General features: G+C 46.9%; 1 protein-coding gene across 2 annotated transcripts; it reads right to left on the minus strand.

The window, feature by feature from the left end:
• Positions 1–34,157: 34,157 nt before the first annotated feature.
• On the minus strand, positions 34,158–52,864 carry LTB (lymphotoxin beta). 2 transcript variants are annotated; one of them, XM_073638026.1, is made up of 4 exons: positions 52,652–52,864; positions 37,262–37,286; positions 36,874–36,933; positions 34,158–36,646 (listed from the first exon to the last, which is right to left on the minus strand). In XM_073638026.1, the coding sequence occupies exons 1-4, from the start codon at positions 52,664–52,666 to the stop codon at positions 36,255–36,257; spliced, it is 492 nt and encodes a 163-aa protein (XP_073494127.1). In that variant the 5' UTR covers positions 52,667–52,864; the 3' UTR covers positions 34,158–36,254. The 2 variants fall into 2 exon arrangements, with proteins under 2 accessions (XP_073494127.1, XP_073494126.1); XM_073638025.1 differs by lacking the exon at positions 52,652–52,864 and adding an exon at positions 45,558–45,669 and having other exon boundaries at positions 34,159–36,646.
• Between the last annotated feature and the right edge of the window lie 19,225 nt (positions 52,865–72,089).

Genomic DNA, 72,089 nt, shown 5'->3' on the forward strand with positions numbered 1-72,089 from the left:
ATGATTGGTTTCTCTACTTTATTAATGCTTTCAATTTGCATTCTGATGTGCAGGCTGTGACCTGGTATACATGACAAAGTCAACCAACTTTTGCACAGAAGGAAATGTTCAACAACCACAAAAATTTTCACATTGTCAGTCTTCATCACAGCGTATGCGCGAAGATGAAAAAGATATTCTGCTTTCCATCTGAATACAACACGTATTAGTGGGAACTACTTGGGCCACATGAATGGTTTATAGAAGCAGAGATAAATGTTAGATAGATAGATAGATAGATAGATAGATAGATAGATAGATAGATAGATAGATAGATAGACAGACAAACATAGGGGAAGAGTGGCCCTGTCAGCCTTTCCCTTCTCTGCTGATCTCTTCTCTGTTGGTGTCCTGAGTAGTTTCTTACACAGGACATTACTGTGTTATCCTTTGAATCAGGACATATTGGAGACGATATCTGCTTTCAGCCGATGGCTTCATAAAGTGGGTGCGGAAAGCATTCAGACCCCTTTAAATTTTTCACTCTTTGTTTCATTGCAGCCATTTGGTAAATTCTAAAAAGTTCATTTTTTTTCTCATTAAAGTCCACTCTGCACCCCATCTTGACTGAAAAAAAACAGAAATGTAGAAATTTTTGCAAATTTTTTAAAAAAGAAAAACTGAAATATCACATGGTCATAAGTATTCAGTCCCTTTGCTCAGACACTCATATTTAAGTCACATGCTGTCCATTTCCTTGTGATCCTCCTTGAGATGGTTCTACTCCTTCATTGGAGTCCAGCTGTGTTTAATTAAACTGATAGGACTTGATTTGGAAAGGCACACACCTGTCTATATAAGACCTCACAGCTCACAGTGCATGTCAGACCAAATGAGAATCATGAGCCCAGAGGAACTGCCCAAGAAGCTCAGAGACAGAATTGTGGCAAGGCACAAATCTGGCCAAGTTTACAAAAGAATTTCTGCATTACTCAGGATTCCTAAGAGCACAGTGGCCTCCATAATCCTTAAATGGAAGAAGTTTGGGACCACCAGAAGTCTTCCTAGACCTGGCCTTCCAGTCGAACTGAGCAATCGTGGGAGAAGAGCCTTGGCGAGAGAGGTAAAGAAGAACCCCAAGATCACTGTGGCTGAGCTCCAGAGATGCAGTAGGGAGATGGGAGAAAATTCCACAAAGTCAACTATCACTGCAGCCCTCCACCAGTCGGGCCTTTATGGCAGAGTGGGCCGACAAAAGCCTCTCCTCAGTGCAAGACATATGAAAGCCTGCATAGAGTTTGCTCAAAAACACATGAAGAACTCCCAGACTATGAGAAATAAGATTTTCTGGTCTGATGAGACAAAGATAGAGAACTTTTTGGTGATAATTCTAAGCGGTATGTGTGGAAAAAACTAGGCACTGCTCATCACCTGCCCAAAACAATCCCAACAGTAAAACATGGTGGCAGCATCATGCTATGGGGGTGTTTTTCAGCTGCAGGGACAGGACGACTGGTTGCAATAGAAGGAAACATGAATGCGGCCAAGTACAGAGATATCCTGGATGAAAACCTCTTCCAGAGTGCTCTGGACCTCAGACTTGGCCGAAGGTTCACCTTCCAACAAGACAATGACCCTAAGCACACAGCTAAAATAACAAAGGAGTGGCTTCAGAACAACTCTGTGACCATTCTTGACTGGCCCAGCCAGAGCCCTGACCTAAACCCAATTGAGCATCTCTGGAGAGACCTGAAAATGGCTGTCCACCAACGTTCACCATCCAACCTGACAGAACTGGAGAGGATCTGCAAGGAAGAATGGCAGAGGAACCCCAAATCCAGGTGTGAAAAACTTGTTGCATCATTCCCAAGAAGACTCATGGATGCATTAGCTCAAAAGGGGGCTTCTACTCAATACTGAGCAAAGGGTCTGAATACTTATGACCATGTGATATTTCAGTTTTTCTTTTTTAATAAATTTGCAAAAAATTCTACATTTCTGTTTTTTTTCAGTCAAGATGGGGTGCAGAGTGTACTTTAATGAGAAAAAAATGAACTTTTTAGAATTTACCAAATGGCTGCAATGAAACAAAGTGAAAAATCTAAAGGGGTCTGAATACTTTCCGCACCCACTGTATATGTAATTTTTTTCATATTCTTCTTGGAACTTGTAAATGTTGAAATTCAAACTCAGAACTTGCGGTATGGAAGGCAGAACCTCTAGCAGTGAGCCACCGGCTGCACTGTTGTGTCCGAGAGGATTTTCTCTGCCTAAAAATCTCAATACTATTTATATTAATATACTACTGAAACCGTACCACTGTATATACATGAACTATGACTTCATGAAATGAATATCTATTATTGTTATTTCTTTAATTAATTGTAAATGTATCTGGTGATTGCCATTCCTATTGAAAGATGCCAAAATCACTGTATTTGGGACTGAAAAGTTGAAGATATGGAATGAAACCCATATTTAGATTTTGTCTTTGACGATCCTGTGGCCAGGAAATTTTGGACCCTCTCTTTTTTCAGACTGGTGCTGTTTTTCAGTTTTTGTTCTTGATAGAGAGATGATAGATTATAGATAGATAGATAATATATAGATAATAGATGGTAGATAATAGATAGATAATACATAGATGATTGAGATAATAGATAGATAGATGATAGATAGATAGATAATAAATAGATAGTATATAATAGATAGATAGATAATAGATAGATAATAGATAGATAATAGATAGATAATAGATAGATAGATACTAAATAGATAGATAGATAGATAATAGATAGATAGATAGATAGATAGATGTATAGATAGATAGATAGATGATAGATAGATAGATAATAAATAGATAGTAGATAATAGATAGATAGATAATAGATAGATAATAGATAGATAGATGTATAGATAGATAGATAGATGATAGATAGATAGATAGATAGAGATGATAGATAGATAGATAGATAGATAGATAGATGATAGATAATAGATAGATAGATGATAGATAATAGATAGAGAAAATAGATAAATAATAGATAGATAATAGATAGAGAAAATAGATAGATAGATAGAGAGAATAGATAGATAGATAATAGATAGCTGAAACATCTTGTGTAGTGAACTTATTAAAATCTACAGAACCAAATACACCAGTCAGATCATTCTCGTTCAGTCAAGTTCACCCATGTGAACTCAAAGTACTAAATATAGATTTATACAACCTGTCCCAAGATTTTTAAAGCAAAACTTTTTTTCTATCTTGCACAGAAAATTAAGGAAGATATATTAGATACCATAAGTAATTATGATATATGTTACTCCCTGGGGAAAATTAGAGTTTTGTGGTTACTCACTGAACACTACTCTTTCTCCATAGAAAAGTCCTGCTACCCAATATCACTTCCTCCTGGCATATAAATGTACAGCAGTGAATTCACTTCCTTTGAGTAAAACTGAACATAATATTGTCTATTGTTCTCCGCTCTGTGATTTCCTATGAAATTAAACTCTCCATTGCCCTTGGCATCAATGACGAATCACTCAGGTTAGGCATCTTCCTCCACAGCTCAGAACTGTACAGTACGTGCAATACTTATGAGCCACGGCGTGCCAACAATTCATTTCTGATACTATTACTCCACCAGCCTGGACTGCTGACTAATGACAGAAGGGGGTCATCATTTCATGATGTTGCTTCTACCAAATTCTGACCCTCCTATCAGCAAGGTGTTGGATTAATCTGATAAGGCATTGTTTTTCTACTTCTCAGTGATAGAATTTCTGCGCACTTTGGCCCCTTGAAATTACTTTTCCGATACCATAACTGGCAGTCTGCTGTCAGAGCCCATCTGTGCTAAGGAATGATGAGTTGTATGGTCAATGTTGGACACAAGTGATTTATATCCTGTCTGTGCAACACTTCTTGATCATAATGATTCTTTACATCCTGGTCTGATTCTTTCATCAGAATGATTCTTCACTTCCTCCTCTGATTCTTTTAATCAGAATAATTCTTCAATTCCTCTTCTGATTCTTTTCATGAGAATGACTCTTCACATCCTGCTCTGATTCTTTCATCAGAACGATTCTTCACTTCCTCCTCTGATTCTTTTAATCAGAATAATTCTTCAATTCCTCCTCTGATTCTTTTCATCAGAACGATTCTTCACATCCTGCTCTGATTCTTTCATCAGAACGATTCTTCACTTCCTCCTCTGATTCTTTTAATCAGAACGATTCTTCACTTCCTCCTCTGATTCTTTTAATCAGAATGATTCTTCACTTCCTCCTTTGATCCCTTTTATTTACAAGTTGTTTATATGCTGGTAGGCAGACTGTCGGACCGCAGGATTGCAAACAGGTAGACAGCACAGGAAAACAAGCTGGCAATGGGACCTGAGGGCTGAAGCTTAGTTGAAAGGTGTAACGGGTCTGGGAGGCGGAACCTCTGAGCAACTTATACAAGGGGGCAGTCCTTGTAAGGAAGCGGGTGGCGACCAGGGAAGACAGGCAGGCGGTCACAGCAGGTGACCGGGACAGTCTCTGGGTAAACGGGCAGGAGGTCACAGCAAGTGACCGGGACAGTCTCTGGGTAAACGGGCAGGAGGTCACAGCAAGTGACGGGGACAGTCTCTGGGTAAACGGGCAGGAGGTCACGGCAAGTGACCGGGGCAGTCTCTGGGTAAACGGGCAGGAGGTCACGGCAAGTGACCGGGGTAGTCTCTGGGTAAACGGGCAGGTACGACCTGTGATGGCTGAGCCTCCAGGTAGGCTAGCAGGCAGATGGCAGATGAGTGCTCCCAGGTGAGCAGGCGAGAGTCTCAGGATAAGCAGGTGGTCACAGCATGTGACGGCGGAGCCTCCAGGTAGGCTAACAGGCAGGTAGCAGATGAGCGCTCCCAGGTGAGCGGGCAAGAGTCTCTGGACTGGCAGGTGGTCACAGCACGTGACGGCGGAGCCTCTAGGTAGGCTAACAGGCAGGTAGCAGATGAGCGCTCCCAGGTGAACGGGCAAGAGTCTCTGGACTGGCAGGTAGTCACAGCACGTGACGGCGGAGCCTCTAGGTAGGCTAACAGGCAGGTAGCAGATGAGCGCTCCCAGGTGAGCGGGCAAAAGTCTCTGGACTGGCAGGTGGTCACAGCACGTGACGGCGGAGCCTCCAGGTAGGCTATCAGGCAGGTAGCAGGTGAGCGCTCACAGGTGAGCGGGCAAGAGTCTCTGGACTGGCAGGTGGTCACAGCACGTGACGGCGGAGCCTCCAGGTAGGCTATCAGGCAGGTAGCAGGTGAGCGCTCCCAGGTGAGCGGGCAAGCTGGTCCATAGACAGACTGACAGGTGTCGGAAGGCAGACCGTCGGACCTCAGGCTAGCAAGCAGGAAAGCGGATGACAGGCAGGAATCAGGCAGCAAACAGGCAGGAGACTGGCAGGTAACTGGCAGGTAACTGGCAACGGGACCTGAGGGCTGAAGCAGAGTAGTGAACAGTGCAACAACATTGCTCGGGCACCTCCATTTTGGAGGAGGTGCTTTATATATGGAGGGATCCTCCGGCCATTGGCCGGGGACTCCTTAGGGCGACGCGCGCGGCCCCTTTAAGAGAGGGGGAGCGCGCGCGCGCCCTAAGCACAGTGACCGGGGGAGAGCGGGCGCTGCAAGCAGAGCGGGAGGAAGCCGCCGGGCACGGAGCAGAGAGGTGAGGGGAACAGCGTCCCTGCCTACCAGGAGGCAGGGACGCCGACGCTACAGTAGGCTTTGCAACAACATTGCTCGGGCACCTCCATTTTGGAGGAGGTGCCTTATATATAGTGAGATCCTCCGGCCATTGGCCGGGGACTCCTTAGGACGCAACGCGCGTCCCCTTTAAGAGAGAGGGAGCGCGCGCGCGCGCCCTAAGCACAGTGACCGGAAAGCAGCGCGCGCTGCCAGCAGAGCGGGAGGAGGACGCCGGGCATGGAGCGGAGAGGTGAGGGGAACGGCGTCCCTGCCTAGCAGGAGGCAGGGACGCCGACGCTACACTTTATATATTTAATTTTTCTCATATTCTTCTTGTAACTTGTCAATGTTGAAATTCAAACTCAGAACTTGCAGTATGGAAGGCAGAACCTCTAACAGTGAGCCACCAGCTGCATTGCTGTGTCCGAGGGGTTTTTCTCTGCCTAAAAATCTCAATACTATTCATATTAATATACTACTGAAACCATAATGCTTTATATACATGAACTATGACTTCATGAAATGAAAACCTAATATTTTTATTTCTTTAATTAATTGAAAATGTATCTGGTGATTGCCATTCCCATTGAAAGATGACCAAATCACCATATTTGGGGCTGAAAAGTTGAAGACATCGGTATGAAATGAAACCCATATTTAGGTTTTTGTCTTTAAAGGGGTTGTCCAGGCAAAAGTGATTTGTCTGTAGTCACTCTGTGAATCCCCCCACATACTGCTTTGATTATTTAATCAAAACTATTCTTCCCTTCCTCATCTGATTCTTTTAATCAGAATAATTCTTCAATTCCTCCACTGATTCTTTTAATCAGAATGATTCTTCACTTCCTCCACTGATTATTTTAATCAGAATGATTCTTCACTTCCTCCTTTGATCCCTTTTGTTGACAAGTTGTTTATATTTACAAGATCCCAATTTGCTGGACTTTTTTTTGTTCATACCATTCTCTGTATACTCTTGACACTGTAGCCTGAGAAAACTCCACAAGGTTGGCACTTTTTGAGGATGGCACATCAATGCGAGCTGTGGCAAGAAGGTTTGCTGTGTCTGTCAGCGTAGTGTCCAGAGGCTGGAGGCGCTACCAGGAGACAGGCCAGTGTGTCTGCACAAACGGTTAGAAACCGACTCCATGAGGGTGGTATGAGGGCCCGATGTCCACAGAAGGGGGTTGTGCTCACAGCCCACAACGTGCAGGACGCTTGGCATTTGCAACAGAACACCAGGATTGGCAAAGTGGACACTGGCGCCCTGTGCTCTTCACAGATGAAAGCAGGTTCACACTGAGCACATGTGACAGACGCGACAGAGTCTGGAGAAGCTGCAGAGAGCGATCTGCTGCCTGCAAAATCCTTCAGCATGATCGGTTTGGCAGTGGGTCAATAATGGTGTGGGGTGGCATTTCTTTAGAGGGCCGCACAGCCCTCCATGTGCTCGCCAGAGGTAGCCTGACTGCCATTAGGTACCGAGATGAGATCCTCAGACCCCTTGTGAGATCATATGCTGGTGCGGTTGGCCCTGGGTTCCTCCTAATGCAGGACAATGCCAGACCTCATGTGGCTGGAGTGTGTCAGCAGTTCCTGCAAGATGAAGGCATTGAAGCTATGGACTGGCCCGCCCATTCCTCAGACCTGAATCCGATTGAGCACATCTGGGACATCATGTCTCGCTCCATCCACCAACGTCACGTTGCACCACAGACTGTCCAGGAGTTGGTGGATGCTTTAGTCCAGGTCTGGGAGGAGATCCCACAGGAGACCATCCGCAACCTCATCAGGAGCATGCCCAGGCGTTGTAGGGAGGTCATACAGGCACGTGGAGGCCACACACAAAACTGAGCCTCATTTTGACTTGTTTTAAGGACATTACATCAAAGTTGGATCAGCCTGTAGTGTGTTTCTCCACTTTAATTTTGGGGGTGACTCCAAATCCAGGCCTCCATTGGTTAATAAATTTGATTTCCATTGATGATTTTTGTGTGATTTTGTTGTCAGCACATTCAACTTTGTACAGAACAAAGTATTCAATGAGAATATTTCATTCATTCAGATCTAGGATGTGTTATTTGAGTGTTCCCTTTATTTTTTTGAGCAATGTACATTACTTTCATGTGTAATTTGTGTTGTAGAATAATCAAGTGCTCTGTCACACCGATAGTTCTTAATAACCACCAAGAATGACAACACCATTCAAAGTGTATCGTAACCAACAAGCGTACTGTGCCTTAAAAATGTGAATTGTAACCATCAAGTGTGTTGTGCCTGTGTTGTAAACCAGAAAGTGTCCTGTTCTGGTTTTCATCTTTTTCTTTTAAGGGACAAAGTCATCTACCTCTTACCGAATCAGAACACTTTCCTTTCTCCGCCCAACTGAGGCACAACACACTTGATGGTTACTCTTCACATTACAAGGCATAGTATGCTTTGTGGTTACAATACACTCTGGATGACAGTATTACTGTACGTTTGCCCAGGTTTCCCTTCCCAATGGCCATGTAGAATATTTGGTATTATGCAGCCTCTAAAAATAAACTTAACCTAAAATATACACAAATTTAAAGCAAGGGCCAAGATGTTGTGTCCACCATCTCTCCATAAGTGGAAAAGGTTGATATAGTACCATTACTGCCCACTGATATTTCACTAGTCCATGGATACATTATGAGTCTCTATGACTCCGTCCCACCAGTATTCTGCACTGATCTTATCATAAAGAGACTCACAAAATAAGTGTCACTTAATTTGCAAGAGCAGAAAAGGGAAGTCATATTTGCTTCTATCTCGATTTATAAAGCCACAGATTCTGCTTTCTACAGAAAGTTTCCAACCTCTGGGTGACTACAGCATCATATACTGAGTCCTGGAAAAACTAACACAAAACTTTTATCTGGGGCAGATGTAAAATATATTTAAAAAAATGCTTAGGATCAAAAAGTGGACAATAAAACTATCCCTCATTTGAAAAATGGATCTAAATTTTGCTCCAGCACCACTCCAGTCCGTGGCTGTGTCTGGTATTGCAGCTCAATTGACCACATACAGTACTGTTTATGAAAAAAAAAAATTAGATCTCAAGAGATCTCTTAATCTGGAGGACCCAACAGACCATTTCAATGACAAATGTGTAATACATTATTTCTCCTGCGGGAGTGCTGTAGGACAATTTACTGCTGGCTTTTTCATGAATTTTACCTGATCGCTAGACTACATCCTATGATCAGGTGGTGGGACATTAATTTACATACTCACTTGCTATAAATAAAGGATCTGTTGTATACTACAGTATTATAGGAGCGTAGTATGTTGTGTTACAGAAATACAAGTCCTCGAGGCACATATCTCTTTCCAGCTATTCTGTACTGATAACATTACTAACTGTGCATTATGTATTCCCATAATCTTGTCATTTACAGACCCATCTGCAGACATAGGCTGTTTTATGGCAGGTTATACTTTTGCAGGGAAGCTACTGGTAATTCGCACTATGCAGCTAAAGAGAGCAAATCCTGTAATGACGTTCTGTTGGGGAAGTGATGCCTCGCCAGTTCTATAATAGTTTCTCATTTTAGGATGGAGCTTTTATATAAATACAAGGTCCAACAGGAACCGATACAGGCTGAGGCTACAGTCATGTGAACGCCTCTGACATCACAGGTTTCTGCTAATTAATTAATGTGGCTGCAATGGACGGTCCAAATCTCTATTCTGAAAAGACCAAGGACCAAGCAAAGTCAAGCAGCGATGGGACAAGGTGTTCCAATGGCCAAGGCTAGGGACAAATAGAAAGAACAACTATATGCACTATGCTCAATTCAGTCTCCTTTTAAAGTGCTAATTTCCATATTTCCCTAAATATACGGTGCCTGCCATGTAGTGCCCCATCCATATAATGCCCCAAATTACTGTGTTATAGTCAGAGAATGCCCCTATACAGGGTTCTCGTTAGAATATTCCCCAATCAGGGAGTGTCCAATAAATAGTGTCACGGCTAGAGTGAGCCCTCAAATACATTATGCCACCCAAAAAGTCCCCTAAATGGTGGTGCGCCATTTAGAATGTGCTACCTCTGACCTGGCGAGCAGTTGCAAAGCAACATGGACAGAGGTTGTTGGCACAGCTGCAAGATTCGAAGGAAAGAACGGAAGCTGTATTGGCAGTACAGCAACAGGAGAAGCACATGGAAGTAGAGCAGACTCAGCAATGAGAAATTTGGTGGAGCAGAGCTGAGTTTGTCACAGAGTTCAATGCAGAACTAGCAGCTATTTGTCAGAGTTAACTCAACAATAGGTGAGTGGAGTTTTTCATAAAGTCGAATGCTGAGCTGGCAGCAGTATAGAAGAATTGAATCAGCTATAACAGAGGCAAGTTTGTCATAGATTCAAATGAAAACTATCAGCAGTACAGTGATAGCACAAATAGATTTGTCATAGAGTCCAATGCAGAGCTGGAAGCAGCACGGCAGAGTTGACTCAGCAATAGCAGAGATGAGTTTGTCACAGTGTCCAAGACACAACCGACCAGCGGGATAGCAAAATTACCCAGTGATATAAGAGAGCTGGGTTTGTCACAGAGTCAGGTATAGCAGAGCTGGCCAACATTATAGCAGAGCTCTCAGTGATTTAGCCAAGCTGGTTTAGTCAGGAGGTCCTAGATTAGAAGTTGTGCATGGTAGAGCCATGGATGACAACTACCTGAATACTCATGTGGTGGCCTGTGACCTAAGCTGGACAATCAGGGCAGGGAGTGTGATGTTAGTGAGACATGTCAGGTTGTCATGGTATCCCAACGCACAGAAATGCAAAGCGAGCTGGCTGTGGCACGGCACTGCTTCCAAATACAGGTTTCAAGACAGAAGGGACCCCAATATGCGGTGCTCCAGCCAGCATAAGGGGCATAACAATTGCAGCTGCAGAGGTCGCATCCACGACTGGGTGCGTGCAGGTGAGGGGCCCGCCGACACCAGCTCAAACTTCATCTGGATGTGCGTCCTCCGCTGAAGTGTATTGTAGTGCAGAGACCTGTGCAATACACTCTGCCAGCCAATCAGAGGCCAGCAGCTGACGTCAGCATGCACGTGACTGGGGGCACATGGCAGTGACATCATGCGCTTCCGTCGCTTGCATGCTGAAGTCAGCTTCCGGCTTCACAAGAGGACGATATGCGGTGGAGGTGCGGAGGGAAGGTGAGTAGAATGTTTGTTTTTTCTATGCATTAAAGAACAGCAGCGGAATGGGGGACATATATACCAGGATGAGGGATATATATACCAGGATGAGAGATATATATACTGTACCAGGATGGGAAACATACAAACCAGAATGGAGGATAAATATACCAAGATGGGGGACAGGATGTTGAATATATATACCAGGATGGGACCCAGAATAAGGGACATGTATACCAGGAAGGGGAACATATATACCAGGATGTGGCCAGGATGAAGGATATATGTACAAGGATGAAAGACATATATACTATGATAGGCCAGGATGGGGGACATATATACCAGGAAGGAGCCCAAGATGGGGGACATTACTACATAATGGGGAAGGGGGTGCAACTTGTATTTCCTTATAGGATTTAGAATGCTACAAGGACCCATACATCTGACAAACATGCAGGGGACCCAGATCAAAATCTTGCACCAGGGCCCATTGGACTGAAGTTATGCCACTGGCCAGCATGTGACCCAAATACTGTGCTCAAAGTATATTGCCAAAGTCAAAGTTCCCCCAAGAGAGCCCCTATACTATTCCCTATGTTAACAAGACACCAGGGACAGATGTACTTTATAAACCAGTGGGGTGTCTATTTTCTTTTAAAGTCTTCACCTCTGTATTTGCTTTTATGTGCCTGTCTGATATTGGCACACAGTGTCTGCCAGATATTGCCTCTCGAGAGTGCCTCAAAAGTCAGTGCCTGAGCCTAAGAGTGCCAAGGGTAGGGAGTGCCCTTACATACATTACCACACCCAGAGTGCCCCAATGTATATATAATTTCCCAATATACAGAGCTCCATCCAGCGACTGGCCCACAAAGACTGCATCAAATAAATGGGATGCAGTCAAAGTGTTCAATTTCATGTTCCACAGACTGAGAACATTATATGACACAACTACGGGATGATGGCCCCAATATCAGATGGGATCCAGAGGTTTCCATCACTGTGGACAATAATCAATATTTCTACTGTCCAACCGAGAACATTCCAGACTTGTCAAGTAAGACCACCAGTGTCTTCCGACATGGTCACCTACAAGTCTCTCACAGAAGATAGTAATGCTCAAGATGGCTGACCTCAATTTGTTTTTTTCATTCTTTTTGTGTCTTGAGTGATTTAATTGCTTCCTCCCTACTTGGAGAATTTCTGATCCACCACATCCTCTCCAACGAATCTATGGCAAAAGTGATGTCATATTCTCCTTCCTCTCCACATCCAGAGCCTGCATTTTCACACTTAGAGGAGAGCTCACAAAAATATACATTGAGACTTTTCCGATAAGAACACAGGTCCAGTCAAACAATAAATGTGTGACCGTGTAGTACAGAGATGTCATTAGAATCTCTTCAGGACCAATGCAAAATCGGTAATAGGACGAACCACCGACTATGTGCCAATTATAATGCTGGTATGTGACACAGGGTCTTTTACACCCACCCGGAGATCCAGCAATATGAAGAAAATGGAGCAGAGCTGACTTTGTCACAGAGTCCAAAGCAGAACTATCGGTGGTATGGCAGAGTCGACTCTACAAAAGCAGAGCTGAGTTTACCAAAGAGTCAAATGCAGCGATTTCTACCGATCCCATAGCTACCTAGACCCCCCAGTCAGTGACTGATCCTTTTAGCAGGTTCCCTATTTGTGGACCCCTCTCTGATATAGCTATGTCCTAATAAGTCACAAGGGCAGGAGTTGTCCATAAGGGCTTGGAGCAATGGTTCGGCTGTTGTATTGTATTATTATGTCCCAGTTCACGGGGAAACTTTCTTTGCCCTATATTTTTTTTTTTTTGCACTTTATTTGCTTGGATACTTGCAAACTGCTTTACTTCCACCTGCTGGTCACAGCTATTTATTACTTATCCAACTTTATTGCACTTTAGTCTAATTTATATGTATTATTTTGTGTAATATTACTTCACTGTTTAACCACGTATGAGCTTTTGCCAGATCACTGTTGGGGCTGTTTCTGATTTTTATTCATGTCCACTTGTATTTCTGTGTTTATATCATGTAATAAAGTGATATATTGCTTGCTCATGTTTGGTCTGTGAGTATATTTTTGTTGCACTCTTCCTTTTGGGCTTTCATTTTATTACATGTATAATTTATATGTATTCACGCATTATAATGGAACATGTAAGGTGACGGCTCATAACGCAACTCGTACGCTTCGTGTGACATTGACACGTTTCTACCATTCGCACGCAGCCGTCAACACCAGGGATGATTGACTGATTAATCAAATAATGCCGCCATGACCTCTCTGATGATCAATTATACATTCTGCTCACTCCGCTACTAAAGATCTGTTGTTTCAATGTCATTCAACGATCTGCAATGTTAATCTCCGCTGCTAATGTGAGACTACAACTCCCATTATGATAAGATTGCAGACCGGCGGTTATAATGACTACCGGTAATTGGTGGCGTGCTGATCATTAAGGATTATGGCGTTCCTGTACTGCCCCATGGTGGTGGACAGATGAAACGGACTGGCACGGGCTCACCAGGCCAAATTAGATAAAAAGAGTATCCTCATAGTGCCACGACCAACATGACCAACTAAAGGGGGGTGGGAAGGCATGAGCTCTGGGTGCCAGGGTAAGTGCCTACTCTGGCAGGGTATCTAGATCAATGGATGGAGCAGCCGAGGGCTGTTTGCCCAATAATAACAGCAGTCACATTGAGCTATGACTCTGCCCACCAAAGTTCCCATACATTTACCAGCCACAGCGTCGCATTAAATACCTGGCAAAGTGCAGCCGTAAGTGCCAGCTATGGTGACCCACATTATTACTAACCAAAGCACTCCCATAGGAGCCATCCACTGATTCCCAGTAGATAAAAGACAAGAATAAAAGTCACATATTCCTCCACCTTCAGCCAGTCTTTTCTTAGGACCCAAAAATAATGCCCTTAGTGAAGCCCCTTATGGTCCCCACACAGTTTGATAACTCTTTGATTGCCCCACAATACCCCTCCATTCTGTATGATGATCCCACACAATGGTGCCCCCACAGTAGCCCTCAATACAGTATGATGCCCCCAATAGTGTCCGCGACACACAGTATAATACCCCCACAGATTGATGTCCCATGCACATGTGCAACCACAGTGCAACCCACACGGTATGATGCCCCCACTCAATATAATACCCTACCTCAAACACTATATGGCCCCACAGTGCCACACACACATAATGATGCCCCCGGTGCCACCACTCAGCATGGTGCCCCGCCATGCCCTTACGCATTATCATTCCCCCCAGTGCCCACCACACAGCATGATTCCCCCCATACACACAATCTGATGCCTCAAAGTTCCCTTTTTCCTCAATATTTTCTCTTTCCACTTTGCCCCACTGGCTAAAAAATATACTCACTTAGCCCTGTACCCATAATGAGCAGAGTTGGTCTCCGCAGGTGTGATGTAGTTACGTCATTGCTCCATCTATGCAGAGACAGAGATGGTGCGGGTTGAATGGTGGAGTGGGGAGCTGACGGCTCGCTGCTCCACTGTTATTGTCTATGTCCTTTCCCTCTTGATCAGGGATGGATGGTAACCTTGGTATAACCAATGGCTCCTTTGTAAATGTCAAACTTAGTTCAACATAATGGGGCTAAACTAAGTATTCACCTAAGTAACAGCCACAGTATCTTTATAAGTGCTAGCCAAACGCTTAATAGTGCTAGCCACAGTGTCTCCATAATAACATGTCCTTACAAGTAAACTTCTCCAATGCTCCTACACTGGTCCAATGTATCTGAATCCGCTATTGAGCACCTGCCAGCGACAGAGCCACCACATCCCACTGTTACTCCCCTTATGACAATCCCTTCTGAACACCTCATATTATGGGCTAAAGTCATAATTGCCACTTTCCTGAAAATACTCACTTTTGGGAGTTTTTTTTTTTTCCCTAATTCCCACTCCCCTTTGGTCCAGGTGTCCCGGGAAAGTTGGCACCTATGGCTGAAATAAAGGGATTGAGATTCAGTCCCCAATATCAGCGTGACGGCAACTCACTGACGGAATCGCCCTGATTCCAGCTGTCCCTATACTTATTTATGGCTATTTTTTTTAGGTTTTGCGTAGGAATTTGCTTTAGTAGACCTCGTGACATCTTTTTGCGGCACAATTTATGATGGATTCATATTTTGTGGTGTCTCAGAGTCTCATGGTAAAAGTTCCCAGGGATTGTACATAATAAAACCCATCCTGCAATACGTCCATGATAAAATACAGAGCCACACTCATAAACCCCAAGACAAGGAGCCTGGGCGTGAGATGGCGGCCATGAAAGGAGGGAGGCATAAATAGATATACAATGTACATACAGACAGGGTCTTCTTCTCGCTTGGCCTCTGACCACTGTGTATCCTTACCCCCATCAGTCAGCTATGGCAGCTCCTCAGGTAACGGGTGAGCGATCATGGTCATAATCCGTACAGAAAAGCAACACAGACATCTCATCCGCGGCAGCTCAGTTCTTTGTGTGATGGACACTTCTGCTGGGGAACAGAAGCGTGTAGTCATTTCTGCAAATTACGTGACAAGTGATGAGATGAAGACGTGATAAGAAGACAAAAGCAGACCAAATAACGTTAACCAGTTCAACTACCCTGAAAAAGCTGCCAATATGGTGGAACGGGATGTACAGTTGTGCTCAAAAGTTTACATACCCTGGCAGAATTTTTCCTTTCTTGGCCTTGTTTCAGAGAATATGAATGATAGCAAAAATACTTTTTCTCCACTCATGGTTATTGGTTGGGTGAAGCCATTTATTGTCAAACTACTGTGTTTTCTCTTTTTAAGTCTTAATGACAACCAAAAACATCCAAATGACCCTGATCAAAAGTTCACATACGCTGGTGATTTTGGCCTGATAACATGCACAGAATTTGACACAAATGGGTTTGAATGGCTACTAAAGGTAACATCCTCACCTGTGACCTGTTTGCTTGTAATCAGTGTGTGTGCATAAAAGCTGAGTGAGTTTCTGGGATCCAGACAGACTTTTGCACCTTTCATCCAGCCACTGATGTTTCTGGATTGTGAGTCATGGGGAAAGCAAAAGAATTGTCAACTGATCTACCGGAAAAGGTAGTTGAACTGTATAACACAGGAAAGGGATACAAAAAAATATCCAAGGAATTGATAATGCCAGTCAGCAGCGTTCAAACTGTGATTAACAAATGGAAAATCAGGGGCTCTGTAAAAACCAAACCACGGTCAGGTAGACCAACAAAAATTTTGGCCACAACTGCCAGGAAAATTTTTCGGGATGCAAAGAAAAACCCACAAATAACATCAGCTGAAATTCAGGACTCTCTGAAAACTAGCTGTGTGGCTGTTTTAAGATGTACAATAAGGAGGCTCTTTAAGAAAAATGGGCTGCATGGTCAAGTCGCCAGAAGAAAGCCATTACTGCGCAAATGCCACAAAGTATCTCGACTACAATATGTCAAACAGCACAGAGACAAGCCTCAAAACTTCTGGAACAAAGTAATTTGGAGTGATGGGACCAAAATCAAACTTTTTGGCCACAACCATAAAAGTTACATTTGGAGAGAGGTCAACAAGGTCTATGATGAAAGGAACACCATTCCTACAGTAAAGCACGCAGGTGGGTCGCTGATGTTTTGGGGAAGAGTGAGCGACAAAGGCACAGGAAACTTGGTAAAAGTTGAAGGAAAGTTGAATGCAGAACATTATCAGCAAATACTGGAGGCAAATTTGCACTCATCAGCCCGAAAGCTGCGTATGGGACGTACTTGGACGTTCCAACATGACAACGATCCAAAACACAAGGCCAATCTGACCTGTCATTGGCTACAGCAATCAGGCCAAAATCACCAGGGTATGTGAACTTTTAATCAGGTTCATTTGGATGTTTTTGGTTGTCATTAAGATTTAAAAAGAGAAAACACAGTAGTTTGACAATAAATGGCTTCACCCAACCAATAACCATGAGTGTAGAAAAAGTTCTTTTGTTATCATTCATATTCTCTGAAACAAGGCCAAGAAAGGAAAAATTCTGCCAGGGTATGTAAACTTTTGAGCACAACTGTATATGGTTCTGTCACCTTCTGTCACATGATGCATGATGGATATAATACTTGAATATCAGGCGTCTAGGTCTCACGCAATTTCCACACTGAAGTCCCAGTCTTGGTCTCTAGGGCCTTGTCACTTCTTCTGACAATCTTCTTGAGTCAAGCATTTCACCTTTTGTCCTAAGGGTTTCGCTTCTTGTTCTAAGTTTTTCGCCTTTTGTACTAAGGGTTTCGCCTTTTATACCATGGATTTCACCATTTATAATAAGGATTTCACCTTTTGTCCTAAGGGTTTTGCTTCTTTTTGTAAGGATTTTGTCTTTTGTAGTAATGGTTTCTCATTTGTTCTTACCACTTTTATACCACAGGTTTTTCCCTTTGTTCTTAGGATTTCACTTCTTGTCCTATAGGGTTGCGCTTCTATTTTGAAGGATTTTGCTTCCTTTTCTAAGGGTTTCACCTTTTGTACTAAGGGTTTCACTTTTTATACCATGGGTTTTGCCTTTTGCTCTAAGTTTTTCACCTTTTGCCCTAAGGGTTTCACCTTCTATCTGTCACAGCGGTAACTCGCATGCCACCTCAGCGCCACTCTACTCACTGTGGTGACTGCGTGGCATCTCCTCGTGTCAAGTGATCTTGCTAAGTTTGCCTCTTGAAGAATTCGTCAGTGCTGCTGCATTTGCAAGTGGTTTTTATTTGGTTTTAGGGGGACAGGGCCGGTCTCTGCAGGAATTTAACCCTTCTGTGTCCTGCAGAGATTAGGTTCCCTTGCCAACAGGGTCTATATTAGGCAGCTCCACCCACCACTGTCTGCCAAAACGTTGGTTCCTAGCCTGCTAGCACCTTGTTTATGCATAACTTCGTATTCGGTCTCCTGTTATCAACCCTACCTATTTTCCTACTCTGTTTGACTTCTCCATCCCTGACACCGGCTTTGTACTGTGTGTTACGGATCCGGGTGGTGGAACCTCTGTGCTGCGGTGCAAGGAGGGACCCAGAGGGGCGTAACTAAGTATCCACTCGGACCGACCTAGGTCGTACGGCGGCTAAAGACTCCGTGACCAGGGAGGGACCGAGCAGAGGGACCAGGTGCTACTCTGCGGACGACATTGTAAGAGAGCAGGTGACTCCCACGGGTCAGATGGCTGAGACTGACCGATACTGCAGATGGGCACAGCAGGAAGGCTGACGAGAGATCCGGGTAGATGAACTGGCAGAGACAGCAGGCGAAAGGCGGGAGCCTCTAGGTAGGCTGTCAGGTGGTCATGGCAAGTGACGGGCAGGAGCCTCCAGGTAGGCAGACAGGTGGTCACGGCAAGTGACAGGCGGGAGCCTCTAGGTAGGCTGTCAGGTGGTCACGGCAAGTGACGGGCAGGAGCCTCCAGTTAGGCAGACAGGTGGTCACGGCAAGTGACAGGCGGGAGCCTCTAGGTAGGCTGTCAGGTGGTCACGGCAAGTGACGGGCAGGAGCCTCCGGGTAGGCAGACAGGTGGTCACGGCAAGTGACGGGCAGGAGACTCCGGGTAGGCAGACAGGTGGTCACGGCAAGTGACGGGCAGGAGCCTCCAGGTAGGTTGACAGGTAACAGGCAGGTGCTTCCAGGTAAGCAGGCGGGCAAAGCCTATAGACAGACTGGCGGACTGAACGGAAGACAGACTGTCAGGCTGGAGGGTAGTCAGGCTGGCGGACTGGACTGATAGTCAGGCTGGCGGGCAGGACTAGAAGACAGGCAAGCAGCGGGACCTGAGGGCTGAAGCAGAGGTAAGTATACTGTGCATCAACTATTGCTCGGCACCTCCATTTTGGAGGAGGTGCCTTATATATGGGAGGACCTCTGGCAATTGGCCAGGGACTCCTTAGGGCGGCGCGCGGCCCCTTTAAGAGGGAGGGAGCGCGCGTGCACGCCCTAAGCACAGTGCCCGGGAAGCTGCGTGCGCCGGCAGCAGAAGCAGGAAGAGGAGCGCTGGAGGAAGCCGGGCAGGGAGCGCGGCGGTGAGAGGGACGGCATCTCTGCCTGGCAGGGGGCAGAGATGCCGATGCTACACTGTGAACCTGTGCTGCCTACCCCATCCTCGAACTGTCTGACTTCGTCTCTGTCTCTGACCGTCCGGTCAGCTTCTGTAGTCCCCGTGACTACCCTGGCGTGATGCCCAGTGTCTACCGGCAGCCCAGACTATTTTCACCATTAGAGCCCCTAGGGAAGACCCGGTGGACAGTTAGTCATGCCCTTCCAAGGTAAGTCTGGTCCGTACCCACCAGCATTTCACTGTCCTAAGGGTTTTGCTTCTTTCTCTAATGGTTTCTCCTTCTGTACTTAGGGTTTTGCTTCTTATTTTTAAGGGTTTTCCCTTTTGTCATAAGAGTTTCATCTTTAACCCTGTTTGCTAACTCTCAACGGTTAGGTCATTAAAGGTACTAAGGCTACTAGGCAATCCCACCACAAGATGACTAGACCACATTCAGCCTGGCTCACATCGATGTACTGGAACGATTGGCACAGTACTTTTCCCCCGGAGGTAAATTCAACAAGGGGCTACATGAAGAGATAACACCCATCTGCCAAGCATGCCAAGTGACTATCCCTCAGAAGATCCACGTATATTTGACCAATGTCATGGCGCTTCTTGTGTTAGATCACATTAGCCTTCTCCCTGGAAGAGTACACAGTAACACGCGTTGGGCCATTTCTCCATGGTGCCATATAGTGGTCCCCTCACCCTTCACTGGACTCCAAGAGACATGTTATTACAGATCCAACATAACCAAAAATATGTACATTTGGTCTAAGACCAGAGAAAAAATTCTTTTTTTTTTTGTACTTTTTGAACTTTGTCATTTCATGCCAAACGCAAAATAATTACACATTTTTGGAAAGTGCTAACAAATCTATTCTGCTGTTTCGTATTTAGTAGTTTGACCTACATAAGCCTTCAGGTTGGGATGTGGTTAGATAAAAAAAACCATGGTGCTTACAATCCAACCTATATGCGCCGCCCAATTAAGTGGGTCGGAAATGTAACAATCTCCGTTACGTGATTTCTAGCCTGCACGCCACGCGCTCAGCGCGACGGTTTTCACGGAATCATCATTTTCAGCGTTTTTATTTTTAAATATTATGTTGAAAAGGGAAAATATCATTTTAAAATAAATAGAAAAAACTTGAAAAATAAAAATTCTTCTAAAATTCAGTAAGGTGAGGTTAACACTTGACAAGATCTTTAGAGGAATTGTCCATCTCTGGGCAACAATCTGTCTATTATCCTTTAAAATAGAGGAGTTGTGTTCAGGAACACTCTATTAAAGGGACGGTAAATGTAGAGTGTATATTATCTACAGATCAATGTAATCCTAATATTTTCTGCTGGTAGTCATTATGACTTTCTCTGTCCTGTCTCTGACTACATGTTCATTTGTCCCTATAGACACAGATGTAGATCTGATAGCAACTTTCCATTTAATGTCTACACCCTTAGACCTCATGTACCTGGCCCTATTACCGACCCTCACAAGTTCTGTAATGCTGCTATAATGTCATCCTATGGAAGTTTTCATACATCAATGCATACTGGACCCGTGAAGAATTCATATAGAACCAATACAGAATTCATACAAAACCCATACAGAATTCATGTACAGTCATGGCCAAAAGTATTGAGAATGAGACAAATAGTAATTTTTCCAAAGTTTACTGCTTCATTTTTTGTAATGGTAATTTGCATATACTCCTGAATGTCAAAGTGATCAGCTTAACAGCAATTACTGTACTTGCAAAGTCAATTTTTGCCCAGAAAATGAACTTTAACCCCCAAAACACATTTCAACATCATTGCAGTCCTGCCTTAAAAGGAGCAGCTAACATTGTTTTAGTGATTGATCCATTAACACAGGTGTGGGTGTTGATGCGGACAGGGCTGGCGATCAATCAGTCATGATTAAGTAAGAATGACATCACTGGACACTTTAAAAGGAGGCTGGTTCTTGGTATCATTGTTTCTCTTCAGTTAACCATGGTTATCTCTAAAGAAACACATGCAGCCATCATTGCACTGCACAAAAATGGCCTAACAGGGAAGAGTATCGCAGCTACAAAGATTGCACCTCAGTCAACAATCTATCGCATCATCAAGAACTTCAAGGAGAGAGCTTCCATTGTTGTCAAAAAGGCTCCAGGGCGCCCAAGAAAGACCAGCAAGCGCCAGGACCGTATCTTAAAACTGTTTCAGCTGCGGGATCGGACTACCAGCAGTGCCGAGCTTGCTCAGGAATGGCAGCAGGCTGGTGTGAGTGCTTCTGCACGCACTGTGAGGCGGAGACTCTTTGAGCAAGGGCTGGTTTCAAGGAGGGCAGCAAAGAAGCCACTTCTCTCCAGAAAAAACATCAGGGACCGACTGATATTCTGCAAAAGGTACAGGGAGTGGACTGCTGAGGACTGGGGCAAAGTCATTTTCTCTGATGAATCCCCTTTTCGATTGTTTGGGACATCTGGAAAACAGCTTATTCGGAGAAGAAGAGGTGAGCGCTACCACCAGTCTTGTCTCATGCCAACTGTAAAGCATCCTGAAACCATTCATGTGTGGGGTTGCTTCTCAGCCAAGGGAATCGGCTCACTCACAGTCTTGCCTAAAAATATAGCCATGAATAAAGAATGGTACCAGAATGTCCTCCAAGAGCAACTTCTCCCAACCGTCCAAGAGCAGTTTGGCGCCCAACAATGCCTTTTCCAGCATGATGGAGCACCTTGCCATAAAGCAAAGGTGATAACTAAATGGCTCATGGAACAAAACATAGAGATTTTGGGTCCATGGCCTGGAAACTCCCCAGATCTTAATCCCATTGAGAACTTGTGGTCAATCATCAAGAGACGGGTGGACAAACAAAAACCAACAAATTCTGGCAAAATGCAAGCATTGATTATGCAAGAATGGACTGCTATCAGTCAGGATTTGGCCCAAAAGTTGATTGAGAGCATGCCAGGGAGAATTACAGAGGTCTTGAAGAAGAAGGGGCAACACTGCAAATATTGACTTGCTGCATTAACTCATTCTAACTGTCAATATAACCTATTGGTACTCATAATATGATTGCAATTATATTTCTGTATGTGATATAAACATCAGACAAACACTAATAAAAACCAGAGGCCAGCAGATCATGTGAAAATATAATTTTGGTGTCATTCTCAAAACTTTTGGCCATGACTGTAGTACTTACACTTAACCTGCACAGAAGTAGTAAAGAACACATACAGAACAGGTAAAGACTAGTTTATACCAAACTCATAGAGAAGTCACAGGAGAATCTATACAGACTCCTTACAGAAATCTTATAGAAGCCACACAGCAGTCACGCAGAAATGATGCAGAATGTATACAGAACAGGTATAATTTTCATACTGGACTCATGCAGGATTCATATAAAACCCATACAGAATGCATACTGGACCCGTGAAGAATTCATGCCGAATCCATGCAGAATTCATACAAAACCCATACAGAAATCATACTGGACCCATACAGAATTCATACAAAACCCATACAGAATAACCAGCACAGAAGTCGTACATAACACATATAGAACCATACAGAAAACATGAAGAAGCTTTAAAAAAAAAAATACAGAACAGGTGATGAGTTCATGCCAAACTCATACAGAAGTCATAGGAGAATCCATACAGAAATTATATAAAGCCAGTCAGCAGTCATGCAGAAATTATGCAGAATTTATACAGAACCGATAAAAGATTCATACTGGACTCATGCAGAATTCATATAGAACGCATACAGATATCATACTTCACCCATGCAGAATTCATAGAGAACCCATACTGAATTCATATAAAACCCATGCAAAATTCATAACGAATCCATCCAGAATTCCTATAACACCTATACAGAATTCATACTGAATCTATACAGAATTCATACAAAACCCATAGAGAAATCATACTAGACTCGTACAGGTCCCATACAAAAGTCATACAGAAGCCATATAGAAATCATGCATAACCCAAACAGAACAGGTAATGGATTCATATCAAACTCATACAGAACCCATACAGACGTCATGCTTCACACATACAGAATTCATACTGAGTTCATACAGAACCAAAACTCTGCTAAAGTAGGTACTTACTATTGTAAGTATTCATAAGGCAGCTACAGTTTTCCTCTGGGCCAGGGATAAAATGTGATAAGTGGTGATGTGGCACCCCTGCGGGTTCAGTCGCCACAGAGGTACTGCATCTCACCCAGAGGTGTGGTATCTCACTCTCAGGTAAGGAAGGAGTACTGCCCGGGACCCTAACACCTGCATCCAACACTACACTACTCCAGACCAGCAGGAGGGGCAAGATGCGTCGCTCTCCTGCTGAGCCCTGTCCCTGGCTGGAGTGGGGGGAACCAAAGTAGGGGGAACCATGTAGTGGGTGTGGGTGGAGGAAGAAGTTCAGGGGAGCTCAGTAAGAAGCGATATGAAAGAGAGGGTGGAACATTCTAGAGGGGTGTTTCTGAGGAGATTTAGTCAGAGGAAGAGTTGGGAGCAGGAGCTCTGCTCAGGAGGAGCGGGCCTGAGTGAGGAGGCCCAGGAGAAGGAGAGGAGGAAGGAACGGGAGCAGAGAGAAGGCTCCAGGAGTGAAGAAAGGATCTCAGGGGTATGGGCAGTGCTGGAGGCCACCCCTACGCCCGAGTCTACCAGGCGGTGGAGGGATCGGGTCGCAGAGTGGACTGGCCCGGCACCGAGTACCCCACGGCCCAGGGGGCGCGTCAACTTGGTGTCACGAGCAGGATATGAACCCACCCGTTATCACCGGGTATTGTGCGCCTAGAGACTGTGTTGTATACTGAATGTGGCGCCCGCCCCAGAAGAACGGGCGCCATTATGTGCGAGACCAAAGACAACAAGAAACCACCTCCCATTGTGGGCCGGGTTCCAGAATGGCACCAAAAGCGGGGCCCGCCCCGAGCAGCAGTGGCCATGTATGTAGATGTGTCCATCAAGGTGGGGGGGGCGCCCCTAGGTGTGGCAGACAGCAAGCTGCCATGGAACCGCCCCCAAAAGGGGAGAGGAGAGAAGAAACCTGGGAGACAGTGAGGAGTCTCCAGCAGTCTAGACAGACCGCACCCGGCAGGCAGCATGGAGAGGAGTCCGGAGCAAGCTCCCGTCCGTGGCCTGCAGCATGCCGAGATGTCTCTCACCCTAGAGGAGGCGATCTCCAAATTATCCATTGAGGATACAGAGTTCCTCCATGCCGAAGTACAAGAGCTAGGCCGGAGGATAAAGAAGGCCCAGCAGGATGCCATCGCTAGCTGGAAGGAGGAGCTGCTGGGGAAGATTGTGACCCGGCAGCAGCCAGCGCTGCGTTCCACCAGCAGCGCCCCAGCCCCGGAGGAGCCTGAACGGAGCCAGAAGGCAGAGGGCAGCACAGGAGCGGCCGCGGGAGCAGGTAAGAGGAGTCTACCTGTCCCGGGCGCTGAGAGTGCTGACCTGCTCCTGGGCCCCTTGGCAGAACCTCCGATCCCGGGCACCTGTTCCGCTGACCTGCTCCTAGGCCCCCTACCAGAGCCACCTGCCCCCGCACCCGAGTGGGTGTACGGAAGCCCCATCTATGACTGGTCCGCCAAGTTCGAGGACCAGCAGGGACTCCCTCTGACACCCACACCCACACCCCTGGTTGCCTGCCAAGGAGGAGAGGAGGAGGACCTCATGGGATTAACGTGGGAGACCCAGACCCAGGCCCTCAGGAGGGAGGAACACTGCAGACGGGAGCTCCTGCAGTTAGAAAAGGAGCGGCACGACCGGCAGGTGCGTTGGGAGCAGATGGAGGACCGGAATATGGTGGCCAAAACCCGGGCCCGCAAGATAAGATCAGCCACGTCTAGTCCCCGTCTGGAGGGGATAGTGGTGAAATTCGACCTGGGAGCCAGGTGGGGCTTCATCAGAGAGCCGCAGATGGACCGGGACGTCTTTGTGAATCGGCGGGACGTCGAACCCCATCTTCAACAGGGACATCCCGGCAGAGACCTCTACCCCGGTGACTGTGTCACCTTTACCCGACACAAGGGAGAGCACGGGTGGTATGCCCTCCAGGTGTACAGAGTGGTGGAGGAGAAAAAGGACATGCCCCCGCAGTCCAAGGCTGATGACCCGGCTGGGCCAGCCTATTGTGGACAGGTGCTTCCCCGGAGGGAGCACCACTATTGAACTGTTCAGTTAAAAGACTGTATATAATTACCCGGAAGGGTACAACACTGCTTAAGTTCATGTTGAAAAAGTTTGTTTTTGTGTGACTTTAAGGTTCTATAAGTGTACCCGGTAAGGGTAAAAGGACTGAAGGGTTATGGATGATGAATAACCGAAAAACTTTCCATGTAAATAGTTTGCACTTATTAAAGTGCCTCTTATTGGTTTTATATACAAAGACCTCAGAACAAAAACCCGTTTGGCATGGCCGAAGACGTGGTCCAACGACTGGATCATCTATGCCCTGCAGCCACGCCCAGGGCCTACGTTGAGGGTTTTCAGACGGGTCCCTCATGTTCATCAGAATTGCACCTTGTTCAGCGGAATGGACACCTGGTTACAGATCACGCTGTAACCTGCTAAAAATGTTTGATATGAGAAATGTTTTATATACCTGAAGAAAGTTTTATAATGTTTTAAAAAGTCTTGATAAAAAACATGTAACGTTTAAGTAATGTGCCTCCCATAAAGGGAAGAAAAAGTTTGTTTATAATCTTATATGTGAATGCATTCTAAAATTTGCATGTCTAAAACCGTGTTTTACTTTGTTCCAGCCCGTGGATGTGCTGTGTTTTACCAGGGGGGTTTTCCTCTGGGCCAGGGATAAAATGTGATAAGTGGTGATGTGGCGCCCCTGCGGGTTCAGTCACCACAGAGGTACTGCATCTCACCCAGAGGTGTGGTATCTCACTCTCAGGTAAGGAAGGAGTACTGCCCGGGACCCTAACACCTGCATCCAACAATGCACTACTCCAGACCAGCAGGAGGGGCAAGATACGTCGCTCTCCTGCTGAGCCCTGTCCCTGGTTCGAGTGGGGGGAACCAAAGTAGGGGGAACCATGTAGTGGGTGTGGGTAGAGGAAGAAGTTCAGGGGAGCTCAGTAAGAAGCGATATAAAAGAGAGGGTGGAACATTCTAGAGGGGTGTTTCTGAGGAGATTGAGTCAGAGGAAGAGTTGGGAGCAGGAGCTCTGCTCAGGAGGAGTGGGCCTGAGTGAGGAGGCCCAGGAGAAGGAGAGGAGGAAGGAACGGGGGCAGAGAGAAGGCTCCAGGAGTGAAGGAAGGATCCCAGGGGTACGGGCAGTGCTGGCGGCCACTCGTACGCCCGAATCTACAAGGCGGTGGAGGGATTTGGTCGCAGAGGGGACCGGCCCCTAACTAGTGAGAATGGCAATATTCAACTAGGTAACTGGAGGGTGCAGCATTTCAGGTGCTGCAGCCAAAAGCCACATCTATCTCACCAAGAAGGTGGCCATAGAGGACCCAGGGGACAGAGAAGACGTCGCCCGACAAGATCCACGGTCACTGGATTGGGACACTGGGTGTGAGGTGCAGGGAGACGGCCAGAAGGAACACACAGAAGGAGGTCCCGTTATGTACTCCGGAGGTACCTGAGGGTTGGCTGAACCCCTCCCTGAGTAAGCACAGGACGACGTGGAAAGTTATGATCTGCAGTTGTAACCAGGAGCAAAGTGAGAACTGTGAGTAAATCCGGAAGATTGCACCCCATTGTCTCTGTGAATTATTACTGCTGCGCCATCATCCCCTGCACTACACTGCACAGCAACATCTATAACATCACTGTTTCCTGCCCTGGAGCTAAGATCTACCTGTGGAGAGGTAAACCAACTCTGCTGCATTAATAACAGCTCCAGAGGACCGGCTCCGCAGCGGCGGCTCCCTTTAGCCGCATATCACAGGTGGCGTTGTAGCACCCTGAGGATTCGGCTGCTACAGGGGTATTACACCTCAAGCCAGAGGTGTGGTATTCCACTCCCGGGTAAGGATGGAGTGTGGAACTGAGCTAGTAGGCTGCATGCACTACATACATCCCATTTCCGGGGGACAGAACAACGGTACTCCCACCAGTATATGTGCAGGTACGACTGCGTCTGTCCCTGGCTGGAGTGGGAGGGGGGTGGAACATCCCAGTAGTGTAGGGGCAGATAGGGGGAGTAGTCTGGGTAAAGCTAGGAGCCCATTGGGTGCTGGTCACCTGGGTTCACAGATAGAGGGAGTATATAAGGTGGGCACCATCTTAGATCAGGGTTCAGTTCAGTTCAGGCAGGAGGAGAAGAGCAGAGGAGCTCAGCCAGGAGGGCTGACAGGGAGCTGTGGCTCCGGCTGGGCCCAGCTCCAGAGCAAGGCCTACAGAGAGAGAGAGAGAGGAGTCAGAAGGACCCAGAGAGAAAGACAGAAGGAACCCCAAGAACCCAGAAACAGACCAGAAAGGGTGAGGGGTTGGCGGACACGGGTACCGGAACCCAAGCTGGCAGAGGCAGAAGTAACCCTTAGCCAGGAACCGGAGGTCGTGGTCAAGATTTGCCACGACCCTCACCAAATCCACCAGAAAGGCACACCAAGCATAGGGTCAGGGAACCCAGAGGAGGTTTGACCACCAAGAGACCCGAGGGAGCCGGCCAAAGGTGGATCCCTGGTGGGAACGGCCAGGAGGAAGAGAGAGACAGGGAAGCTCAGGACCACGCTCCGGACTGCCTGGGAGTTGGCCGAGTCCAGGACCTGGTGGACGCAGCACGGCTCGGGTGGTCACTCAAGGCCAGAGTGACTAAAGCAACATCAGTGAGTAAAAACCCTGAAACTGCATCTCCTGACTCTGCCTCTCCTTCCTGCATCATCACAACCCCCATCATCCACACCTGCTGCCCTGAGGCCATACCCCTCCCGTTGGGGGTTATACCATCACTGCTGCACATATACCACCGGCCTCAGCGGACTGCTCTGCAGCGGCGGCTTCAAAGCCGCACTCAACGGGTGGCGTAGTCGACACTTAAACAACATCTACAAAGACTGCCACACACTTAGTTTGACACCCTGGGCACGGACCGGGTCACCGCCACAAGGACTACTACCCCCATACAGATCCGGCTCCGGGTATCCCTTGAACATGGCCCAGGGGGTGCGTCAACTTTGGCGTAGTCGGCAGGATAACGTGCCCGCAACCACCGGGTACTGCGTGCCTGAAGAAAAGTTCATATTTACCGTAAAAAGAAGTCTCCCGCCAATTCCGGAGGGTCCCCGCCATCGGACGCCATCTCGGATCGGTTCCCGCCGTTTGCCCGCCATCTGCAGTCTTTTCCCGCCATCCACAGAGTTTCCCGCCATTGGGAAGCAGTTCCCGCCATCTGAGAAGATTTCCCGCCTTGGCAGAGTGGACGCCATTATGGGCGTGCCAGAGGGTGGCAAGAGGCCACCTCCCATCGTGGGCCAGGACCAAGAATGGCGCCAAAAACGGAGACCGCCCCCACCAGTAGAGACTGTGATGCTTGAGATGTCCATCAGCGTGAGGGGACTGCCCCTGGGACTGACAATCACCAAGTTGCCCCAGGACCGCCCTCAATGGGGGCGGAGAGAGAACAAAAGAGAGAAGATGGGAGCAGCTTGGAGGAGTCTGGAGGAGTCGTACCCGGAGATGGAGGGGGAGGCAGGCAGCACCGACCCAGCGGTCAGGAGCCTGCTGCAAGCGACAACCCCACTAGGCCTGGTGGAGATCCTGGCACAGCTCCCCCGAGACCGGGAGTGTGCGCAGACCGAGCTGGAGCGCCTCGCACGGAGGATGGCCCAGGTGCAGCGAGACGTACTGGCCACATGGAGCAGAGAGATGGCCCTGCAGGCAGGAACCCGCCAACGGAGCACGCCACCCGAGACGAGGAGTCAGACCGCCTCTGAGGATGGCGCAGGAGGAATCAAGGCCGGAGACGACGCCGAGGAAGGAGCTAAAGAAACGGAGGCAGGTAAAGGGGACGTCACTACCCTGAGCCGAGAAGCCGTGAGCCTGCCCCAGCTCCCCGTCGCAGAGCCCGAAATTTCCCCTGCCGTGCCCGTCGTTGCACCGTCACCGCTCCCGACTAGGCCTCAAACAGAAGCCGCGGCCGCGCTCCTCGTGACGTCACGCGCCTCAAATCAGAGTGCGACCAAACAGGAAGCGCCATCGACCTGGTCACAGGGCAGAGTACCCCCGGGCGCCGCAGTACCAACAGCGCCCTCTACCTCTGCCGAGCCACCGGCCTGGTCGCTGGGCCAAGTAACCCCAGGCGCCGCCGTTTTCACGGTGCCCTTTACATTCAGGGTGCCCCAAGCCTGGTCGCAAGGCCTGGTAAACCCGGGCGCCGCTACCACCACCGCGCCCTCAACGTCCACAGCGCCACACCTGGGTGAAGACCTATTTGCCCAGCACACTTGCCCGGATGGGCAGCCCCCTGTGTGGCCACCGGAGTACCACCATCCCCGACTCCAGAAAGAAAGACCCCTGGATGAGCCCCTGATCCCGGCTCCGGCGCCCGCCAAGATCACCCCACTCTCGTTGGAGGAAGCGCAGTTTGCGTGGGACCCCACAGGAGAAGACCTCATCGGGTTCACCCAAGAGACCCGGGCGGCCGCAGCTGAGCGTGCGGAGTGCTGCCGGCAGCAGCTAGAGGTCTTTGACAGAGAAAGGAGAGAGAGGCGGGTCCGTGAGCAGCGGCTGCAAATAAAAAGTGCAGAACAAAAGAGCCGGACCCGAAGGAACCCCCGTGCAGCCCACGGTCCCCGTGCCACCGGGACTGTAATCAAATTCCAACTGCAGCACGGTTGGGGCTTCATCAGAGATCATCATACCCCCGGCGACGTCTTCGTGACCAGAAGAGATGTCGAGTCCCACCTACCGGAGGGACACAGAGGTCGTGACCTTTACCTGGGTGATGAGGTCACCTTTACCCGGCACCAGTGTGCCAAAGGACCCTATGCACTTCATGTACATCGCCTGACGGAAGAGGAGTTGCGGTGTGAGGAAGGTCAAGAGGACCCGGACGGGTCTGAAGCCTACCCTCAGGAAGGAGCAGGAGGGCATCGTCACCATTAAGAGGTGAACTGAAACTGTAAAAAAGTTACCCGTAAGGGTATATGCCATGCTGCTTAATTAAAATGAGTTCCCCGTTGGGACAAGTGTGAACTGTTCCAGTGTGTCCCATCTCCCCACAGGCTGAGGACTGTGAACAGCCATTCCTGTTCCCCACTGGCCGAGGACTGAGAGCGGCCATACCTCCCCTTGTATATAGTTGCGCTTTCTAAGGCGCCCCCTACCGGTTTTATAGGAAACTGTTGTTTTTTCTACCAGAGACTGTGGCACTTACCCGGTCACAAGTTGCACCGTGGCCGGAGGAACAAGAATGTTTATAATGAAAAGTTTTTATATGAAGAGTTTATTGCTGCTGATGATATATATAATGTTCTATATGTTTATGATGTTTTTGAAAAAAATTTGTATGTTTGTGGATGTTTTTATTCTTTTACAGCCCGAGGACGTGCTGTGATTTACCAGGGGGGAATGTAGCACCCTGAGGATTCGGCTGCTACAGGGGTATTACACCTCAAGCCAGAGGTGTGGTATTCCACTCCCGGGTAAGGATGGAGTGTGGAACTGAGCTAGTAGGCTGCATGCACTACATACATCCCATTTCCGGGGGACAGAACAACGGTACTCCCACCAGTATATGTGCAGGTACGACTGCGTCTGTCCCTGGCTGGAGTGGGAGGGGGGTGGAACATCCCAGTAGTGTAGGGGCAGATAGGGGGAGTAGTCTGGGTAAAGCTAGGAGCCCATTGGGTGCTGGTCACCTGGGTTCACAGATAGAGGGAGTATATAAGGTGGGCACCATCTTAGATCAGGGTTCAGTTCAGTTCAGGCAGGAGGAGAAGAGCAGAGGAGCTCAGCCAGGAGGGCTGACAGGGAGCTGTGGCTCCGGCTGGGCCCAGCTCCAGAGCAAGGCCTACAGAGAGAGAGAGAGAGGAGTCAGAAGGACCCAGAGAGAAAGACAGAAGGAACCCCAAGAACCCAGAAACAGACCAGAAAGGGTGAGGGGTTGGCGGACACGGGTACCGGAACCCAAGCTGGCAGAGGCAGAAGTAACCCTTAGCCAGGAACCGGAGGTCGTGGTCAAGATTTGCCACGACCCTCACCAAATCCACCAGAAAGGCACACCAAGCATAGGGTCAGGGAACCCAGAGGAGGTTTGACCACCAAGAGACCCGAGGGAGCCGGCCAAAGGTGGATCCCTGGTGGGAACGGCCAGGAGGAAGAGAGAGACAGGGAAGCTCAGGACCACGCTCCGGACTGCCTGGGGGTTGGCCGAGTCCAGGACCTGGTGGACGCAGCACGGCTCGGGTGGTCACTCAAGGCCAGAGTGACTAAAGCAACATCAGTGAGTAAAAACCCTGAAACTGCATCTCCTGACTCTGCCTCTCCTTCCTGCATCATCACAACCCCCATCATCCACACCTGCTGCCCTGAGGCCATACCCCTCCCGTTGGGGGTTATACCATCACTGCTGCACATATACCACCGGCCTCAGCGGACTGCTCTGCAGCGGCGGCTTCAAAGCCGCACTCAACGGGTGGCGTAGTCGACACTTAAACAACATCTACAAAGACTGCCACACACTTAGTTTGACACCCTGGGCACGGACCGGGTCACCGCCACAAGGACTACTACCCCCATACAGATCCGGCTCCGGGTATCCCTTGAACATGGCCCAGGGGGTGCGTCAGCTTCACGAACTGTATATAAGAACTATAAATCCCCTTTAAATAACCCCTTTTATTGACCGCCCTGGATCACGGACCGGGTCACCGCCACTGTGACATCTCCCCTAGCAACGACCGGCCCGGCACCGAGTACCCCACGGCCCAGGGGACGCGTCAGTGACGTACTTTGAATATATTGATGCCCTGATGAAGGCTCACCCCGAAACGCGCGTCGGGATGGGCGCCACACAGGATCCCTGGACCACACAGTTATTGTTTAACCAATCATCTAGTCATAATATTGATTCTTATCCATCAAAAGTAGCTGTGTATTATTGTACAATGCAGCACTTGTCTGCAACATCGTTATACACATATATCTTACAATGACATGGTGTTGTCTCTATCCTGAGGCTCTACAATTACTATATATACTGTGTCTGCCTCCTGTCTGCTATGTAGCCAATCATTCTTAGACTGATGCATTATATACAGTCCTTGTTTTTGGTGTACCATATTACAAGTAGGACTTTTTTGTTCATATGGATGATGGATCATCCGGTGTTGTGTCCAAGAGTTATTATGCTGCATTAACATTGATTTTGGCTGGTCTAAATTTTTTCCTTATGTGTGTGCGCCTGTCTCTACAGTGTCTCCTTCTTCCTTAAACCATGTATTCAATAAAGGTTTTTTATTGTGTAACTTTGATTTGATTCATGACCTTCTTTGTTCAGGTTTTTCTTTTTTTAGAGTATATTGAGTAATATTACCCTGGGCCCTTTTACTCCCTTCTGCCCTTTATCTTCTGTTTTACGGATTATTTCGGGCTCTTGCGAGCAGTACGGATGAACCCAAAGAGCAGGCTACCCAAGCACCATGAGGATCAGTATTGTGGGAAGAAGCATTGAGGACATTTTGGGACGACCCAAAATTTTTGAATCCATAAAGAGAGCCAAAGAGGGCAGCGGGGGATAGTATACTGTGTACCCAATCACATGTCCCTCTAAGGGAGTATCCCTTGGTGGCTCCGCGGGTGACATCTCCGGATCTCCATATTCCAGTGAAGATCACTTTTTTTTAACCCTATAGTTAGAGGTGACAGTGATTTTTCTTTAGGGCTTCGTACCGTACGGCACATTTCTCCAGCGTGCTGACTCTACGATTTCATGTCTGCCGAGAATAAACCCGGCTTCCTTCATAAATAAAAATAATGATCTTTCTAAGTGATGTGGATTGTCTTCTATTATTTCTTCCAGGATTTTCCGTGAAAAACACATGAAAATAAAGCAGCTTCAATCCCGCTGATTGTTATTTTCCTGCTGCCGAGTGTAGGAGGTAAAAGCACTTTATATTATTCTCAACGTGACTAAGCTTAAAGGTAAAGTGTAACGGAGAACATCCCCATCCTATGATTATAAGTAATGGCTCCTGATACACCTGTACATCTATGACCTATACCCATGGCCTTAAAGGGGTTGTCTCATAGTATCATAAAGGGGAGCCCCCCACTTACGACCAATGGGTCCCTCTTCATCTACAATTTTTCTTCCTCGCCTTCCAAAAGCTACTTTTCATTTTTCATTAAATATGTATGCTTTTGTTTTTTGCAGTGCGAGCTGTAGCTTTTATCATCATCATTTTGGGGTTCATACGACTTTCTAATTTTTCTTTTCTTCCATTTTTTTAAGACAAAAAAACTGCACTTTAGTATTTTTTTTTTTTTTACCTTTCAGCATTTTCTGATGGGATAAATGTTATAATATTTTACTAGCTTGGACAATACCAAAGTATGTTCCTTTTTTTAATTCTTTACATTTGATTGAACTTTTATAGATATTTTTATATATTTTTTATTGCTTTTTTATATTTTTTATATATATTTTTTTTATCTTTCATTGTGTTTTTACAATTACTGTAATATTGCAGTGTGTTGTAAAATTACTGATGACAGTAGGTAGACTCAGGTGCCAGCTGTACACTACAATTCCCAGCCAGAATGGAGACCCCCTCTATAGGAGTGCCCCCTGTTTTAGCAGATCGGAGCTGTCCTTGTGATACATCGAGACATGGTTGACCATAACATTACCCTGGAAAAATAATCTGTTTCCCGGGAGCAGGACCTGGTGAAATCAGTTGATCGCCGCTACGCCTCCTTTCCTCGACCTCCCCCAGCATAGTACCCTGATATTATAAAAAAAAACTGTAGGTGCCAGAAGTCTCTTCATAACCCATCATTAATAGTACATATAACAGGGCCTGGAAATACAGGCTTGGCCCAATAAATATGGGCCCTATATGCTGCTATATGGGCCCTACTGAATATATAGTACCAAAATCTGAATTCGCCGACCAACGCAAATAAAGATTATTACTCGGAAAGTATCTTAATATGGAGGACAATTTCCATTTATTTTTGCACATATTTTTTCACAATTTTATCACAAAAAAAGTAATCTCATTATATTATATTTATTTTGAAAATGATTTTACAATAAAGTATAGGCTAAACATCAAACTCCATATATTCCCCCCCAAAGAAGAGAAAAAAGACAACATACTTGGGCATAGAAATAATCTGACATGCAGATTCTTACATATTAGGGATCCTATTAAATGAATCTGTGTATTTAATTAAGCATGGGAGGTACTGAAGTAGTCATGGGCAGAGTCACACAAATACAGGACGTATGTTCAGTCCTTAGGACAACTTCAAATGTGGACCCAAAGCCAGGGACATAGCTATAGAAGAGTAGAGGTAGCAGTGCACACGAGTCCTGTAAACTTTTTATACTTATTGAAAATATATACCCCCCATAACGCCATGATATATCTATCAAGACCCCCTCTGCATTATTGCACGCTCAAGCCATTAACCACATCCACCTTCTCTCACTCGTACAGGTTTGATATTAATGAGCCATGGAAGACGGGGCTGAAAATAGACTCTCTTTATTTGGGATTCTTCAAGACACAGTTCGGTTCCATCTTTTTAGTCCATCCTTGACTTCATTGTTTCATGGTGTAATGGGCATCTGTGCCACCTCCAAGCCTTTGAACTTCACCAGATGGATTGTCGGATACCTAGGGTACAGTCTCCCAATCGACTCAGGCAATGAGGATTCCTCTCTTAGGACGTTGAGGAAAGTTGGATACAGCACAGTCACAGCAATGGTTCAATCCTTACTCTTCTTTGAGACTTGATCACTTAAACCCTGTAAACAATATTCAGTCTCTGCTCTCGACCTCAGGTCTCCTCTTGGCCACAGACTGGTCACAGGACTCTCAGTCACTTAGGCTTACATCATGGACGGCTTTATTCCTCGTCCCTAGTTTGAGACATTCTTCGTCACTCACATCTGTGTCCCTTGTCCTACTCTCTATACCTGCAGTAAGTCTCCCCCTGGTCTCTTCTTCTCCTGTCCTTTTTCCCCATCAGCAGACTTCAGACATCGACCTCTTACCCCCACTGGCAACACAACACATTCACTGAAGTTAGCTTCTATTCACCTCGTGGCTTCATCTCTCTGTCACCAAGACATCACAAATGGCCTTTATTCTTCCCAAGCTCCTGTCTTGCTATGGGGTGGCTCTGCTAGAACAGCACTTTTTCCTCTCCTTAAACGGCAGGGAAAACTTCTCTGCCCGGGACAGTTACAGTGGCAATCTCATCTGTCTGTCGTAGCCTAAGGCCTCATCTTGGCCATACTTTGGTCACAGGACCCTCACCCATGTAAACCCACATTATGGGTGGCTTTCTTCTTCGTCCCTTGATTCAGACTCATATAGCTTGATTGCCTCTCACTCACCTACAAGTTGGGGACATAGATATCCCCATGCTGCTTGTGCCCTCTGCAACTGACGCTAAATGGAGGGAAGCTGATGCTGCTTGTGCCCTCTGCAACTGACTCTGATTGGAAGAAAGCTAATGCTGCTTGAGCCCTCTGCAACTGACCCTGAGTGGAGGGAAGCTGATGATACTAGTGCCCTCTGTGACTTACTCTGATTGGAGGGAAGGTAACGCTGCTTGAGCCCTCTTCAACTAATCCTGAGTGGAAGGAAGCTGATGTTTCTTGTGCCCTCTGCAATTGACCCTGACAGCAGGGAAGCTGATGCTGTTTGTGCCTTCTGCAATTGACCCTTAGTGAAGGGAAGCTGAACAATAAATTACCTGGGCCACATCTACTCACCAAGTAAACAACTTAGCCTCTATCATATCAGCTAGTGTGTTGCACGCCCTGGCTACTAAGTCCCATATCTATTATTTTACCCACAAAACACACAACATACAGTCAAGATCAAACAACATCATGTTATCAAATAGATTGAGGGCTAACCAGCTAGCCAACACTTGGCCATAATAACAACAAAAAAAGAAAGTGCAGATGGTAATTCACGCTGGCGGGGGCTATAAACTGGGCAACTAAACAGGGCCAGCATCCTTGTAAGTCGGATACTACTCACAGTTCTTTTTCAACCCTTTTACATCATCATCATCATCATCATCATCAAGAGACCATAACAATCCCAAAAAATGTCTTTCCCTCGGTATAATCTACAAGTTCTGGATGGCTGACATGGACGTATAACTTTTGCCCTTTCACAAGATTTGCCAGGCGTCCTAGGGTAAGGCTGGTGTGCCACGATCTTTGACGTAAAGGCGGACCGGTCACACTTTCTTTGCCAAAAATCAGGATATCATTTGCATCTGCTGAATTATTCCAGGTGATGACTTGGCTGAGCAACGTCAAATTAGCGTCCATTCCTTCAAATCCAACTTGGCAGTAGACATAGTAGAGGCCTTTTTTGGGGGCCTCCAGGGTTGTATTCGTAGGGGGCTTAATGTTTTGTATAAATGCCTCTTTCCAATTCAGGATCTTCTCTTGTGATGGACTCTGCCCTGTGTAGAGAGGACAACAATGTATGTAAATGGCAAAACGCATTGAATTCTCCTACGGCGCCTCCGCAGGGGAGGTTAAGCATTACACATAGTTTTCTTCTTGTGCCGCTCACAAAGCTGAAATTATTTTACAATGTATCAGTGTAAGATCCCAACTGATCACAGATTGATGACTTATCTAATGTAAAAACCTGGAAAATTTCTTTAAGGATAATGAATGAACTCACCAATTAGATGTGCTGCCGGCTTTGTGGAATTCTTCTTCTGGCAGTTTGTCTTCTGATTACCTGATGGAAATGAATAGAACATATTCACTCATCTGCTTGTATGTAACTGAGCAATCACATGACTCTTGTTTCATCCACCATGATTTACACTTCACCTCCTTTTATTCAGACAGAATGATTATGAGTTACATGCAGCTCAAGGTGGTAAGGGCTCTTCTCAAATAGAGAATTATCTACAGTCAATTGTCCGTAGGGGAAATAATTTGCAAAGTACAATCAGCCACTAGTGAAAAGCAAAGTGACAAATCAGAGCAGAGACAACCGTCCCATCTGTCATTGATGTATCTGGCGATGGACTAGACTAATTCTGTGATATTGGTGATGTTACCTTTTAGTTTCTGGCTGAGTGTTGTCTGTAAGGTAAAAGAGACAAAATAATTACTTTATTGAAAAATAACTTTTATAGTAGAAAGAACGGCAAATACTGCAAGATAGATAGATAATAGATAGATAGATAGATAATAGATAGATAGATAGATAATAGATAGATAGATAGATAATAGATAGATAATAGATAGATAATAGATAGATAGATAGATAGATAGATAGATAGATAGATAGATAGATAGAAAATAGATAGATGATAGATAGAGAGATAATAGATAGATAGATAGATAGATAGATAGATAGATAGATAGATAGATAGATAGATAGATAGATAGATAGATAGATAGATCTTACCCCGGCATAATTTACATACCCCGGCATAATTTTTCTTGGCCTTGTTTCAGAGAATATGAATGATAACCGAAAACCTTTTTCTCCACTCATGGTTATTGGTTGGGTGAATCCATTTATTATCAAACTACTGTGTTTTCTCTTTTTAAATCTTAATAACAACCAAAAACATCCAAATGACCGTGATCAAAAGTTCACATACCCCAATCCTTAATACCGTGTATTGCCCCCTCTAACATCAATGACAGCTTGAAGTCTTTTGTGGTAGTTGTGGATGAGGTTATTTAATTTCTCAGATGGTAAAGCTGCCCATTCTTCTTGGCAAAAAGCCTCCAGTTCCTGTAAATTCCTGGGCTGTCTAGCATGAACTGCACGCTTGAGATCTCCCCAGAGTGGCTCAATGATATTGAGGTCAGGAGACTGAGATGACCACTCCAGAACCTTCACTTTGTTCTGCTGTAGTCAATGACAGGTCGACTTGGCCTTGTATTTTGGATCATTGTCATGTTGGAACGTCCACGTACGTCCCATGTGCAGCTTCCGGGCTGATGAGTGCAAGTTTGCCTCCAGTATTTGCTCATAACGTGCTGCATTCATCTTTCCTTCAACTTTTGCCAAGTTTCCTGTGCCTTTGTAGCTCACACATCCCCAAAACATCAGCCATCCACCTCCGTGCTTTACTGTAGGAAGTGTTCCTTTCATCATAGGCCTCGTTGACCTCTTTCCAAATGTAATGTTTTTGGTTGTGGCCAAAAAGTTAAATTTTGGTCTCATCACTCCAAATTACCTTGTTGCAGAAGTTTTGAGGCTTGTCTCTGTGCTGTTTGGTATTACGGATCCGGGTGGTGGAACCTCTGTGCTGCGGTGCAAGGAGGGACCAGAGGGGCATAACTAGGTATCAACTCGGACTGACTAAGGTCGCACGGCGGCTCAATCGACTCCGTGAACCAGGGAAGGACCGAGCAGAGGGACCAGGTGCTACTCTGGGCCTGTCATTGTATGAGAGCAGGTGACTCCCACGGGGAACTGGCAGGAGCCTCCAGGTAGGCACGGCAGGTGACTGGTAGGAGCCTCCAGGTAGGCTGACAGATAGGTATGGCAGGTAACTGGTAGGAGCCTCCAGGTAGGCTGGCTGATAGGCACGGCAGGTAACTGGTAGGAGCCTCCAGGTAGGCTGGCTGGTAGGCACGGCAGGTAACAAGTACGTTCTCTGGGTAGGCAGGCAAGCCTGGCCCATAGACAGACTGGCGGGTTTGGATCGTAGGCAGACCGTCGGGCTGGAGAGTACACTTGGCTGGCGGAGACAGGTAGTCAGGCTGGCGGACTGGACTGGTAGTCAGGCTGGCGGACTGGACTGGTAGTCAAGCTGGCGGACTGGACTGGTAGTCAGGCTGGCGGACTGGACTAGTAGTCAGGCTGGCGGACTGGACTGGAAGTCAGACTAGCAGTGGGACCTGAGGGCTGAAGTAGAGTTTAGGACACAAAGCTACAACCTTGCACGAGCACCTCCATTTTGGAGGAGGTGCCTTTTATATGAGAGGTCCTCCGGCCATTGGCCGGGGACTCCTTAGGACAGCGCGCGGCTCCTTTAATAGGGAGCGCGCACGCGCGTGCCCTAAGCACAGTGCCCGGGAAGCTGCGTGCGCCGGCAGCAACAGCAGGAGAGCCGGAAGACGCCGGGCCGGGAGCGCAGCGGTAAGGGGGACGGCGTCTCTGCCTGTCAGGGGGCAGAGACGCCGATACTACATTTGGCGTATTGTAGGCGAGATACTTTGTGGCATTTGCACAGTAATGGCTTTCTTTTGGCTACTCGGTCATGCAGCCCATTTTCTTCAGGTGTCTCCTTATTGTGCATCTTGAAACAGCCACACCGCTAGTTTTCAGAGAGTCCTGAATTTCAGCTGATGTTATTTGGGGGGTTTTCTTTGCATCCCAAACAATTTTCCTGGCAGTTGCTGCCAAAATCTTTGCTGGTCTACCTGACCGTGGTTTGGTTTTTACAGAGCCCCTGATTTTCCATTTGTTAATCACAGTTTGAACCCTGCTGACTGGCATTATCAATTCCTTAGATATTTTTTTGTATCCCTTTCCTGTGTTATACAGTTCAACTACCTTTTCCCGTAGATCCATTGACAATTCTTTTGCTTTCCCCATGACTCACAATCCAGAAACGTCAGTGGCTGGATGAAGGATGGAAGAGTCTGTCTGGATCCCAGAAACTCACTCAGCTTTTATGCACACACACTGATTACAAGCAAACAGGTCACAGGTGAGGATGTTACCTTTAGTAGCCATTCAAACTCATTTGTGTCAAATTCTGTGCATGCTATCAGGCTAAAATCACCAGGGTATGTGAACTTTTGATCAGGGTCATTTGGATGTTTTTGGTTGTCATTAAGATTTAAAAAGAGAAAACACAGCAGTTTGATAATAAATGGCTTCACCCAACCAATAACCATGAGTGGAGATAAAGATTTTTTTTGTTATCATTCATATTCTCTGAAACAATTCCAAGAAAGGAAAAATTCTGCCGGGGTATGTAAACTTTTGAGCACAACTGTTGCTAGATAATAGATGATAGATAATAGATGATAGATAGATAATAGATAGATAGATAATAGATAGATAATAGATGATAGATAATAGATAGATAGATAATAGATAGATGACAGATGATAGAGAGACAATAGATAGATAATAGATAGATAGATAATAGATAATAGATAGTTGATACATAGATAATAGATAGATAGATAGATGATAGATAATAGATAGATAGATAATAGATAGATAGATAGATAGATAGATAGATAGATAGATAGATACATGACGGTCATGTATTGGAAGCCATGGTTTTGGTTTTGGAGTAAGAGTCTGAAGTCATTGGGTTTTGCGCCAAATTTGCAAAATGTCGCACGGTTTACTAAATTCTGCGCATGGTTATTACCTTCTCACCAGATCGGTGACATTTTCATCTCTTACTGGATTCAGTTTGTGACTTTTTTAAAAGTCCCAATTGATAAATCTGTGTAAACCCCCTCTGTAGGTCTAAACCACATAACACTTTATCTAAACAACATAGAACTGTCAGAAAGAAGAAAAAGGATGGAAATTTGGACCAACACTATAATAAGTTTGGTCCACGCCCAAAAAAACATCACAAAACTCCAACTAAACGGCGTAGGGACAATACGCGACCCCTATATTGAAAAGAGCAAGAACAGCCCCCGGGAGCGCTCAGATGGGAAATGTTTGCTGAAATGAGAAATCCGGAACAATAATATTTAGAATATTTCACTTTATCGTATTTATTATTCATGACTGTGAAATGGACGAAGTAGATGGACGTCTGATCAGGTTATGTAATAATCCACTGCCGGTAAGGCCGGGGCCTGGCAATGTGCGGCTGGGGCCTTAATGAAGCTCCATAACCAGATACTGCTGAGTGTAATCTGTGGTTATTACATGACGGAGTGATATAATGCACTAGTGTCAGTAAAGTAGCGTAAAGCATCTGAGAAAAACACATTAGTCCTCTATCGCCACCTAGTGTTCATAGCACAGCTACAACCCTATACCAAGCCCTTCCTCTCCTCCACTCCCAGACAGCCTAGATTTAAAGGGAGTTAAAGGGGTCAGCCCCTTTACTGGTGCTATATTTTGGGGGCGTTTTTGCTGGATGCCGGCATTACTCAGGGCAATGTGCATCTCGAGCTATTGTAAAACTACAACTCCCAGCAGGGAGACATTTGGCCTCAAACTTAAAGTATGCCACTTTTAGTTGCTCTTGAGGAATATTGAGTCTCATTGAAGAGACCCAAACGGTATGGATACTTATATGTAATGCATCATGGGAAAAAAAATATTTAAATTAGCTCCCCTCTGGAAGCAAGAAAACTCTCTCTCTTCTGCCACCTATTGGCAGTAGCTGCCCTGTAAATCAACGTCTGAAGAGGCTTGAAACATGACTAAAGAGTGGAATGTCTCCTCCTTCTTAAAGAGGACCTGTCACTTGCCATAAATGTTTTATTTTATTTTTTATTACCTGGTGTAAATGCCGCTGTTCTCCTGAATCCGGCGATGTTTTTCTTTTCTTCCTGCGCCTCTCCATTCCTGAGATATGGCCTGCTCTTCATTCTTTGTAAATCTAGTCTTTAAAGCCAAGGGGGCGTGGTACTCCGCTGCTCCTTGTGGGTGGTGTCTGAAGGACCACACCCGATTGGCTATAAAGACTGGAATTATATACAGGGAAGATAAGGTTGTATCTCAGGAACGCAGAGGCGCAGAAAGAAAAGGAAAACATCGCCGGATTCAGGAGAACAGCGGCATTTACACCGGGTAAGAATATTACATCTTTATGGCAAGTGACAGGTCATCATTAAAGTAGGAAGTGATACACAAAGGGGAGTCTCTTCGTTCTGGAGAAGACGCATCTTGGCTTATAGCCCTGGTCATGTTTTATGGCTCTTGTATGGGTTGGACTTTGACTTCCAGGGTAGCTACCTACCTCCAATACATGTTGAAGTAGATGGGCCATGCCCCATTACCTGCCCTCCACACACTGTCCCTTCACCCCAGCCTCGCTTCTAAGAGACATTCTGGAATCGCTGCTTTTTGGGAGATTTCCGTAGCCCACGGAAGTTTTACCAACTCTTCCAGGAGTGCGGGAAGTCTCCTCTTGCTCCAGGAGCCTCAGAGATATTTCGGGAGTAGACACAACTGATACATATATCTCTGGCCGGCGTATACACTGACATCATGCACATCTTCTCTCGTCCTATCCGCCCCCTCCTCCTCGCTCTTTCTAGGATTTCAGGCTTTGGTTTCTCCTGAATTCCCAGTTGCTTTTTTAATGACCCCTCCGTGCCCCCACCATCACCTTTTATGTTCTCTGCTCTCGCCCCGCTTATCAGTTCAATGAAAGTTTTATCAGCATGACATTTTGTAAGTGATGCCAAAGTGAGACTAATGCACACAGTAGTACCTAGCGCTATACATAATTGATACCCCGAGAGTACACCGAGGAAGGTTAACCCTCTCTGCGCCAATCTAACCTATGGCCGCAGAGCATTACATGTAGCTGAACCGATCCTGCACTGTCATCAACATCATGAATGATGGTAAGGGGGCAGCATTACCTGCAGTCCTATGTAAAAACACTTAGAAAATATATTTTGATATCACAAAGGATGAGTTGTGTGAAAACTGATTTCTGCTACGTCCGCAGGTTCTAGGAAAGCTATAAGAGTGGAGAACAGAATAAAGGGTGTAGATATCAGGCTGGATAGATAGATAGATAGATAGATAGATAGATAGATAGATAGATAGATAGATAGATAGATAGATAGATAGATAGATAGATAATAGATAGATAGATGATAGATAGATAATAGATGATAGATAATAGATAGATAGATAGATAGATAGATGATAGATAGATAGATGATAGATAGATGATAGATAGATAGATAGATGATAGATAATAGATAATAGATGATAGATAATAGATAGAGATAGATAATAGATAGATAATAGATGATAGATAATAGATAGATAGATAATAGATGATAGATAATAGATAGATAGATAGATGATAGATAGATAGATAGATAATAGATAGATAGATGATAGATAATAGATAGAGATAGATAATAGATAGATAATACATTGATAATAGATTGATAATAGATAGATAGATGATAGATGATAGATAGATAATAGATAGATAATACATTGATAATAGATAGATAATAGATAGATAGATGATAGATGATAGATAGATAATACATTGATAATAGATTGATAATAGATAGATAATAGATGATAGATAATAGATAGATAATAGAAAGATAATACATTGATAATAGATAGATAGATAGATAATAGATAGATAGATAGATAGATGATAGATAATAGATAATAGATGATAGATAATAGATGGATAGATAGATGATAGATAGATAATAGATGATAGATAATAGATGATAGATAATAGATAGATAGATAATAGATAGATAGATAAAAGATAATAGATAGATAGAATAGATAGATAATAGATAGATGATAGATAGATAATAGATAGATAGATGATAGATAATAGATAGATGATAGATGATAGATAGATAGATAGATAGATAGTAGATGATGGATAGATAGATATATGATAGATAATAGATAGAGATAGATAATAGATAGATAATACATTGATAATAGATTGATAATAGATAGATAATAGATGATAGATAATAGATAGATAATAGATAGATGATAGATGATAGATAGATAATAGATAGATAATACATTGATAATAGATAGATAATAGATAGATAGATGATAGATGATAGATAGATAATACATTGATAATAGATTGATAATAGATAGATAATAGATGGACAGATAATAGATGATAGATAATAGATAATAGATAGATAATAGATAGATAGATAATAGATAGATGATACATTGATAATAGATAGATAATAGATAGATAGATGATAGATAGATAATACATTGATAATAGATAGATAATAGATGATAGATAATAGATAATAGATAGATAATAGATAGATAATACATTGATAATAGATTGATAATAGATAGATAGAAAATAGATAGATGATAGATAATAGATAGATAGATGATAGATAGATAATAGATGATAGATAATAGATAATAGATGATAGATAATAGATAGATAGATAATAGATAGAAAGATAATAGATAATAGATAGATAGATAGAATAGATAGATAATAGATAGATGATAGATAGATAATAGATAGATAGATAGATGATAGATAATAGATAGATGATAGATAGATAGATAGATAATAGATAGATAGATAGATAGATAGATAGTAGATGATGGATAGATAGATAATAGATAGATAGATAATAGATAGATAGATAGATATATGATAGATAATAGATAGAGATAGATAATAGATAGATAATACATTGATACTAGATTGATAGTAGATAGATAATAGATGATAGATAATAGATAGATAGATGATAGATAGATGATAGATGATAGATAGATAATAGATAGATAATACATTGATAATAGATAGATAATAGATAGATAGATGATAGATAGATAATACATTGATAATAGATTGATAATAGATAGATACTAGATGGATAGATAATAGATAATAGATAGATAGATAGATAATAGATAGATAATAGATAGATAGATGATAGATAGATAGATAGATAGATGTATTGATAGATAATAGATAGATAATAGATAGATAGATAGATAGATAGATAGATAATACATTGATAATAGATTGATAATAGTTAGATAATAGATGATAGATAATAGATAATAGATAGATAATAGATAGATAGATAATAGATAGATAATAGATAGATAATAGATATATAATAGATAGATAATAGATAGATGATAGATAGAAGATAGATAGATAGATAATAGATAGATAGATGATAGATGATAGATAGATAATAGATAGATAGATAATAGATAGATAGATAGATGTATTGATAGATAATAGATAGATAGATAATACATTGATAATAGATTGATAATAGTTAGATAATAGATGATAGATAATAGATAATAGATAGATAATAGATAGATAGATAATAGATAGATAATAGATAGATAATAGATAGATAATAGATAGATAGATAGATGATAGATAGATAATAGATAGATAGATAGATGATAGATAATAGATAGATAATAGATATGACAGAACGATACATGGATAAAAAATTGTAAACATAGGAATAGAGAAGACAGATTTTTCCTACATTCTACATAGTGATACATGATATATTACCATAGTGTAATTATTCTTATTATTCTTATTATTCTGTCGCTGATAGTTTTCTATACATTATGTAAATGTTGCTGTGTTTCGGGGTCCCTGGCACATTGCTGTATCGGGCTCGTCCCCGCCTGTGGCCTCTTACCTTCCGCTTGGCCTCCACACTGGGTGCTATCAGTGGCCCCATTGCCATCAGGGCCAGCAGCGGGATCCAGCTCGCTGTCATCATTGTGCTGATGAACATCTGCCGCCAGCTGCCGTCTGAGCGCCTTATACAGGGAGGACGGGGAAGCCCCGACCACAGCTTCCTGTCACCTACCTGTCCCAGTGAGGGGATGTGACATCTCACAATGGGGACTCCCCATATAGGGAAATCACCCCAAAACAGGTTTTAGGAGAAATTGTGTAAAAAAAAAAAAAACACCTTCAGGGTGTTCTGGGGGGACCCCAATACACTTCAGATGTTTGTACAGTCTCAGTGCCCAGTCAGGGGGTACCACATATAACTACATCCTATAGAGATACAGAACATCTGTGGGTTCTGGATTTTCTTCCTTTTCATCCCTTTGTCATTGGCTTATTCTAGAAGCTGTTCTATAAATGTTCGATCCCTTTTATTTCCTCTTAACTTATAATATCCTGAGATAAATGACACTAGATTTGAAAAAAAAAAACAACATGATTTTGTGATACTCTGTTAGGAAGTGTTTATGCAATAAGTGTCTATATGCTGCCACCCAGTGGTTGTGATGTACATTACACTCAGGATTTTTTGAATGCTATAAAAGCCATTGTGGTCACATACCAATAGGGTCGATTTGTTAAGGGATGGTTCACAAATAATCATCTAAATCTTACAAATGGATAATCCCCTTCTTATAAGATAGACATATCCTGCAGCTCTGCTTGATGAGAGGTTATACAGACCCTTTAAATCGAGGAATCCTGGAAAGTACCAGTGTGTGTGTGGGTGATCTCCTTCATTCCTCACGTTGTGTTTGCCCCTGTTTTGCTTGGCTGGTTTGACATCACCATGGCGTGACGGTGCTCCCTGTTTACTAGCTGATGATGGGGTATCATCGCCTGTCACAATATTAATAAGAAGGTGTTGACGTACAGGATCCTACTGCTGCGCTGCACCATTGTCGGTACTATACTGAGTAACCAGCAATCCACAGAGGAACTAAGCCAAAACCAAAGAGGATCAATGATGAAGCTTCAGAGAAGTCATGGCTGTAAGCTGACCATTGAGGATCACAGTGGCTAACAACTAGGAATAGATATGTCTACAGGCAAATATGTGTTGGGTGTGTCATTGTTGTAGGTCACTCACTAAGTGTCGGTGTGTCATTGTTGTAGGTCACTCACTAAGTGTCGGTGTGTCATTGTTGTAGGTCACTCACTAAGTGTTGGTGTGTCATTGTTCTAGGTCACCAAGTATCAGTGTGTCAGTGTTCTAAGTCACTCACCAAGTATCGGTGTGTCATTTTTTTAGGTCAACAAGTGTCGGTGTGTCATTTTTCTAGGTCACTCACTAAGTGTCGGTGTGTCATTGTTCTAGGTCACCAAGTGACAGTGTGTCATTGTTCTAAGTCACTCACTAAGTGTCGGTGTGTCATTGTTCTAGTTCACCAAGTGTCGGTGTGTCATTGTTCTAGGTCACTCACTAAGTGTCGGTGTGTCATTGTTCTAGGTCACCAAGTGACAGTGTGTCATTGTTCTAGGTCACTCACTAAGTGTCGGTGTGTCATTGTTCTAGGTCACCAAGTGACAGTGTGTCATTGTTTTAGGTCAACAAGTGTCCATGTTTCATTGTTCTACTTCACCAAGTGTCAGTGTGTCATTGTTTTAGGTCAACAAGTGTTGGTGTGTAATTGTTCTAGGTCACCAAGTGTCTATGTGTCATTGTTCTAGGTAATCAAGTGTCCATGTTTCATTGTTCTACTTCACCAAGTATCCATGTGTCATTTTACTAGATCATCAAGTTTCCATGTGTAATTGTTCTAGGTCATCAAGTTTCCATGTGTAATTGTTCTAGGTCACCAAATATCCATGTGTCATTTTACTAGATCACCAAGTTTCCATGTGTAATTCTCCTAGGTCACCAAGTATCCATGTGTCATTGTTCTAGGTCACCAGGTGTCAGTGTGTTATTGTTATAGGTCACCCAACTGTTCTGGTTCTTCATGAATTAGAGTGACATTGTTCTGGCTCACTAATTGTTAGTGTGTCATTTCTCTGGTCCATCAAGTGTCAGTGTGCAATTGTTCTAGGTGCATCATTTCTCTAGTTTCTCAATTATTAAAGTCTCTTTGCTTTGGGTGACCAAGAATCTATGTTTTTACATATTCAAGTAAGAGTAAGTCATTGTTCTAGTCCAGCAAAAGAAATAGAGAAAAGACTCGGCACTAACCGTGGTATCTGAATGCCCATCAAACCCATGGAAAAAACGGAGGTGCATTGCTCAGAAAGTTCCCACTGCAGGGAAAAAATGTAGCAAACTAAAAGCAGATAAGAGTGACACTCACAGTATAAAATCATTCCTCTATTGACGTCCTTCTAAAACATGCGGTCAGGGAGAAGGAGCAGGTGCGGGTGATCAGGCGACGACTGCTTCGCATATGAGGACACTTCTACAGGTATGAAGATGCCCGTAGTCGGTGTTCTAGATGCCGAAGTGTTAGTTTATTACTGCTCTGGTTCCTCGAGAATTAGGTTATCATTGCTCTGGATTAATAAGTGTTAGTTTGCCATTTCTCTGGTCACTCAAGTGCCAGTTTGCCATAATTCGGGACACCAAATTTTAACAAAATCTTAACCAATTCTTAGCCATCTTGGCAATCTCTCCCATACACAGGATCACTCATCCAGCCAAGTGCTCCTGTGCTCTGTATGAGAAAGCTACCAACAGACATCTCTGCTGGCGGCTTAACTCCAGAAGAACAAGGCGATGGGCAGTCCAAAGTCAGATACGTCCGATTGACATCTCCCTCTACAATTAAATGGCCAGTCTCCATACACATTAGTGTGGGTTGAACCCATCGATATCGGTGAGTTCGGCAAACATTGGTCTAATTTGTATGGGGGGCTTTATGTCTAATGTGTATGGGGGGCTTTAAGTCTAATGTGTATGGGGAGCTTTAAGTCTAATGTGTATGGGCACCTTAACTCCTGGTCTTTATACCCTCATTTTTTTCTTTTGCCTCTGATGAGAGCCCCCCACCTTGTTTGTGCCTTCATTAATAGTGCAGCGAGAGGTCCTATTCTTGTACCGATTCTGGTCATTCTTAGATTGTCTTAGATAGGAGTCTTAACCCGTTGTTCTGGCATTAATGAGAGTTTCATTCACCTTTCTTTTCTGGTTATAGTGAGAGTATAGAGTTCCCGATAATACTTCTGGCTCTGGTCAGAGTCCCCACCAACAGTTTTTTGCCTGACAATCCCTGATGAAGGTTTCCATTCCTTGTCTTACGTCACTTATCTGTCCCTCATGAGTCCCTATTCCCTGTTCTGGCATCGATAAGTCCCTATGCCCAGCGTTGCCAATTGTGAGGGTCCCTGATGTTGGTTCTGATGTGAGTCCAAATCTATTATTGTGCCTCTGATGACAATTCCAACTACTTCTTCTGCATCTATTAAGTCTGTGTTCCTTGTTCTGGCTCTGATGAGAGTACTCACCCACGCCATGGTCTAATGAGGGTCCCCACTTCCATCCCTACCACTGGCGCTGCCTCTGAGAGAGTCCAGAATTAAAGTTCCCTCTTCTTGCTTTGATGAGAGTGCCCTCTACTGTTCTGCTTCTGATAAGAGTTACTATTCACTGTCCTAGTCCTGACGAGACTCTCTACTTCTTCTTCCCGGACTGAGGACAGTCTTTGCTCCTTCTATTGGGTCTGATAGGAGTCCTCATACTTTTTTTTCTCTGGTTCTGGTCACTATCTGTTCTGTCTCTAATCTGAGTCCGTGTTTAGTTTCCATTCCCTTGTTCTTAGAAAAGTCCCCACTCGTTTTCTCTTTCTGATAAGAGTACCTATTCACTGTCCAAGTTCTCATAAGAGTAGCCCCTTCTTCTACATCTTACAAGCATCTCTTCTCTTTCCTCTGGGTTTGATGAGTATCTCCAGTCTTATTTTCTGGTTCTGATTGATCACTAATTGTTTTTCCCGCGCTGAGAGTCCCTGATTAAAATTAAATTCCCATTCTCTGATGAGAGTGCACTCTATTTGCTCTGTTTCTGGTACGAGTGTCCATTCACTGTCCTCTGATCAGAGTCTCTACTCCTACTCAGACTAACGAGAGTGTTTTCTCCTTACTCTCAATCTGATAAGCTTCTCCATTCATTTTCTGGTTCTGTTCACAACTTGTTCTGTCTACAATGAGAATCCCTGATTACAGTTGCCGTTCCTTGTCCTGATGAGGGTGACGTCTACTTCTGTACCATGTTCTGCTTCGTATAAGAATACCAATATATTGTCCTGGTGTAACGGGGGGCAGGGTGGTAGTCAGTGGCGAGTGGCATGTCAGTTTCAGTGTTTGGATCTTCACCCTGGCCCGCTACAGACAATGGGGACTCTGAGAATCCCTGGGTGTGTGCTGTGGTGAGTCCGCGGAGGGAGCCTCCATACTCACTTCTGACCCGCCGTCCCGGGTGTGGACTCTTTCAGCCTTCAGATGGAGGAGACCGGACAGTTTGATAAAAACCAAGTCCATTTTACTTGTCAAACAATCAGCATACAAAGGATAGCAGGAATTACACTTATTCACTTCTGCACCACACAGAGGCACGTTCTTGGCGGTTACTGTCGACGGCACAATACTGGTGGCAAATGTTACAATTCACAGTTCAGGCAGAGGACCTCCATATTACTAATGCAGTGCCACCCGGGTCGATGTGTTTCGCTATGGAACTGCACTCAGACCAATCTTTCCTCGGGAACAGAAGTAAGGGAGCTTTTCCCACTATCTTCTTCCTATTCGTGCCCAGACCCCGCTGTCTCCGTCCATCTGACGGCAGCTCTAGGGTCTGTCCAGCACTAGGGCCGTTCCCACCAACTCTCTTAGAAAGGTTCCTCAAAACGTCTCTTCCTCGCTGTAGGTCCCCAGCTTGCCTGTGTCCGGAGAACACTGTCGTACTGTAGTTTTGCTGAGAACACTTGCTTCCTTTGTCACTGAATCACACACACACCCTCTGTTGTACTTGTTCCTGTGTCCTCCTGACACGTCTCCACTCTTCACTGTCCCTGAACAACTACTCAACTAAGATGGCCAAAACTAAACTCCCAGAGATACCTCCATTCCCCCTTGTCACTGAGCCCGGCCCATCCTAAGTTAACCCTCTATGTGCCCCCAACTACCATAAAGGTAATGTAATGTTAAACAGCATCTCTGCTGCCATCTAATGGCCGTACCTGAAAACAACAGTTTTTCAGATGACTCAAACATACACAAGATTATTAAAACAGTACAGTTCCATAGGGGAGTGGAGCAGACATTCTCCACACACCCCTCACACTGCCTCTGCTGAGAGTCTCTACTTCTTCTTTGACTGCAAAACAGTCTTCATTCCTTGCTTCCTCTGGGTCTGATAACATTACCATTCATCATTCTGGCTCTGATAAAAAAAATAAAATCTTCACGCCTTCTCTGGGTCTGATAACAGTACCCATTCATCGATCTGGCCCTGATGAGAGTCTTCATTAATTCCACTGGGTCTGATAACAGTACCCATTACTTATCTTTGCTCTGATGAGAGTTGGCACTTCTTCTCTGGGTCTGATAACAGTACCATTCATCGTCCTGGCTCTGATGAGAGTCGGCACTTCTTCTCTGGGTCTGATAACAGTACCATTCATCGTCCTGGCTCTGATGAGAGTCGGCACTTCTTCTCTGGGTCTGATAACAGTACCATTCATCGTCCTGGCTCTAATGAGAGTCGTCACTTCTTCTCTGGGTCTGATAACAGTACCATTCATTGTCCTGGCTCTGATGAGAGTCTTCACTCCTTCTCTGGGTCTGATAACAGTACCATTCATTGTCCTGGCTCTGATGAGAGTCTCTCCTTTATCTCATGGGTTCTTATTCTTCATTGTTGCCCACATCAGTAGTATCAGTGTAACGAGCACGGGGCGGAAGCCATGGGCGAGGTACTCGTCTTTCACTCCCCGGCAGGCTGCATGAAGATGGGAGTCCTGGCTGGGTGTGTGGGCTATGGGGGCGCTACACCCTTGCAGGCAGCATGATGCCGGTGACTTTGGCTCGCCAGGACCAGATGGTGAGAGGTTCTGTAAAGGAGACCACCAGTCAACAATAAACAGTTTTTTACTGAACATTAACTTGGTGGGAATTATGCACAATAAATATCGGATACATAACTTCACAAACGTTTCTTTTACAACACGGAGCATCTTCACTCTCGGTCTCTCTACTTCTTCCAGGCTAACTTTCTTCTATCCCTAAGTTCCTCCACCTTCACCACCACCCAGCACAGTACTACAGTCCAGTAAGTGAGAGTCCTGTACTCAACCCGCGGTTCTGCGTCTTCCTTTCCCTTAGGATGTCACGGGTGTGTCAGAGGTGACAGACAGTCGCCCTGCAGTTGGTTGCAGGAGATCTCTACGTTTGGCATTACAGACATCTTCTTAGATGAGAGGCTTTCTCTAGGACCTAGCGACTACCTCCCTCTGGCTAATTAGCTCCCTGGCCTGGGTGTATAAATACCAGGTGTGTCTGAGAGAGAGGGAGGTGCCGGCGATATTCATTACTACTTGTGAGGCTTTAGCGAGAGCAGTACTTTGTCCTCTCTGGAGCTTGAGGATGTGTGCGCATTTGTTTGGGGTTGTCTAAAGCTAAGCAACCCTCCCCCCTGTTTGTCCCCCCTTGTTGTCTATAGAGTTTAGTGGAGATCGACTAGTGCTCATCTCCTCCAATCCCTAGCCTTAGCCCTACGCCAGGGAAAGTCAGGGCGAGGCACGCGTGCTGCGATTGGTGAAGAGCCAATATAGGAATAGTAGTTGAGACAGGGTGACATTAGACCAGACTAGGAGGTCTCCACTCCTTCTTTCCCTAGTGTCTGTGCTCCCTTTCCCTCTTCCCTCTATGTTGCACTAAGTTTTCCCACACCCTGCGTGACATAGGAGAACCAGTTTGCCACTATGGCCGTTACTTAGCTCCTCAGCTTCCTGTAGCCTTGGACCTCCCGTCTGGGGCACTCACGTTCCTTGTACCATTCTGACCCATTACCTCTCTGAGTTGCATACTCGGGGCCGTATTGCTAGATGTCTTGTCCCATGACCCATCTCTGATGAATCACTCTGTCCTTCTGTAGCTTTTCCTCATCTCTACTCTGGATCTCGCTATCCGCTGCCTCGGTCTCCGCTCACATTAGGGACAGCCACGTCACGAGGCTCTGCTGACTAGTCAGACCTTAGGTCTGCTTCTACTGCAGGCTGGGCCCTATCTGACTTCCTGACAGGAAACTGTCTCTGCCCCTTCACTTAATCCCATCCCATTCTGGGCTAGTCCCAATCATTAACCCTAACTTTCCCTACTGTAGGGTAAACTACAACATTGTCAGTAATAATGCATGTCACATACACATTACAACAATACGCGTGTCTTCAAGGGGAAACGTGGGCAACACTTCCATCTCCTTACACTACCACATAGTTGTGCCTTTTTTTTGCATCTCTTTATTCTGGATGTTACCTTGTTTCATAATGATGATGAAGGTGAAACAGAAAACAATGTCACTGTGCGGCAGTCTCTGCTGTCCTCCATCTGCTTCTGATGTTACATCATGAGCTGTCTGGGATGCCTCCAGAATCATCGGACCTATTTGTATCTGGGATTCTCGCTGTGTGACAATGTGGGCGGCGGGGGCGTGCTCATGGGGGACATTACGGCTAATGACGTGCGGTTTTATGTCCCTAGAGACGCAGCAGAGAGCCATCTGTCTGCAGCACCCATACACCTCGCTGCACGCAAGGTCTGCAGACTCACGCACCCTCCCTGACAGCCGCTAATTGGCCCTTCCAGGACTCAGGTTCACAGCGCGTCCGTTCTCCTGTATAATCCCATTATTGTCCTCCATACATACTGACAGATGTTTCCATGTCTCCGCTCAATGGACTGATGTCCAGAAAAATGCGGTCATCCCCCTTAATGATCACTAGTTTATCTCATATACAGTATATGGAAAAAAAAGTATGTGCCCCCCACATCCCACCTCCAGGAGCTTTTCTGATCCCCCATCTACCTCCATAGACATTAATATGGAGTCGCTCCTCTGCAGACATAACGGCTCCGCTCTCCTGGGAAAGATTTCTACAAGATTTTGGAGGCGTCTGTGGGAATTTTTGTCCCTTCATCCAGTAGAGCATTTGTGAGGTCAGACCCTGATGTTGCGGGGAGACCGGACTCACAATCTGCATTATAGGATGGGGCTGAGGTCTGGGCTCTGTGCGGCCGCTCATGTTCTCCTCCATGTCTGTTTGGAGCTTGTGCACTGGACACGGTCATAGGGAGAAGGGCGAACCCCAAACTGTTCCCACAAAGCTGAAGCTACAATTGTCCACAATGTCTTGTGCTGAAGCATTAAAAACTAATGGGCCTAGGGGCTGGGGCCGCCCCCTGATAACAGCACATAGCATTATCCTCCTCCTCCATCTGTACAGCGCACAATGCAGTCAGGGGGTAACGTCCTCCTGGAATCACCAAACCCAGACTCCTCCATCCGCAGATAGAGAAGTGTGATCCATCACTGCACAGGACACATCTTCTCCAGAGTCCAGTGGTGGCGGCTTTACATCACTCCATCCGACGCTCGGCGTTGTGCTTGGTGATGTACGGATGCATGCAGCTGCTCGGCCATGAAGCTCCCGGCGGGGGCGCAGTGTTTGTGCTGATACCAGAGGAGGTCTGGACTCTGCAGTTGTGAGAGTGTGAACTGTGATAGCAGCAGGAGAGAAGACGGGGTGCTGCCCGCGACCAGTAAGGTCATGGTCGTGCAGGAGTGGCCACCTCCCCGTACCCTGCGAGAGGTTCGGGCCTTCTTGGGTTTAGCAGGGTACTATCGGCGATTTGTACCTAAGTTTTCACAAGTAGTGAGTCCCCCGAATGAGCTTTTAAGAGGGACGGCACAAGGCCCCCAAAATCGCCCCATCCCATGGGGACCCCAGCAGCAAAAGGCATTTGAGGAGGTGAAGGCCGCCCTAACGAGTGCTCTGTTGTTGGCGTATGCCCAGTTTGATTCCCCTTTCCTGTTATACACCGATGGCAGTCTGCATGGGCTGGGGGCGGTACTAGCACAAGTGCAGGATGGTCAGGAGAGAGTAATCACCTATGGCAGCAGGTCCTTAAGAGACACTGAACACAACCCAGCTAACTACAGCTCGTTTCGCCTAGAGCTACTGGCCCTGGTGTGGGCGATGACAGAACGCTTTGCCGAGTTTTTAACGGGAGCTGAGGTGCTGGTCATGACTGATAATAACCCTCTGGCTCACCTAGAAAACGCAAAACTGGGAGCGTTGGAGCAGCGGTGGGTCGCTCGCCTTGCTAAGTTTAACTATCGAATTAAGTTTCGCTCTGGGCGGGAAAACGGAAATGCGGATGCACTCTCAAGGGTGCCCCTTGGGTCCTCGGGGGAAAATGTTGATGACCAGCTTGAGGACACTGAAACCCCTGACTTGGGGCAGGTACCTATCTTCCGAAGTGTGGTACATTCAAGTGGGGTGGCGTCAGGGATGCCATGTGTTCTGGGAAAAATGCCCTCGGATTGGGCGAAAGACCAGAACGATTGCCCTGACATTACACTAGTGCGCAATTGGGTACAAAAAGGGGTCTGGCCGCATGCAGAGGAAAAGGCCCAGCTGTCCGCGGAAGGAATGAAACTACTGCGACAGTGGGATAAGTTGTGTGTGGAACATGGCCTCTTGTACCGTAAGGTGTACCTGCCATCTGAGCTGCAGCAATGGTACCATCTAGTAATCCCTATGGGGATGGATCCGGTGGTCGCTCGCGAGGCGCATGAGAAGGGGGCCCACTTTGGGAGTGAAAAGACACTCCAGTGCCTACAGCGAGTCCTCTATTGTCCTGAATTGGGGGGGATGGTGACAGAGGCATGTCGGCAGTGCCGGGTCTGTGGGCTCAGTAAGAGCCCTGAGCAGCGGGCAACCATGCAATCTATTAAGACTTCGGCTCCCTTAGAGCTGCTCATGATTGACTATGTCTTGATAGGATACTCAACGTCTGGGTATTCCTATTGCTTGGTAATGACAGACCACTTCACCAAGTATGCTGTAGCAGTGCCGACAAGAGATCAGACGGCGGAGTCGGCGACTGAGGCCGTGTGTCGACATTTCATCCAGGTGTTTGGGTGTCCGCAAAGAATACACTCGGATCAAGGGGCATGTTTTCAGGGGGCATTGATGAAGGAGCTGTACCAGCTGTATGGTATCGCACAGTCGAGAACGACACCTTACCATCCCCAAGGTAACGGAGCTTGTGAGCGCATTAATCGGACTCTGTTGCAGATGTTGAGGACGTTAGAGGGTGAACAGTTGGTACGCTGGCCTGAGTATCTCCCCGAATTGATGTGGACCTACAATAATACTGTAGAGTGCACAGCACTACTGGCTACTCACCACACATGTTGATGTTCGGGAGGCCAGGGCAGGACATTGAGGATTTGAGCATGCCAGATCCCTCCTCCAATCCCCCTCGGAACGCATCCCCCGGCGATTAAGGGTGGTGCATCAGGTGGTGGGTGATCGACTCAGTCAGGTGACCCATAGGGACGCGCGTCCCGTGCAAGCCGAGCCTTTCTCCCCGGGGGATAGAGTGTTGGTGAGAATCAAACGACGGTTCGTAAAGCTGAGTGAACGATGGGAGGTGACTCCGTACCTGGTAAAAAAACGGGTGAGCCCTGAGATTCCAGTCTACGAGGTCGAGCCGGTGGGGACAGGGGGACCATCCCGTAATCTTCATCGCAACATACTACAACGGTGCTGGTTTGAAGATGCGGTCCCCGTTTCCACGGAACCACAGGCCGTGTCCCGAGAGGTGGGCATTCCTAATGCTCTTGAATTTGATGGTGAGTCTGCCTCTGTGCCTGCTTACTTGCCCCCTGCGATCAATCGGTCCCCTTGAGGAGCGAGTGTTGAGAATGTGGTATGTCCTTCAGAGAACAGGGAATCAGGTCAGGTACCTGAACTGGATGATGTGGCACAGGGCGCCACACCTCAGGAGGGAGCAGCCTCATTGGCTCCCTCTGATAATACCACTGAAGAGACTTCTGCCCCCTCGGGGGCCGAGCCTGTTGGGGTGGGTCTCAAGAGAACTACTCGAGCTATGGTGGGTATACCCCCACAGAGCTATGCACAAGACGACTTTGAGTGGGGAGGTATGTCGAGGATGCCAACCTCTAGTGGGGTGGCATGTGAGAGTGTGAACTGTGATAGCAGCAGTAGAGCATTAGGACCCTGTGAGTTTTGCCTGGCTGAGCTCAGAGCAGGGGCAGAGCAGGAGACCCTGTGTGTTCTGAGGGTGTCTGCTGTGTGAGACGCTGGATGGGGCGTCTGAGGAGAACTGCAAGGACTGAACTGCAATAAGACTCTCTCTTTACAAGCTTTCCTGTGGGGGTTGATAATCCCTGGCCCTGGTGAAGCTGTGTCCCTGCTTAAGAACAAGTGGTGAGCTGGGGAAAGCTGTGTGGCTCTTCGGAGTTCTGTGGAAGTCCATGCTGAGTGACTAGAGACTTTGTGCTGAAAGAAGCAAGTGTTGAGTGAGAGGGAAAGAGACTTAGGATATCATCTCTGTGACGGATCGCGTGGTCGGTGGTCTGGAAAAGAGTGAGTGACTGCAAGTAGAGAGAAGGGGTCCAGTGCCATTCACATTGAGAGGATACTGACAAGCCTTGTGAAGAGATCTACCCAGGCCTTAACCTGAGGCTACAGGACTAAAGTCCCCCACGTGTGGGCTCGGCATCGGCTGACAAGACAAGGGACCTTTGCTGTTTTTGTGAACGTTGCTTTTTATTTGGCGCCAAAGTTTTCCGGGACTAGCTGCAGCCACCGCGATTCACAGGCCTGTGATAGACCACATCTGAGGTTAACGGTACCGTAACTTTAAGATACCCGGGTATCCTTATAATAGGGGAATAAGAGCTGTTGGTATAGTTTCATGCATTGTTATTGTTATTAGTGGTAGGATTGTACTCAGTGTGCCACCTCGGGGGTCCCTACAGAACTCCCTCACTAGACTAACACAGTGTTTAGGTAAAATTGTTCCAGATCTTTAGAATAATTCACATAAGCTGGAAACCTTGAGATTGGCACATTGATTTCAGCTCTTGCTGTGTGTATTTAGTAGGGATAGTGTCCCAGGTAGAACTTGAGACTGATTCTTTCAATACTGAATTTTAGTCTAATTCCTGTTTTAGTAAAAGAAGTGTTGTTTATTTCTGTCTCTATTTCAGTTTGTGACTCACTGGATCTCTCTCGGACCTCCGGTCATTACACAGTTATGGAATCAGCAGAGCGGTGGTGACTTTTCTGTTCTCTGCTGTTCAGCACTCGGCCCCCCGCTCTGTAACATTACAGGGTCTCCACTTCATGACTGAGTTGCTGCGGATCCTTCCACTTCTCAGTAATATCACTCACAGGTGATGGGGAAGATTCAGGAGGAAGAAATGTCCTGGACGGACTTGTTCCCCCGGTGGCTCCTATTACAGAACCGTGCTGGTATCAGTGAGCTGCGCACCACCGGCCGCTCTGTCACATGATAGTAAAGGCAGGCGGCATGGCGGGGGGCCACATGGTTTACACAGGGGGCTGGATGTTATACACTGGGGGTGAGGGGCCAGATGTTATACACCGGGTATAAAGGGGCCTGATGTTATACACTGGAGTGAGGGACCAGATGTTATACACTGGGGATAATGGGGTCATGTGTTATACACTGGGGGTGAGGGGCCAGATGTTATACACTGGGGATAATGGGGTCGGGTGTTATACACTGGGGGTGAGGGGCCAGATGTTATACACTGGGGATAATGGGGTCGTGTGTTATACACTGGGGGTGAGGGGCCAAATGTTATACACTGGGGATAATGGGGTCGTGTGTTATACACTGGGGGTGAGGGGCCAGATGTTATACACTGGGGATAATGGGGTCGTGTGTTATACACTGGGGGTGAGGGGCCAGATGTTATACACTGGGGATAATGGGGTCTGGTGTTATGCACTGGGGGTGAGGGGCCTGATGTTATACACTGGGGATAATGGGGTCGGGTGTTATACCCCGGGGGTGAGGGGCCAGATGTTATACACTGGGGATAATGGGGTTGTGTGTTATACACTGGGGGTGAGTGGTCAGATGTTATACACTGGGGATAATGGGGTCGGGTGTTATACACTGGAGCGAGGGGCCAGATGTTATACACTGGGGATAATGGGGTCGGGTGTTATACACTGGGGGTGAGGGGCCAGATGTTATACACTGGGGATAATGGGGTCGTGTGTTAGACACCGGGGGCGAAAGGCCAGATGTTATACACTGGGGATAATGGGGTCGGGTGTTATACACCGGGGGTGAGGGGCCAGATGTTATACATTGGGGATAATGGGGTCGTGTGTTATACACTGGGGGCGAAAGGCCTGATGTTATACACTGGGGATAATGGGGTCGTGTGTTATACACTGGGGGTGAGGGTCCAGATGTTATACACTGGGGATAATGGGGTCGGGTGTTATACACTGGGGGTGAGGGGCCAGATGTTATACACTGGGGATAATGGGGTCGTGTGTTATACACTGGGGGTGAGGGGCCAGATGTTATACACTGGGGATAATGGAGTCGTGTGTTATACACTGGGGGTGAGGGGTCAGATGTTATACACTGGGGATAATGGAGTCGTGTGTTATACACTGGGGGTGAGGGGTCAGATGTTATACACTGGGGATAATGGGGTCGGGTGTTATACACTGGGGGTGAGGGGTCAGATGTTATACACTGGGGATAATGGGGTCGGGTGTTATACACTGGGGGTGAGGGCCAGATGTTATACACTGGGGATAATGGGGTCGTGTGTTATACACTGGGGGTGAGGGGCCAGATGTTATACACTGGGGATAATGGGGTCGTGTGTTATACATTGGGGGTGAGGGGTCAGATGTTATACACTGGGGATAAAGGAGTCGTGTGTTATACACTGGGGGTGAGGGGCCAGATGTTATACACTGGGGATAATGGGGTCGGGTGTTATACACTGGGGTGAGGGGCCAGATGTTATACACTGGGGATAATGGGGTCGGGTGTTATACACTGGGGTGAGGGGCCAGATGTTATACACTGGGGATAATGGGGTCGGCTGTTATACACTGGGGGTGAGGGTCCAGATGTTATACACTGGGGATAATGGGGTCGGGTGTTATACACCAGGGGTGAGGGGCCAGATGTTATACACTGGGGATAATGGAGTCGTGTGCTATACACTGGGGTGAGGGGCCAGATGTTATACACTGGGGATAATGGGGTCGTGTGTTGTACACTGGGGGTGAGGGGTCAGATGTTATACACTGGGGATAATGGGGTCGTGTGTTATACATTGGGGGTGAGGGGTCAGATGTTATACACTGGGGATAATGGGGTCGTGTGTTATACACTGGGGGTGAGGGGCCAAATGTTATACACTGGGGATAATGGAGTCGTGTGTTATACACTGGGGTGAGGGGCCAGATGTTATACACTGGGGATAATGGGGTCGTGTGTTATACACTGGGGGTGAGGGGCCAGATGTTATACACTGGGGATAATGGGGTCGTGTGTTATACACTGGGGGTGAGGGGCCAGATGTTATACACTGGGGATAAAGGAGTCGTGTGTTATACACTGGGGGTGAGGGGCCAGATGTTATACACTGGGGATAATGGGGTCGGGTGTTATACACTGGGGTGAGGGGCCAGATGTTATACACTGGGGATAATGGGGTCGGGTGTTATACACTGGGGTGAGGGGCCAGATGTTATACACTGGGGATAATGGGGTCGGGTGTTATACACTGGGGGTGAGGGGCCAGATGTTATACACTGGGGATAATGGGGTCGGGTGTTATACACCGGGGGAGAAAGGCCAGATGTTATACACTGGGGATAATGGGGTCGTGTGTTGTACACTGGGGGTGAGGGGCCAAATGTTATACACTGGGGATAATGGGGTCGTGTGTTATACACTGGGGTGAGGGGCCAGATGTTATACACTGGGGATAATGGAGTCGTGTGTTATACACTGGGGTGAGGGGCCAGATGTTATACACTGGGGATAATGGGGTCGTGTGTTATACACTGGGGGTGAGGGGCCAGATGTTATACACTGGGGATAATGGGGTCGTGTGTTATACACTGGGGGTGAGGGGCCAGATGTTATACACTGGGGAAAATGGGGTCGTGTGTTATACACTGGGGGTGAGGGGCCAGATGTTATACACTGGGGATAAGGGGGTCGTGTGTTATACACTGGGGGTGAGGGGCCAGATGTTATACACTGGGGATAATGGAGTCGTGTGTTATACACTGGGGTGAGGGGCCAGATGTTATACACTGGGGATAATGGGGTCGTGTGTTATACACTGGGGTGAGGGGCCAGATGTTATACACTGGGGATAATGGAGTCGTGTGTTATACACTGGGGTGAGGGGCCAGATGTTATACACTGGGGATAATGGGGTCGTGTGTTATACACTGGGGTGAGGGGCCAGATGTTATACACTGGGGATAATGGGGTCGTGTGTTATACACTGGGGGTGAGGGGCCAGATGTTATACACTGGGGAAAATGGGGTCGTGTGTTATACACTGGGGGTGAGGGGCCAGATGTTATACACTGGGGATAAGGGGGTCGTGTGTTATACACTGGGGGTGAGGGGCCAGATGTTATACACTGGGGAAAATGGGGTCGTGTGTTATACACTGGGGGTGAGGGGCCAGATGTTATACACTGGGGATAAGGGGGTCGTGTGTTATACACTGGGGGTGAGGGGCCAGATGTTATACACTGGGGATAATGGGGTCGTGTGTTATACACTGGGGGTGAAAGGCCAGATGTTATACACTGGGGATAATGGGGTCGTGTGTTATACACTGGGGTGAGGGGCCAGATGTTATAAACTGGGGATAATGGGGTCGTGTGTTATACACCAGGGGTGAGGGGCCAGATGTTATACACTTGGGATAATGGGGTCTGGTGTTATGCACTGGGGGTGAGGGGCCAGATGTTATACACTGGGGATAATGGGGTCGTGTGTTATACACTGGGGGTGAGGGGCCAGATGTTATACACTGGGGATAATGGGGTCGTGTGTTATACACTGGGGGTGAAAGGCCAGATGTTATACACTGGGGATAATGGGGTCGTGTGTTATACACTGGGGTGAGGGGCCAGATGTTATAAACTGGGGATAATGGGGTCAGGTGTTATACACTGGGGGTGAGGGGCCAGATGTTATACACTGGGGATAATGGGGTCGTGTCTTATACACTGGGGGTGAGGGGCCAGATGTTATACACTGGGGATAATGGGGTCGTGTGTTATACACTGGGGGTGAAAGGCCAGATGTTATACACTGGGGATAATGGGGTCGTGTGTTATACACTGGGGTGAGGGGCCAGATGTTATACACTGGGGATAATGGGGTCGTGTGTTATACACTGGGGGTGAAAGGCCAGATGTTATACACTGGGGATAATGGGGTCGTGTGTTATACACTGGGGTGAGGGGCCAGATGTTATAAACTGGGGATAATGGGGTCGTGTGTTATACACCAGGGGTGAGGGGCCAGATGTTATACACTGGGGATAATGGGGTCGTGTGTTATACACTGGGGGTGAGGGGCCAGATGTTATACACTGGGGATAATGGAGTCGTGAGTTATACACTGGGGGTGAGGGGCCAGATGTTATACACTGGGGATAATGGGGTCGTGTGTTATACACTGGGGGTGAGGGGTCAGATGTTATACACTGGGGATAATGGGGTCGTGTGTTATACACTGGGGGTGAGGGGCCAGATGTTATACACTGGGGATAATGGGGTCGTGTGTTATACACTGGGGGTGAGGGGTCAGATGTTATACACTGGGGATAATGGGGTCGTGTGTTATACACTGGGGGTGAGGGGCCAGATGTTATACACTGGGGATAATGGGGTCGTGTGTTATACACTGGGGGTGAGGGGCCAAATGTTATACACTAGGGATAATGGGGTCGTGTGTTATACACTGGGGGTGAGGGGCCAAATGTTATACACTGGGGATAATGGGGTCATGTGTTATACACTGGGGGTGAGGGGTCAGATGTTATACACTGGGGATAATGGGGTCGTGTGTTATACACTGGGGGTGAGGGGCCAGATGTTATACACTGGGGATAATGGGGTCGTGTGTTATACACTGGGGGTGAGGGGCCAAATGTTATACACTAGGGATAATGGGGTCGTGTGTTATACACTGGGGGTGAGGGGCCAAATGTTATACACTGGGGATAATGGGGTCGTGTGTTATACACTGGGGGTGAGGGGTCAGATGTTATACACTGGGGATAATGGGGTCGTGTGTTATACACTGGGGGTGAGGGGCCAGATGTTATACACTGGGGATAATGGGGTCGTGTGTTATACACCGGGGGTGAGGGGCCAGATGTTATACACTGGGGATAATGGGGTCGGGTGTTATACACTGGGGGTGAGGGGCCAAATGTTATACACTGGGGATAATGGGGTCGTGTGTTTTACACAGGGGGCGAAAGGCCTGATGTTATACACTGGGGATAATGGGGTCGGGTGTTATACACCGGAGGTGAGGGGCCAAATGTTATACACTGGGGATAATGGGGTCGTGTGTTATACACTGGGGGTGAAAGGCCAGATGTTATACACTGGGGATAATGGGGTCGTGTGTTATACACTGGGGGTGAGGGGCCAGATGTTATACACTGGGGATAATGGGGTCTTGTGTTATACACTGCGGGTGAGGGGCTAAATGTTATACACTGGGTTTAATGGGGTCTTGTGTTATACACCGGGGGCGAAAGGCCTGATGTTGTACACTGGGGATAATGGGGTCGGGTGTTATACACTGCAGGTGAGGGGCCAAATGTTATACACTGGGGATAATGGGGTCTTGTGTTATACACTGGAGGTGAGGGGCCAGATGTTATACACTGGGGATAATGGGGTCGCGTGTTATACACTGCGGGTGAGGGGCCAAATGTTATACACTGGGGATAATGGGGTCATGTGTTATACACTGGGGGTGAGGGGCCAAATGTTATACAATGGGGATAATGGGGTCGTGTGTTATACACCGGGGGCGAAAGGCCTGATGTTATACACTGGGGATAATAGGGTCGGGTGTTATACACCGGGGGTGAGGGGCCAAATGTTATACACTGGGGATAATGGGGTCGGGTGTTATACACCGGGGGCGAAAGGCCAGATGTTATACACTGGGGATAATGGGGTCGTGTGTTATACACTGGGGGTGAGGGACCAGATGTTATACACTGGGGATAATGGGGTCGGGTGTTATACACTGGGGGTGAGGGGATAGATGTTATACACCGGGGGTGAGGGGCCAGATGTTATACACTGGGGATAATGGGGTCGTGTGTTATACACCGGGGGTGAGGGGCCAGATGTTATACACTGGGGATAATGGGGTCGTGTGTTATACACCGGGGGTGAGGGGCCAGATGTTATACACTGGGGATAATGGAGTCGTGTGTTATACACCGGGGGTGAGAGGCCAGATTTTATACACTGGGGATAATGGGGTCGTGTGTTATACACCGGGGGTGAGGGGCCAGATGTTATACACTGGGGATAATGGGGTCGTGTGTTATACACTGGGGATAATGGGGTCGGGTGTTATACACTGGGGGTGAGGGGCCAGATGTTATACACTGGGGATAATGGGGTCATGTGTTATACACTGGGGATAATGGGGTCGTGTGTTATACACTGGGGTGAGGGGCCAGATGTTACACACTGGGGATAATGGAGTCGTGTATTATACACTGGGGGTGAGGGGCCAGATGTTATACACTGGGGATAATGGGGTCTGGTGTTATGCACTGGGGGTGAGGGGCCAGATGTTATACACTGGGGATAATGGGGTCGTGTATTATACACTGGGGGTGAGGGGCCAGATGTTATACACTGGGGATAATGGGGTCGTGTGTTATACACCGGGGGTGAGGGGCCAGATGTTATACCCTGGGGATAATGGGGTCGTGTGTTATACACTAGGGGTGAGGGGCCAAATGTTATACACTGGGGATAATGGGGTCGTGTGTTATACACCGGGGGCGAAAGGCCTGATGTTATACACTGGGGATAATGGGGTCGTGTGTTATACACTGGGGGTGAGGGGCCAGATGTTATACCCTGGGGATAATGGGGTCGTGTGTTATACACTGGGGTGAGGGGCCAGATGTTATACACTGGGGATAATGGGGTCGGGTGTTATACACCGGGGGTGAGGGGCCAAATGTTATACACTGGGGATAATGGGGTCGTGTGTTATACACTGGAGGTGAGGGGCCAAATGTTATACACTGGGGATAATGGGGTCATGTGTTATACACTGGGGATAATGGGGTCGTGTGTTATACACTGGAGGTGAGGGGCCAAATGTTATACACTGGGGATAATGGGGTCATGTGTTATACACTGGGGATAATGGGGTCGTGTGTTATACACTGGGGGTGAGGGGCCAGATGTTATACACTGGGGATAATGGGGTCGTGTGTTATACACCAGGGGTGAGGGGCCAGATGTTATACACTGGGGATAATGGAGTCGTGTGTTATACACTGGGGGTGAGGGGTCAGATGTTATGCACTGGGGATAATGGGGTCGTGTGTTATACACTGGGGGTGAGGGGCCAGATGTTATACACTGGGGATAATGGGGTCGGGTGTTATACACTGGGGATAATGGGGTCGTGTGTTATACACTGGGGATAATGGGGTCGTGTGTTATACACCGGGGGTGAGGGGCCAGATGTTATACACTGGGGATAATGGAGTCGTGTGTTATACACTGGGGGTGAGGGGCCAAATGTTATACACTGGGGATAATGGGGTCGTGTGTTATACACTGGGGGTGAGGGGCCAAATGTTATACACTGGGGATAATGGGGTCGTGTGTTATACACCGGGGGTGAGGGGCCAGATGTTATACACTGGGGATAATGGAGTCGTGTGTTATACACTGGGGGTGAGGGGCCAGATGTTATACACTGGGGATAATGGGGTCGTGTGTTATACACTGGGGGTGAGGGGCCAGATGTCATACACTGGGGATAATGGAGTCGTGTGTTATACACTGGGGGTGAGGGGCCAAATGTTATACACTGGGGATAATGGAGTCGTGTGTTATACACTGGGGGTGAGGGGCCAAATGTTATACACTGGGGATAATGGGGTCGTGTGTTATACACCGGGGGTGAGGGGCCAAATGTTATACACTGGGGAAAATGGGGTCGTATGTTATACACTGGGGGTCAGGGGTCAGATGTTATACACTGGGGATAATGGGGTCGGGTGTTATACACTGGGGGTGAGGGGCCAAATGTTATACACTAGGGATAATGGGGTTGTGTGTTTTACACCGGGGGCGAAAGGCCAGATGTTATACACTGGGGATAATGGGGTCGTGTGTTATACACCAGGGGTGAAAGGAAAGATGTTATACACTGGGGATAATGGGGTTGGGTGTTATACACCGGGGGTGAGGGGCCAGATGTTATACACTGGGGATAATGGGGTCTTGTGTTATACACCGGGGGCGAAAGGCCTGATGTTGTACACTGGGGATAATAGGGTCGGGTGTTATACACCGGGGGCGAAAGGCCAGATGTTATACACTGGGGATAATGGGGTCGTGTGTTATACACCGGGGGTGAGGGGCCAGATGTTATACACTGGGGATAATGGGGTCTGGTGTTATGCACTGGGGGTGAGGGGCCAGATGTTATACACTGGGGATAATGGGGTCGTGTGTTATACACTGGGGATAATGGGGTCGTGTGTTATACACCGGGGGTGAGGGGCCAGATATTATACACTGGGGATAATGGGGTCGTGTGTTATACACTGGGGATAATGGAATCATGTGTTATACACCGGGGGTGAGGGGCCAGATATTATACACTGGGGATAATGGGGTCGTGTGTTATACACCGGGGGCGAAAGGCAAGATGTTATACTCTGGGGATAATGGGGTCGTGTGTTATACACTGGGGGTGAGGAGCCAAATGTTATACACTGGGGATAATGGGGTCATGTGTTATACACTGGGGGTGAGGGGTCAGATGTTATACACTGGGGATAATGGGGTCGGGTGTTATACACCGGGGGTGAGGGGCCAAATGTTATACACTGGGGATAATGGGGTCATGTTTTATACACTGGGGATATTGGGGTCGTGTGTTATACACCGGGGGCGAAAGGCCAGATGTTATACACTGGGGATAGTGGGGTCGGGTGTTATACACCGGGGGTGAGGGGCCAAATGTTATACACTGGGGATAATGGGGTCGTGTGTTATACACTGGGGGTGAGGGGCCAGATGTTATACACTGGGGATAATGGGGTCGGGTGTTATACACCAGGGGTGAGGGGCTAGATGTTATACACTGGGGATTATGGGGTCGTGTGTTGTACACTGGGGGTGAGGGGCCAGATGTTATACACTGGGGATAATGGGGTCGTGTGTTATACACCGGGGGTGAGGGGCCAGATGTTATACACTGGGGATAATGGGGTCGTGTGTTATACACCGGGGGTGAGGGGCCAGATGTTATACACTGGGGATAATGGGGTCTTGTGTTATACACCGGGGGTGAGGGGCCAGATGTTATACACTGGGGATAATGGGGTCGTGTGTTATACACCGGGGGTGAGGGGCCAGATGTTATACACTGGGGATAATGGGGTCGGGTGTTATACACCAGGGGTGAGGGGCTAGATGTTATACACTGGGGATTATGGGGTCGTGTGTTGTACACTGGGGGTGAGGGGCCAGATGTTATACACTGGGGATAATGGGGTCGTGTGTTATACACCGGGGGTGAGGGGCCAGATGTTATACACTGGGGATAATGGGGTCGTGTGTTATACACCGGGGGTGAGGGGCCAGATGTTATACACTGGGGATAATGGGGTCTTGTGTTATACACCGGGGGTGAGGGGCCAGATGTTATACACTGGGGATAATGGGGTCGTGTGTTATACACTGGGGGTGAGGGGCCAGATGTTATACACTGGGGATAAGGGGGTCGTGTGTTATACACTGGGGGTGAGGGGCCAGATGTTATACACTGGGGATAATGGGGTCGTGTGTTATACACTGGGGGTGAGGGGCCAAATGTTATACACTGGGGATAATGGGGTCGTGTGTTATACACTGGGGGTGAGGGGCCAAATGTTATACACTGGGGATAATGGGGTCGGGTGTTATACACTGGGGGTGAGGGGCCAAATGTTATACACTGGGGATAATGGGGTCGTGTGTTATACACTGGGGGTGAAAGGCCAGATGTTATACACTGGAGATAATGGGGTCGTGTGTTATACACTGGGGTGAGGGGCCAGATGTTATAAACTGGGGATAATGGGGTCGTGTGTTATACACCAGGGGTGAGGGGCCAGATGTTATACACTGGGGATAATGGAGTCGTGTGTTATACACTGGGGGTGAGGGTTCAGATGTTATACACTGGGGATAATGGGGTCGTGTGTTATACACTGGGGGTGAGGGGCCAGATTTTATACACTGGGGATAATGGGGTCGTGTGTTATACACTGGGGGTGAGGGGCCAAATGTTATACACTGGGGATAATGGGGTCGTGTGTTATACACTGGGGGTGAGGGGCCAAATGTTATACACTGGGGATAATGGGGTCATGTGTTATACACTGGGAGTGAGGGGCCAGATGTTATACACTGGGGATAATGGGGTCGTGTGTTATACACTGGGGTGAGGGGCCAGATGTTATACACTGGGGATAATGGGGTCGTGTGTTATACACCAGGGGTGAGGGGCCAGATGTTATACACTGGGAATAATGGGGTCGTGTGTTATACACCGGGGGTGAGGGGCCAGATGTTATACACTGGGGATAATGGGGTCGGGTGTTATACACTGGGGGTGAGGGGCCAGATGTTATACACTGGGGATAATGGGGTCGTGTGTTATACACCGGGGGCGAAAGGCCTGATGTTATACTCTGGGGATAATGGGGTCGGGTGTTATACACTGGGGGTGAAAGGCCAGATGTTATACACTGGGGATAATGGGGTCGTGTGTTATACACTGGGGGTGAGGGGCCAGATGTTATACACTGGGGATAATGGGGTCGGGTGTTATACACCGGGGGTGAGGGGCCAGATGTTATACACTGGGGATAATGGGGTCGGGTGTTATACACTGGAGCGAGGGGCCAGATCTTATACACTGGGGATAATGGGGTCGGGTGTTATACACTGGGGGTGAGGGGCCAAATGTTATACACTGGGGATAATGGGGTCGTGTGTTAGACACCGGGGGCGAAAGGCCAGATGTTATACACTGGGGATAATGGGGTCGGGTGTTATACACCGGGGGTGAGGGGCCAAATGTTATACACTGGGGATAATGGGGTCGTGTGTTATACACTGGGGGCGAAAGGCCTGATGTTATACACTGGGGATAATGGAGTCGTGTGTTATACACTGGGGGTGAGGGGCCAAATGTTATACACTAGGGATAATGGGGTCGTGTGTTATACACTGGGGGTGAGGGGCCAGATGTTATACACTGGAAATAATGGGGTCGTGTGTTATACACCGGGGGTGAGGGGCCAGATGTTATACACTGGGGATAATGGGGTCGGGTGTTATACACTGGGGTGAGGGGCCAGATGTTATACACTGGGGATCATGGGGTCGGGTGTTATACACCGGAGGTGAGGGGCCAAATGTTATACACTGGGGATAATGGGGTCGTGTGTTATACACTGGGGGTGAAAGGCCAGATGTTATACACTGGGGATAATGGGGTCGTGTGTTATACACTGGGGGTGAGGGGCCAGATGTTATACACTGGGGATAATGGGGTCTTGTGTTATACACTTCGGGTGAGGGGCCAAATGTTATACACTGGGTTTAATGGGGTCTTGTGTTATACACCGGGGGCGAAAGGCCTGATGTTGTACACTGGGGATAATGGGGTCGGGTGTTATACACTGCAGGTGAGGGGCCAAATGTTATACACTGGGGATAATGGGGTCTTGTGTTATACACTGGAGGTGAGGGGCCAGATGTTATACACTGGGGATAATGGGGTCGCGTGTTATACACTGCGGGTGAGGGGCCAAATGTTATACACTGGGGATAATGGGGTCATGTGTTATACACTGGGGGTGAGGGGCCAAATGTTATACACTGGGGATAATGGGGTCGTGTGTTATACACCGGGGGCGAAAGGCCTGATGTTATACACTGGGGATAATGGGGTCGTGTGTTATTCACCGGGGGTGAGGGGCCAGATGTTATACACTGGGAATAATGGGGTCGTGTGTTATACACTGGGGGTGAGTGGCCAGATGTTATACACTGGGGATAATGGGGTCATGTGTTATACACTGGGGGTGAGGGACCAGATGTTATACACTGGGGATAATGGGGTCGGGTGTTATACACCGGGGGCGAAAGGCCAGATGTTATACACTGGGGATAATGGGGTCGTGTGTTATACACTGGGGGTGAGGGACCAGATGTTATACACTGGGGATAATGGGGTCGGGTGTTATACACCGGGGGCGAAAGGCCAGATGTTATACACTGGGGATAATGGGGTCGTGTGTTATACACTGGGGGTGAGGGACCAGATGTTATACACTGGGGATAATGGGGTCGGGTGTTATACACTGGGGGTGAGGGGCTAGATGTTATACACCGGGGGTGAGGGGCCAGATGTTATACACTGGGGATAATGGGGTCGTGTGTTATACACCGGGGGTGAGGGGCCAGATGTTATACACTGGGGATAATGGAGTCGTGTGTTATACACCAGGGGCGAAAGGCCAGATGTTATACACTGGGGATAATGGGGTCGTGTGTTATACACCGGGGGTGAGGGGCCAGATGTTATACACTGGGGATAATGGAGTCGTGTGTTATACACCGGGGGTGAGGGGCCAGATGTTATACACTGGGGATAATGGGGTCGTGTGTTATACACTGGAGGTGAGGGGCCAGATGTTATACACCGGGGGTGAGGGGCCAGATGTTATACACTGGGGATAATGGGGTCGTGTGTTATACACCGGGGGTGAGGGGCCAGATGTTATACACTGGGGATAATGGGGTCGCGTGTTATACACTGGAGGTGAGGGGCCAGATGTTATACACCGGGGGTGAGGGGCCAGATGTTATACACTGGGGATAATGGGGTCTGGTGTTATGCACTGGGGGTGAGGGGCCAGATGTTATACACTGGGGATAATGGGGTCGTGTGTTATACACTGGGGATAATGGGGTCGGGTGTTATACACTGGGGGTGAGGGGCCAGATGTTATACACTGGGGATAATGGGGTCATGTGTTATACACTGGGGATAATGGGGTCGTGTGTTATACACTGGGGTGATGGCCAGATGTTACACACTGGGGATAATGGAGTCGTGTATTATACACTGGGGGTGAGGGGCCAGATGTTATACACTGGGGATAATGGGGTCGGGTGTTATACACTGGGGTGAGGGGCCAGATGTTATCCACTGGGGATAATGGAGTCGTGTATTATACACTGGGGGTGAGGGGCCAGATGTTATACACTGGGGATAATGGGGTCTGGTGTTATGCACTGGGGGTGAGGGGCCAGATGTTATACACTGGGGATAATGGGGTCGTGTGTTATACACTGGGGGTGAGGGGCCAGATGTTATACCCTGGGGATAATGGGGTCGTGTGTTATACACTAGCGGTGAGGGGCCAAATGTTATACACTGGGGATAATGGGGTCGTGTGTTATACACCGGGGGCGAAAGGCCTGATGTTATACACTGGGGATAATGGGGTCGGGTGTTATACACTGGAGGTGAGGGGCCAAATGTTATACACTGGGGATAATGGGGTCATGTGTTATACACTGGGGATAATGGGGTCGTGTGTTATACACTGGGGGTGAGGGGCCAGATGTTATACACTGGGGATAATGGGGTCATGTGTTATACACCAGGGGTGAGGGGCCAGATGTTATACACTGGGGATAATGGAGTCGTGTGTTATACACTGGGGGTGAGGGGTCAGATGTTATGCACTGGGGATAATGGGGTCGTGTGTTATACACTGGGGGTGAGGGGCCAGATGTTATACACTGGGGATAATGGGGTCGTGTGTTATACAATGGGGGTGAGGGGCCAGATGTTATACACTGGGGATAATGGAGTCGTGTGTTATACACTGGGGGTGAGGGGCCAGATGTTATACACTGGGGATAATGAGGTCATGTGTTATACACTGGGGATAATGGGGTCGTGTGTTATACACCGGGGGTGAGGGGCCAGATGTTATACACTGGGGATAATGGAGTCGTGAGTTATACACTGGGGGTGAGGGGCCAGATGTTATACACTGGGGATA

Source organism: Phyllobates terribilis, unplaced genomic scaffold (assembly GCF_046119375.1).
Source record: "Phyllobates terribilis strain yellow unplaced genomic scaffold, ASM4611937v1 Scaffold_7__3_contigs__length_470593459, whole genome shotgun sequence".
In the NCBI taxonomy this organism is placed as follows: Eukaryota; Metazoa; Chordata; class Amphibia; order Anura; family Dendrobatidae; genus Phyllobates; species Phyllobates terribilis.

Coding starts and splice junctions, on each gene's coding strand:
- LTB (XM_073638025.1), bottom strand. CDS start 45,656: ATGTTCATCAGCACAATGATGACAGCGAGCTGGATCCCGCTGCTGGCC. Junction 37,287..45,557: donor GTGTGGAGGCCAAGCGGAAG/GTAAGAGGCCAC, acceptor TTTACCTTACAG/ACAACACTCAGCCAGAAACT. Junction 36,647..36,873: donor GCCGGCAGCACATCTAATTG/GTGAGTTCATTC, acceptor CTCTCTACACAG/GGCAGAGTCCATCACAAGAG.